At 37.2% G+C, this 64,012-nt stretch overlaps 6 protein-coding genes across 6 annotated transcripts; 3 read left to right on the top strand and 3 right to left on the bottom strand.

Moving 5' to 3' along the window:
* Positions 1-7,392: 7,392 nt before the first annotated feature.
* On the bottom strand, positions 7,393-8,355 carry LOC101618050 (olfactory receptor 52A5-like). The gene has a single exon (XM_004650743.2). It carries the CDS (start codon positions 8,353-8,355, stop codon positions 7,393-7,395), a length of 963 nt encoding a protein of 320 aa, XP_004650800.2.
* An 8,636-nt stretch (positions 8,356-16,991) lies between these two features.
* On the bottom strand, positions 16,992-17,930 carry LOC101598333 (olfactory receptor 52E1-like). The gene has a single exon (XM_004650961.2). It carries the CDS (start codon positions 17,928-17,930, stop codon positions 16,992-16,994), a length of 939 nt encoding a protein of 312 aa, XP_004651018.2.
* Positions 17,931-37,463: 19,533 nt separating this feature from the next.
* On the top strand, positions 37,464-38,360 carry LOC101598631 (olfactory receptor 52D1-like). The gene has a single exon (XM_004650962.3). The coding sequence runs from the start codon at positions 37,464-37,466 to the stop codon at positions 38,358-38,360; it is 897 nt and encodes a 298-aa protein (XP_004651019.2).
* A 3,568-nt stretch (positions 38,361-41,928) lies between these two features.
* LOC101599229 (olfactory receptor 52E2) lies at positions 41,929-47,904 on the top strand. The gene is made up of 2 exons (XM_004650964.2): positions 41,929-41,942; positions 46,864-47,904. The coding sequence occupies exon 2, from the start codon at positions 46,951-46,953 to the stop codon at positions 47,902-47,904; it is 954 nt and encodes a 317-aa protein (XP_004651021.2). The 5' UTR covers positions 41,929-41,942; positions 46,864-46,950.
* A 3,226-nt stretch (positions 47,905-51,130) lies between these two features.
* Positions 51,131-52,072, bottom strand: LOC101598930 (olfactory receptor 51G2-like). The gene has a single exon (XM_004650963.2). The coding sequence runs from the start codon at positions 52,070-52,072 to the stop codon at positions 51,131-51,133; it is 942 nt and encodes a 313-aa protein (XP_004651020.2).
* Positions 52,073-60,823: 8,751 nt separating this feature from the next.
* LOC101599710 (olfactory receptor 52J3) lies at positions 60,824-61,762 on the top strand. Its single transcript, XM_012950232.2, has one exon. It carries the CDS (start codon positions 60,824-60,826, stop codon positions 61,760-61,762), a length of 939 nt encoding a protein of 312 aa, XP_012805686.2.
* The last annotated feature ends 2,250 nt before the right edge of the window (positions 61,763-64,012 follow it).

Here is a 64,012-nt window from a genome sequence, read left to right as displayed (position 1 = left end):
GGAGACTGTCCTTTCCAAAGGACACAGACCACAAAAGCTGCCACAGTGGCTAATCTCAGAGGCTGAAATATTTTATTTTACTAACATGCAAAAGAGAAGCTGAGTTCAAAAGAGCAGCAGGGCTCTAATGTTTACATTTATAGTGGAGTTCAACCGAACTTATTATATTTTACTCATCTTATGCAATTTATTGTTATCAAATCAAAACTATTTCTGACACATTTGTGTTTTTTGTATTACATCTACTCTAAACTTGTAATCTTTAAACTTTTTATTAATTAATTCATTGACAAAAATGCCAGCACAACCTTAAAACAACTATATTCATTCTCTTATTTTATAAACTTTTGCATTAACCATTCTATATGACTAAAATTACATAAAAGTTTCATTCTATGTTTTTTTTTTTGCTTTTTTTTTAAATTTAATTTATTAGTTTTCATTTCAGTGAATACAGGCAGTTTGGTACCATTATTTAGGCTCATCTGTGATCTACCCCCTCCCATTAGACCCTCCTTGTTAATGAAAATGGGTCGTGCATTGTGGAGATAGCCCCCAGTTATTAGTATGATAAATGTCTCTGCAAATCATGACCCAACATGTAACTCTGACATTCTTTCCGCCCCCTCTTCCGCAAGATTTCCCTGAGCCATGTTGGGTTCATTTTTGGTCTGCTTCAGTGCTGAGGTGTTGGGGACCTCTGAGGCTTTGGCTCTCTGATTTGGTAGGAGTTGATTTTTCTCTGCGTTGATCTCCTTCCCCTTTGTGCTGGTATCCAGTTCACAGGAAAACATCACCCTTGCTTATTTCGCCAGTTGTCTTTAGTTTCAGTTGGGCCCCTTTTGAGGTATGTTGGGGCAGCTCTCTTCTTAGGATCTGCATCTATCTTTTTTTTCCCCTTGTTGTTTGTAGTGCAGCTAGGCGGTCGCCATCTTGACTGGAAGTCTCATTCTATGTTTTTATGGTTCTATCATAGCTAAACATAGTAACTGAGGGCTGGAAAGATGGCTTTGTGGATAAGACATTTTCTTGCAAAAGTCGATTCCCCAAGGCCCATGTAAGCCAGATGACTGGTACATGCATCTGGAGTTCATTTGCAGTGACTGGAGGCCCTGATGTGCCCATTCTCTCTCTCTCCCTTTTTCTCTCTACTTCTTTCTCTCAGTCTCAAAGAAATAAAATAAAATATAAACAATTAAATGTACTAACTAAATAGGGAATATAATTATCAATTGGATTTTTAAAATATTTTCCTTAAAAGAAAAGTAGATAAGTTCTCAGTGTAAATAAAGGAAAAGGATTTAATAGTTCATAGTAACAGTATACATATGATTTAGCTGTTATAGGAAATTACCCATGAGATCATTTTTTATAAATTATCTGATAATCAGGGGATAAAGAGAAAGTATCGTACTTCCAGTCTCATAAAATATATAATAAGCCAGTAACCATATCAGTCCAGTATATCAAGTCACAGAAAATGCACTTATGCACATAAACTATAATTTAATGTTGCATCTAGTTTTAACCTCATGATAAATAAGGGAATGATGAAACTTGACCTGTTGGATGCTTATAAGGACTCAATGAGGCTGTGTATGAAAGGTTCAGCACAAAGTGTGGGAAATGTATGTGGTCAGTGTCTACTCTGAACACACAGAAGGATCTGCTTCTTGAGAAAATATAGAATACAATGCCGGCATTAAGAAATTTTATAAAGAAATAGAAATATCAGTGAAAACTCTATTTGGGAGATAAAGTGATAGCTTAGCAGTTAAGACACTTGCCTTCAAAGCCTAAGGACCCAGGTTCAACTCCCCAGTACCCATGTAAGTCCGATGCACAAAGTGTCTGAAGTTCATTTTGAGTGGTTGGAGGCCCTGGTATGCCAATTCTTTCTCTCTCTTAAATAAAGAAATAAACAGTCTCTAATTGTAGATGTGTTTTTATAGCCAAATGACTTTTCTTAGCCAGATTTGTAAAAGTGGATAGTCACTAAAATAAAATAATGACCACTCATCCAAAGATATGCAAGGCAAGTGCATAGCTCAGGAAAGTGAGTTAATACCACTTATTTACACTTGTGTGCCCGCTTCTTCTGAGAAAGAGTCACATCCTCTTTTAAAGATGCCTTAGGTTCATGGGAGAAGTATAAATTGGTATACCAATTTAAAAAAAAAAGACATTTAAAATTTGCCTCTGTAACAGCAAAAAGAGGAGAATTATGTAACTTATAACTTTGATAACCAGTTCAAACAACATTCATTCAAGGGTTCTAGAAAGAAGAAGCAATAAGAAAAGTTCTTAAATGAGGCTATGCTAACATTTAGGAAACAAGAACCTAAGGTAAAATGTTAATAGCCTTGATGCATTAATATAGAGGGCATTAGATGCGAACTGTGGCCAGAGCAAAGCTATCAAAGTTATGTTGTTCCTATTCGACTGTCATATTTTCTAGTAGTTTTTCTCAACACACACACACACACACACACACACACACACACACACACACACTTTACAAACCATGGTTAACTCTTCTTAATTTAAAATTTTCAAAAATTGAATTTTTTTAGAAATCTTCATAGGTAAAAATTGATTAGAAAGGAATGTTGAAAACCTTGTTTGAATTTTGCTTTTATTTGTAATTATCAGTAATATGGATATAACATTTTCTTTATATTCAATAAAATTAATTTCAACTGTTCCATTTCTAAATAATGTGAATGCTGCCCATGTAACATACTTCAGATAAAGAAAAGTCTTGTCTCCTGAGAAAGGGATGGCTTTGGCAAAGAAAAATTTCTTAATGAGATGTGTCTGATTAAAATAGCTTGTATTGCTCTCTTTTTTTTTAATCTTCTTAAATTTTGCTATAGCTGAGCAAGCTGGTGCATGCCTTTAATCCCAGCACTTGGAAGGCAGAGGCAGGAGGATCACCATGAGTTTGAGACCACTCTGAGACTACATAGTGAATTCCAGGTCAGCCTGAGCTAAAGTGAGACTCTACCTCGAAAAACCAAAAATAAATAAATAAATAAATAAAATTCCTATCATTAGGAATCCTTAGTTTTAAACAACTGATGCATATGTAGAAAAACTCACCAGATAAAGAGACAGACAGCTGGAACAAGTCTTTTCAGATGCATTTTGGTTGCGGAAAGGAATTAATAGCTACATGTCTTTAATCATGTGCCTTTTCTTTTCTTAGCTTTTCTTAGAATTGGTGCCCATCCCAGGTGAATGCTTCAGACCTGGTCCCTGGAGGGCCGTTGTATTTCTCAGAATTCTCCCTAGCTCACAGAGGAGCAATCCTGTCTGCTTGAGGGTACATGGCCAAAACACACTCGACATGCAAATTCCTTACAGTAATTTGTTTCTGAGCAAAAAGAACAGGGGATAGGAAATGATTTTAACTGCCATAGATCAAAATCTGAGATATATGGAAACTTCAGAATATAAAACAAGATTCTTTTTTGTTTTGTTTTGGTTTAAACTAAGGCTGATTTTACAGTTGAACGAAGCAAATGATAAAATGCTACTATACCATGGACCATGGCAACTATCACTATTACTAAAATTATCTTAAAATATTAGAACTCCTTCTACTTATATAATGATGAGGGCCTGGGGAAGTGGTTCATTATGTAAGTGTACTTGATGTATAAGCAGAAGGGCATTAAAAGGCCCAAGTTCTGTCCCCCAGTACTGTTATAAAGAGGCTGGGTTTTGCCACACTCCTGTAACCCCAGTCCTGTTAGGAGTACAGACAAAAGAATCATTGGTGCCCAGGGGTCAGTCAGTCTGACTCAAAGCAACTGCTCCAGATTAAGGGAGAGACTCTGTCACAAGGAGACAATGAGGAAGAGAGAGCCACAGAGGACAGACACCTATCTTCACCTGACTGCGCATGCATATGCACAACGCACGTATATACACTACATACACACAGAACACATAGCATGCATGATGCACATTAAATGGTTTTCAATGTTTTACTTATGTATATACTTACCTATTTATTTAAGAGAAAGGGAAAGAATGGGTGCACCACTGCCTCTTGCTGTTGCAAAGAAATTCCAGAGACATGTGCCACTTTTTTGCATCTGGCTATATTGAGTAGTGGGAAATCAAACTAGAACCAGCATGCTTTGCAAGGAAGTACCTTTAACTACAGTGCCTTCTCCCCAACCCCATGAATTGTTGTTATTTTATTCTTTTATTCTTTGTTGTTTTTTTTTTTGTTTGTTTGTTTACACATGTGCCACTTTATGCATTTGGCTTTATGTGGGTTAAAGGGATTGTTTTTATTTCTTTAAGGGTACAATACTCCTAACTTCCCCATTACTTAGTTCAATTTGAGAATGTATCTTTCTGCCCCCTCATTTTTTTTGTTGTTTGTTTTTTTCATTTTTTCGAGGTAGGGTTTCACTCTAGCTCAGGCTGACCTGACCTGGAATTCACTATGTAGTCTCCGGGTGGCTTCAAACTCATGGCGATCCACCTACATCTGCCTTCTGAGTGCTGGGATTAAAAGCATGCACCACCACATCTGGCTTCTGCCCCCCTTTTTAACTTACATTAACAAAACTTTTATCCTTCTTGTTGTAACTTTGGAGCAATATTATTTGCAATTAGACATAGTTCTATTATCGCTTTTTAATTTTGCATATCTTCCTATTTATTTTACCTTAGTAAGTTTGCAAACACTCTGTGTTGTGGATGGTGGAAATAGAATTTCTGTAATAGTTTCTGAACATAGAGGGATGTTTAATAGTCTTCACTAACAATGAGGTCTATTGCAGAAGATTTTTCATGGAACTGGTTTTCAATTTAATCTCAACTATTTTGAATTTGGTAGGTTTTTTAAAAAAATTTTATTTATTTGAGAGTGGCAGAGAGAGAGAGAGAAAAAGGGTGCGACTCCAGACATGTGCGCCCCCTTGTGCATCTGGCCCAAGTGGGTCCTGGGGAATGGAGCCTCGAACTGGGGTCTTTAGGCTTCACAGACAAGCGTGTAACTGCTAAGCCATCTCTCCAGCCCTGAATTTGGTAGTTTTTTAATATACTAGACTAATTAAGTGGTGTTTCTTACATGGTTTATTTTATTTTTCTTATCCCAGGCTAACTTGGAACTCTTGATGATCTTTCTACACCTCAGCCTTCTGAGATTATGGGCATGAGCCAACACATTCAACTCTACATGCCTTTAAAAATCATAGTTCAGAATTATAATTGTAAAATGAAAGCAATGTTTCATCTCTACTTAAAGTACATTTGAAGATGGCTTATTCCACATTCTTTATTGATACAATTTTAGGTGAAAGTATGCTGAATTTTAACCAGTATCCTCTATGAGGAAGGTGCCTTTGGAGGGGGTAAGGGATGAGGGTGAGAATGGCACCAACACATGCTGTTTACATAAAAAAGAACTTGGAAAAATTTTTAAAAGGACTCAAAAACTGTCAAAAAATTCAGTAGTATTTTGTTTGTTTGAGGAAAGGTCTAACTCTAGCCCAGGCTGACCTGGAACTCACTATGCAGTCTCAGGGTGGCCTCAAACTCATGGTGATCCTCCTACCTCTGCCTCTCAAGTGCTGGTATTAAAGCTGTGCACCACCATGCCCAGCTCTGTAGTTCTTTAGTGATTGAGTGATTACAATTTTTTAATTATTATCTTATTATTATTTTATTTTTATTGACAACTTCCATAATTATAGACAATAAATCATGGTAATTCCCTCCTCCCCCACTTTCCCTTTCACAACTCCACTCTCCATCATATCCCACTCCCTGTTTCAATCCTAAAACAGCTAAAGATTTATCTACCATATGACCCAGCTATAGCACTCCTAGGCATATATCCGAAGGAATCATCTCATTTCCTTAGAAGTACGTGCTCAACCATGTTTATTGCTGCTCAATTTAGAATAGCTGGGAAATGGAACCAGCCTAGATGTCCCTCAACTGATGAGTGGATAATGAAGATCTGGCACATTTATACAATTTTATATTTCTTCTTTTTCAAGTTTTGAAATTTGTGTCCTGAAATAACTCTGCTCATTTTATTTATATGGGTGATTTATGACATATTTATTCAAATATTTGACTGTTTTAATTTACATGATTATATTTGCAGTGATATACTTCTTTTCTTTGTCAGTGACGTATTCTGCTCCCATCTCTTTACTTTTCTAAACCATTGCTTTATAGTTAATTGATCTCTGTTCTATGATAATCATTTCCATATTTCCATTTATTTGTAAATTTTAATATTTTTATTATATTTATTTGAGAAAGATAGAGATAGAGACAGAGACTTTTGCTGCTGCAAGTAAACTCCAGAGGCTTGTGGCACTATGTGTATCTGGCTTTATGTGGGTGCTGAGGGAGAAAATCTGGGCTGTCAAGCTTTGGAAGCAAGAAGTCTTCAACTACTGAGTCATCTCCCTAGTACTTTAATTTTGTTTTTATTTCTTAAGTTATAATGATAATATTAAGGTAAGTGCATATACAGTTACTTATACTTGTATACATATATTTAAAAACAGTAGAACAAACTAATAAATGATGCACATTCAAGGCAAAAATAGATATTATATGGTGCCAAAAGGAAATATTAATATATTCAATTTTCAATGTTCTAAAATTATTCTATCACAACAATTGAATTAAGCTAGACTTCAATAACAAAGGTCATAAAATATTTGAAAATCAAGTAATATGTGTCTCAGTAACTCATGAGGTAACACAAACTTCTCAGTATTGATTTTATTTTAAGTGAATAACAATTTAAAAAGATCTGTGGTGCAACAAAATCAATGATTAAAATAAATCCAGAGCTGGAGGAATAGCTTAGAGGTTAAGGCCTGCAAAGCCAAAGGACCCAGGTTTGATTCCCTAGGACCCACATTAGCCAGATGCACAAAGGGGCAGTTCGTTTGCAGTGGCTGGTGGCTCTGGTGTGCCCATTCTCTCTCTCTCTCTCTCTCCCCTCTCTCCCTTTTTCTCTGTCAAATAAATAAAAATAAAATATTAAAATATTAAAAAAATAAAAACAAATAAATCCATATAAGAAAATGTGAATATTTCAAAAGAACCAGCTTGAAAGTAAACAACCAAAATTTCTTTTAATCAGAAAGTTAAATTATTTAAAATCAAATTCAGTGAACAGAAATTATTAAGCATTGAATCAGAAGTCCAATTAATCAAAGAGATGCTCAGTTTTAAGCTGAATACTTTTTCTTTCATCCTAGCTACAATTTGCAAAATCAATTCTTTCATTTCCTAGGATGAAGATGAAAAGATATCCAGCAAGAGGCCCTTTGTGAGTCTGCACCTCTCCCATGTTCAGAAAATGAGCGCATCCTCAACATGGCCACAGTGTGTGCCAGGTCATGGCCCACCTCCACGGCTCAGAAGAACAACCTGTGCCACCCGCTCACGAATGACCATGTTTTTCACACCGTAGACAACAGGGTTGAGTGCAGGTGGCAGAAGGAGGTAAATGGTAGACAGAAGAATGTGAGTTGAGGGAGGAACGTGACCAAAACGGTGGCTGAAGAAGGAGAAAAAGGCCAGAATATAAAACTCAAGAAACACAAAGATGTGAGCTGTGCACGTGTTAAAGGCTTTGAGGCGAGCCTCCTTTTGCTGTAGACGAAACACAGCCCTGAAAATCAGTGCGTAAGAGATGAGGATTAAAATCATGTCAAACCCCAGAATGCTAAAGCCCACAAAAAGACCACAGATCTTATTCACCTTAACATCTTCCGCAGCAAGCTTGACCACGGCCATGTGCTCACAGTAAGAGTGGGCAACGCGAATGGAGCGAAACACATGCAGTCTCTTGATGAGAATGGGTAGCAGACCCACCAGCACAACTGCTCGGATTGCCACCGCCCCTATGGCATGGCCCAGGATGGGAGGTGTGAGGATGGACGTGTGCCTCAGAGGGTCACAGATGGCAACGTAACGGTCAAAGGCCATGGCCAGCAGGATGCCGGATTCTATGCACTGTAAGGTGTGAATGAAGAATAGCTGGGTTAGACATGCACCAAAGGTCATGGAGTAAGCCCTGAGCCAAAAGATGGCAAACATCTTTGGGGCAATGGCTGCACAGAGTCCTATGTCCGTAGCTGCCAGCACAGCCAGAAATATGTACATGGGCTGGTGTAAACTGCGCTCTGTAGGGATGATGATCAACAAAATGACATTTCCAAAAAGGGCCACTAGGCACACAGCAAGAAATGGAAATCCAATCCAAAATTGCACGTGTTCTAGTCCAGGAATGCCAATCAAAATTACAGTTCTGGGATTCATGTAGGATGTATTGACAGGTTTCATAGAGCTTGACATTCTGTCTTCTTACCACCGATTCTGATACCTGTAGAAAAGAATGTAGGTGGAAAGTGATAAAGTCTCAGACCTTAATATTTTATCCATCATTCTGCTTCGCTAGTCATCAGCAGTCAAGAAAATTATATACTGGGGGAGGGAGATCCTCAGTACGGCAGCTTGGTCAGATTACCTAGAGGTTCTGTGATGTAAATCATGATTCAGAAACAAATGAAAACTTCCATGTAGCCTCCCTATTTCATTTATGAGGTCAAAATTTAAAATCTTAACTTGTGATTTAACTCTTGTGTAAATGCAAACATGGCAGTGAGAACACTGATCTTCATCTTCCTTGACCTCTTGAACTTGCCTTGAAATGTTTACATTCATGTCCTCTTCTATTTCTAGAAGCCACCTTAACTCATCACACTGACAAATTACCCTGTAAGCCTGTAGTCTGAGTTCTGCATTTCTTTGCCCTCTGTAGATTAATGCGTGAGCCTATGAGAGTGTTCACTATCTGCCACACTGTGTCTGCTCCCAGAAAATGATTTACTGAAGTGAGCAACTGAAAATTGTTCTCTAATGGAATTTGAGAAAAACAATTTTAATCTTGGAATCACTTTAATTTATCAAAATGTTGAGTAATGCACTGTTCTTAGGTACAGTGGTGGTTTTTAGAAGAGACTGAAAGAGAATGGTTTTTTTCAAAAGGCCATGAGAAGTTGACTGTTTAGATGTGAACTATACCCCTTAGTGGATATTTACTGAGTAATAGTGAAGATGAAATGAAGGGGGTGTTTTTCCCCAGGCCAGTAGATAGAGTGAGGAGAAGTTATATAAAAACAGGGAATTTAAAATAAGACAACATGTAATAAATAGCAAAACTCCTTCAATATATCGATAATGAGTATGTGTGTGTGTGTGTAGGTATGTTCAGAGACTGGTGATCAATGAACCCCTAGACACACTGAGCTCAGGGTAAGATTGTATAACTTTCTTTGCATATATGATTGCCCTATATTTCTTTTTCTTGTACACTACACTACTTTCTGCTATACTAAGTGTAACTAGCTACATGGATCTTGAGCATCTTTAAATATGATGCCTACATTCCTTTCATGGATATCCAAATTTAGTTAGCAAAACTAATATATTCCCTTTAGTCACAGTTTTATTAAACACCTTAATTTGGGGGGAGAGGCACATATAAAATATTTCTCCAACCTTTTCAAACCTAAACACTGATCCCAATCCCTCACTGAAAGGTTCCCTTTAATTTGCTTACATCAGGAAACTCTGATAAGGGAAGAAACTATTAAAACATGATGTACATATATATATGTATGTATGTATATAATGTGTGTGCATGAGTATATGTATATATATATGTATGTGTATATGGTGTTATTGTTCATGAATGTGACATGTAGAGCCAATATTTTATAGTAATGTCAGTGGTGTGTGTGTGTGTCATGTGCTGGTAATCAAACATTTTCATATACCAGAGGAATGCTTAGCTACTGAAGCCTAGATAACAGCTATCTCAAAATAAAAAGTAAAATGATGGCTGAGTATAGAAATCAACCTAGCAGGCATAAGCCTCTAGGTTCATTACCCAGTTCTGAACCAGAAAAAAAGATTATTGTAATAAAATAATAATAGAAAGTTTTAGCTGAAAATTTAGAATCAAGAATTTGACACCAACTACTTAGAGTGAACAATTTACTATACAGTAAATAACTCATTAAATTTAACAAAAATTTACATTTTTACTTATGGAATTTAAAACATGACATGTTCAATAATGAATGCTAAACACTGTAAATCATGATAGAGAAATTAAGAAGCTGCATATGTAGCCAGACTTTGAGAGACTAAAAATATTAACATGTCAGTTCTTCCCAAATTATCAGTAAATCTATAGTAGTTTCAAGTAATACAAATAAATTTGCACTTATTTAGAAATAATGACATCTGTATTTGAGTCTTATTATAAGAAAAAATAGAAAAATATGGTGACATGTATTAACTGATTTAAAGCTTACAAGAACGCTAGTCATAAAGAATGACAATGCTCTAACAAGTGGATCAGAAATAAGCAGTTAGTTTGAGCAAATTAATTTTTATAAAAGGACCAATGTAGTAATCCAAAAATAGGAGAATCAGTTTTAGAAATAATGATAGAAGAAAAAAGTCATTTAACTTTACCATACATATAAAACTTCATTTATATTTCTGAAATAGATATTTATTTTCTAAAAGCTGAAACTAACATTTTCAGAGTCAACAGAAGAAAATAGTTTTACCATCCATTGCAAAGTAAAGATATTTTAGGACATAGAAAGGCAATAATCATAAAATTCCTGTTTCATGCTATCAAATATAAACATTTGGTAATAAAAAATACATATTTAGAAGGAACAAATATAGAGGGAATATTCCCAATCACCACTTCTAAAACAAAAGGAAATGATTTGTGTTTATAGCATATAACCATGCACACAAGTAAAAAGGAAGAAAAACATTTAAATTGGCACTTGGCAAAAAGCAAATAAACAAATGACATTAAAATTTCCAAGATCATCAGGCACAGGAATTGCACATGGAGCACACAATGACCTGATCCCGGGCGTGCACTAGACTGTCTAAACTGAACAGCATGGCACTGACATCCGGCCAGATCTCAACAGTGGACTCTCACGACTGTGTGAAGTGAAAAGAGATACATTGGCAGTTGAAATCAGCAAACTTGTTAATATTAAAATTAACAATAGCCGTCATTTCACACAGAAGTTGAATATCAACTTGCTTGTGCAAGACCGAGAAAGTATATATATCCACCCATAGATAGTGTGAAGATGTTCATGCCAGGTCTACTTATAATTATTTCAATGTGGAAGACATAAAAATGTCCCTAAGTAAATGGATAAATGAATTTTGGACTGTTTGCAGAATGCAGTTCTGTTTAGTAATGAGTTTATTACTTATAATGCAAAACACAAAAACATGTAAAATCATTGTGCTGAATTAATGTCCCCGTAATCAGAAAACATTGCTGAGCATATCTAATGCTACTCAAAGTTCTATGATGTGATATGAAATGATGTGCAAACTATCAGGTGGGTTGTTGTGGCCCACAGTACAAAAGTCATATGCAATCCCTCCAGTTAGTGAGGAACACTGACTGTTTCCAAGAGATCACTAATGTCTCCACGTTGATGTGCCAGGTACAGCCAGTGATTCTGGACACAGAGTGCTCACTACAGCCAGTACCTGGGTGACACTGCACCGTGTATCATCTGGTTATGGACTCTCTGCAGTGGGAGTTGGGACCAAGGAAGCTGACATTTTCGCTAGTGATAGATCTGTAAACAGTACTACCTGAAGTGACTTCCAGCAGCTGTACACAGGCTCTCCTCTATACTGGCCAGTCACCTGCCTGAGCTTTTTTGTTGGAGACACCACAGATATAAAATACAAGCTCAGATTACTTCACAAAGAGAGCCTGAGTCTGGCCACTTCTTGCAGTGTAGGGCTGGCCTGTTGCCCAGGATGGCTATTTATGCAATTCTCAAGATGAATACTTTCTGAAGAATTGGTAGTTCCCCAGGGAAGTCATCTTGGATAAGTCTACTCAGAGACTGTGAGTCTCTGAAAGCTTATGACAAGTCATCTAAAGCTTGCTGGTTTAAATGTCCACCTGAGGAAGCTGAACTCTATTTTGCATTTTGTTTAACAAGCATGACACTTTATATGGTTCACTTTCTAATTCCTGCTTTTATATCCATTATCTTTCTATAATTATATTAATCACAGTCTTTTATATTTGAAATAGCATACATTTTTTAATGTCCTTATGTCCTTGTAACTTTAATTCTTTTTTTTGACATTGTAGCAATTTTCGTTGCTTTCTATAAATTCATTTTGAAGTGCATATCATGTCTCCTAAAACTTTCAGCATTTAATTATATATTTTACACTCTAGTCAACATTAAATCATATAAATAATATAATTTACTTGAAACTACCTAATTGATTTGAAATTCTGCCCTACGTGGTAGCTATGTAACTATGTGCAGTAAACAGCCTCACATTGCTGGGATGAACCTCCAAACCAGGCACAGTTTATGGGAGGAATGGTATTTATTTGACGCTTACAGATCCAAGGGAAGTTCCATAATGATGAAAAAGATAGAACATACCACCAAAAGCAAGAGCAAAAAACTGACAACCAAACTTCAGGGAACCCAGGCAGAACTCAGGCACTTTACATATCCTAGATTGGAACTTCAGGTCCCCCCACACACACACACACCTTAGTGCTGGGCCTAGGATCTGCCCATGATGACACTAAGTGACAAACTTTAATAAAACTGCTTCTGAGTTGACTGGGGGACATCCATTCAAACTACCACAGTATGTAAGTCACCTACTTGTGAATCTTGACTCATTATGACAATGAATTACCTAAAGAAATTAAGGTGGTTCCTAAAAAGTTTAAGAAATATCAGTTACTAGGCTGTAGAGTTCACTAAGTAGTTAAGTCACTTATCTACAAAGTCTAACAACCCTGACTGGGTTCCCCAGTGTCCACATAGAGGCGGATGCACACAGTGGCACATGTATCTGGAGTTCATTTACAGCAGCTAAAGGCCCTCGCAAGAACGTTCTCTCTCTGTCTCTCCCTGCTTGCAAATAGATGAATACAATATTTAAAAATAATCATCAGTTGCTATTTTAGTAGCTATATTACTTCTTAATTTTAAGGTCCTACTTTTATCGTTTTTAAAAATTTGTTTTTGAATTTTAGTTTCCTTACAAAGAATTAGGCTTAATTCATTCTGGTATTTACAAATACAGTTTAAGTGATTTTCATCTCCCTTTTTCTCCCCATCCACTTCCCCCAATTACTCACCCTTATTATGTTTAAATAACTCTTTAAAATTATGGTAAACAGTGCTCACAGTAACAAAATCTGTTTCTTGTAGATCTAGAATTTCTCCTGACAGCAGGATACTTTCAAGTGTTTCAAGGTAACCTGTTTTATGTATTTAGCATTTTTGTTCTCATTTTTTTTAACCTTTCCACTGCAGTTTTTCTTTTTATTACAAGATAAATAAAAAAGCCTTTGAAGAGTTGGGGAGATAGCTACACAGTTAGGAATGCTTGCTGCTTAAGCATGAGGACCTGAGAGGCTAGGATCATCCAAGCTTGATTCCCCAGTACCCATGATAAGAGCAGCTGGGCATGGCCATGCTTATCTGTAATCCTAGGCCTGCATGAACCAAAAATGTCAAATGTACATTAAAAGCTTCTGGTGGTGCTTCTGATAATGTCTGCAATATTCTTTATTATTATTATTATTATTGAGAATCTTAATATGTGAACACATTTCAATTTCATAATATTCCCATTGGATCATATTGGCTTAGGGGAGCCCTCTTCCCTCACCCCGTTTCACAGTGGGTTCTCCTCAGTAATAACCTTATGATCATGAATGCACCAGTCAACCTCTGTATGGAGGGGGGCAATGCCTCAGAGTATACCTTCCCCCCTGTGATTCATATTCTTTCTGCCACTATTCTGCCATGTTCCCTTAGCCTTGGAAGGCATGTTATAAGTTTCCTTTAGTTTTGAGCTCTGTCCAGCTTTTGATTTTATGCTTTCATGTGTTTTGAGTCTCCTCAGTGTGTACCATCATCTTTCTGGGGGCGAGGGGTTCCTGGCTAGTTGTGAGAGCAACATTTATATTTAATCTTCCACTTCCTCTGTAAGGCCTCCTGGGCCCTGACAGATGTGATATCACTGACTCATCTCATGCTAGGCAGTTGACTTTTATTGTCACACTGATAGGTCTCGGTCTCCCCAGGATTTGTGCCATCTGTAAAAAGCTGATTCTCTAACCTAGACTTAGATGAGCCTAGATCAGTGGGGATAAACACAGACATTTAGAAGTTATTTTTTTTAATTAATTATTTATTTATTTGAGAGCGACAGACACAGAGAGAAAGACATATAGAGGGAGAGAGAGAGAATGGGCGCGCCAGGGCTTCCAGCCTCTGCAAACGAACTCCAGACGCGTGCGCCCCCTTGTGCATCTGGCTAACGTGGGACCTGGGGAACCGAGCCTCGAACCGGGGTCCTTAGGCTTCACAGCCAAGCGCTTAACCGCTAAGCCATCTCTCCAGCCCTAGAAGTTATTTTGATGTGACAATTTTTCTTTTTTAGCCAAGGGCCTATGAGGGCCTTTATGAGTTTTCAATCCATAGGGTTCTGACTTGGTTTTCACTGCCAAGTTTGAGTTCTCTCCCACTGAGCCAGTCTCATATCCAATCAGAAAGCAGCTTATCCCCATAGCTGCTGTTATCTCTATAACATGTGTGTCCCTGTTACATTGGTGGGTACATCTTTCCTGCTTGGTTCAATTTGTAGCTTGCTGGATCCACTGCTGTTCACACTATTGGTGAACATTATCCCCCGGCACCAAGCATAGCACGTTCCAGCACTATAAGAACCAGCAGGGAGCGGGTTTTAATCTGTATTCATGTGATCTCCCCATGTCCTAGAACGGCAGCCTATGGATTCTTCAGCAAAGGGAACCTATCATTTCGTTTCTGTGGTTAATCACATGCTTCATCAATGGCCTTGGTGGACTCCCTGACACTATGGGAAGCTAATCTAAATGTGGCCCTGGGATTCACCAGCAACTGTCTATAGTTTAGAGTAAGCTTTTTTCTTGGTTCATAGTATATGCATGCTTTCTAAATTGCTGACAACATTAGATGCTTGTTCACATCCTTACCCTGTAAAAAACTCATTTTTCTCAATGGTGCCTTTTATCTACCATTTATGCATAAAATTAATACAAATATTTTGTCCCATAGTTTTTTAAATATGTTCAAGTTATATATTATTATTTACTCACCTGAAATGAGCTGTCTATACTCTAATTTTAAAACACTACTTATCTTCATAAATTTTTAATAATTAATATGTAATAGTTACATGTTATATAATCTTATCTGATATTTATTAATTAATTACTACCAATTTGAGGGGCATAATACATTTGTGTTTGTTAACTCCCTCTTTTATAGGTATTTTATTGAAAATACTGCTGGTAAAATTCTAAGCATATGTGCCTTGTGTTTGTTTTTGTTTTACTAAACATTGTCATTTTCACTTGTTTCAGTGTCTCATCGGCTATGAAAATATTTTTTTTTTATTTTGGATGTGTGTAGTGTGAGTTGTTTGTGTGCAATTAGAGGTGATGTGTTTGGAGTGTATGCACTTATGTGTGCATGCAAGCAGGGTCACAGAACTTTAATGGCCTCTTTCTGCATATCATTCTGTTTCTTTGGGACACAATCTTTCACACAAGCCAGAGATGCTGTTTTTTTGTTTTTCCATTTTATAGGTCTCCAAGCTGCAGACATTTTCTTGTATCCACATCTGCATGACTGGGGTTACAGGTATACATGGTGGTGGCCAACTGATGACATGATGTCTGGGGAACCATGCCTGGGCTTTCTCAGGCAATACTGCTATGGAGCAAGAGATCATAACCACTGAGCTATTTCACCAGCCATGAAAGATAATTTCATGGGATTATTCCTCTTCTCAAATTCTGTCAGTTGTTGTTAACCCATTATGTGCCAGAGGTTGTCCTGAAATGGAATGCTAACAAACAGTGCCTGTCTTCCTAATATTATCTGAATCCTCACCCTTTCAGCTTGGATATAATATTATTCTGTGATAAAAAAAAAACACAGGTTATGCCTTCTTTATGTATCCTCTTGGAAATGAGTAAACATTTTATATTTTCAGACTGCAAAATTTCAGCAAGTATTTTACTATTTTACTTCTTCATTCCCTGTGTGTATTCTCTCTCTCCAGTATTTCACAGTATATATCTGCCTTTGTTTTTGTTGCAGTCCGGTTCACATTGCTGGTAGAAATCACCCAACCAAGAGCAGCTTCTGGGAAAAAGAGATTTATTTTGGCTTACAGGCTCAAGGGGAAGCAGGGGCAAACGATAGCATGAGCAGAGGGTGGACATCACCCCCTGGCCAACATAAGGTGGACAATAGCAACAGGAGAGTGTGCCAAACACTGGCATGGGGAAACTGGCTATAAAGCCCATAAGCCCACCCCCAACAATACACTCCAGGAGGCATTAATTCCCAAATCTCCATCAGCTGGGAACCTAGCATTCATAAGACCTAAGTTTATGGGGGACACCTGAATCAAACCATCACAGGTTTTTTTTTTTAGCAATATAAAGGGTTATTAAGTAGTGTCTAATTCACATTGAACACCCAGAAATTTAACAAGTTAACACAACATTATAGAAGCCATACAGCCAATAATATACATTCTACAAATACTTGACACTATTATTATAATAATTAAACATATAAACTTCATATTACTTTGTCAGTTTTATTATAGTTATCATAAAATTGTTGACATTAGTGTGTGTTTGGAATTCTACTAAAGGTATATTATAAATTTTGTCCTTATGTTTTCTCATTAATATAAAGGAAAATAGTTTCTCAGTCTGAACATCTCAGTTATTATAATGGTATTTCAAACAGTACATAATGAGGGTCTTTTTTTTCTACTTAAGTCTCTTAATCTCGGAATTCCAAATATTATAATTTATTTCTGAAGGCTTGAACTACCCTCTCTCTGATTTGCTTAGTTCGGATGCCGTAAATAACAGGGTTGAGAGCAGGCGGAATTACAACATAAAAGTTGGCAAGAAGAATATGGATGTATCGAGGTACATTTCTTCCAAATCGGTGGGTCATGAAAGAGAAGAATGCCGGGGTGTAGAAGACCAGCATGACACAGACGTGGGAGCCACAGGTGCTGAGAGCTTTCCGTCTAGCATCCCTAGAAGGCAGGCGGAAGACAGCGTGAAGAATATGGACATAGGAGGGGACAATGGCTATTATATCAAACACCAGGGTGGAGATGGCAAACAAACCATAGATGATGTTGACCGTGATGCTGGCACAAGACAAGCGGGCAATGCCCATGTGCTCACAGTATGTGTGTGGGATGACTTGGTGTCCACAAAATGGTAACCGCAGGATTAGTAGGACAAAAGGTATGGCAAAAACCAATGGTCTCATTAGGATGACCGAAGCAATGATGAAGACCACCTTGCTCGTCAGCACCAGTGTGTAGCGAAGAGGGTTGCAGATGGCCACGTAACGGTCATATGCCATGGCCACAAGCACAGCTGACTCCATGCCAGTGCACAGGTGGATGAAGAACATCTGGATGAGACAGCCCTCAAATGTGATGGCCCTCAGGTTGAGCCAGAAGATGCCAAGCATCTTGGGGATGGTGGATGTGGATAGACCCAAGTCAATAGATGACAGCATGGCCAAGAAGTAGAACATGGGCTGATGGAGACTTTGTTCGGTCCAAATCACAAAAATAATTGTAATATTTCCAAGAAGAGCAGTCAAATACACAATGCAAAATGGAAATCCAATCCATATATGCACATCTTCTAGCCCTGGAATTCCCCAAAGGAGAAAAGTGTAGGGGTGGAACTGTGTGTTATTTGGAGGGACCATGCTTCTAGCGGCTCTGTTATAGCAAATATGCCATAAATCAGGTAATTCATTTATAACTCATTTATTAAGAGTTTCTATCTCTTGTCCAATGTTATTGATTTCCTATGGAATTATACAAAAATATTTGATCTTTCCTAAGGAACAAGCCCATCATTCCATCATCTTCTATTTCACATATTGCCTTTTCACACTGTTAATTAATAAGTTGTTTTGCTATTCAAAATATTTTTGAATCCAAATAATCACACTTCTCTGTTATCTCTGTTTTATTTGTCATTTGGTGTCAGTTTTAGACACCTGCACCATTTCAGTTATTATCTATATTTTGCTGATAATCATTGTCAAGACAACCCTGAAGAATGTTGTAAAATATACTCCTTAAATTACTTGAGATGGCTTAGTAGTTAAGCATTTGTCTGCAAAGCCTAAGGACCCCGGTTTGAGGTTCAGTTCCCCATTACCCACCCACATAAGCTAGAGGCATAAGGTGGCACATGCATGTGGAGCTCATTTGCAGTGGCTAGAGGCCCTGGTGCACCCATTCTCTCTCTCTCCCTCTTTCTCTGTTTGTCTCTCTCAAATAAATAAATAAAAATAAAACAAAAAAATCAAAAATTACCTTATGTCTATGAGAAGTTACTAGGTTACTCTGATTTTCATATTATCTTCAAAATGTGTTTTCTCGTGGACAAAAAAGATAAAAAAAAACAACTTTTGAGTGACTTCTGTTGTATAGCTTTCTCTCACTTAACATAAACATAATGTAGATCAATGGCATAAAGTATCTTTGTTTAACTGGTGATTTCACAAATGTGTTCAACCCACAAAGCCTTTCTGTGTGATACTTATACAAACATTGGGTAATTCACCTCTAACTTACTAGTTTTGTAAAGGATTTTGTGATGTATTAAGTATAAATATTTTATGCAAATAAACATTAATTTTATTACCTCTGTCCAGAAAGCTAAAAGTACACATTAGATATGTATATTACAACATAAAAATAAAGAAGGTAAAGACAGAGTAGATCTTCTTAGCACAGTTTCTGATATCCTTTTGAAGTTTGTTGCATATAATCTCTGAAAATACCATGAAGTGTTAACTCCCTCAAACATAATGAAGAGGAGAGTGAAGCTTGGGTCACTTAAACAAGCACTCACTAACATTCAGAAAGAAGCCAAACAAAGTTTTCAGATTCAAAGTCTGTGGCTGTTACAATATTCCATGTGCTTTCTTGAACATTTAACACATTTATTCAAGGGATTTTTTTTTTTTTTGAAATCACATAGAAATTATCAGAACAGTGAATATTGCAGGAAACTTGAAAAATAAGAACCAATGTGGAGGAAACTTCACTACAAAGGGATGTGGTTCAGTCACTGAAGACCTAAGGTTGAAAAATAAAATACACACTACATTTTGTTTGTGTATGTGGGTGGAGGGTGCCTGTATAGTGTGAGCTTACATGTGCATAGGTGGGCATGTTTCAATGTGTGAATGTGGAGACCAGAGGTCGATATAAAGTGCCATTCTCAGTGACTTTTCCTCTTTATTTTTACTTTTCCTTACCCAAGGTCTCACGCTGAACATACAGCTCACATTTCAGCCAGGCTAGCTATGATCAAACCTTAGGGATCCTCCTCTCTCTTCCGCCCCAGAGCTTGGATTCCAGGCGCACACCATCATGTCCAACATTTACGCAGATGCAGGAGATCTGAAGTAAGGCCCTCACTGTGCCCCCAGAGCCATCTCCCCAGCACCCCAAACTGCATTTTCTATATTATACGATGTTTTGGTGAGTTTTCACTAATTTGCAAATATTTTTCACCTCTTTCATGTCCACCATTCTATTTGATACTTTTAGGACTGATTGTGGCTAACATTTAAAAATTCCTGTTACTTTCACTAATTCATGATATAATGCTTATTTCCATATTCTCTAGCAAAACTTTCAATTACCTTATCACTGTGATTAGACTGTGGGATTCAAGATTGACTAAAGCTGGCCACATTACTGCTTTTTTGAGCACCACATGCGTGCCAACACTCTACTAAGTAGTATGTACACAGCAAATGAACTGCTCATCACAACAGCCAAATCAATGTAATCATGAAATAAACAAACCCCACATAGTAGCTATGAAGAAGCATTGAAAAAGTTATTTTGTAGCAACGCCTTGCTTCAGACCCTGAATTTAAATATTAGTCAAAGAATGTCAGGTAAAGAAACGAAGATTCTAAGTCCTGACTAGAAATTCTTAACCATTTGTTTTAGAAAAGCAACCTATAATTTCAACAAAGTTCCTCACGTTAATAAGATTCAACAATTAATATGAATTTGGAACCACACTGTGCATCAACAACAAAACATTAACTAGTAAGTTTAAGTCAGTATCTCCTGTTCCTAACTTATTTGTCTTTTCCCTACTTTGAATCCCAGAAACAAGAATATTTCACTGATTGTACCTTATACTAATGATACTCTGATGATTTGTTCATCCACATCCTGCATTTGCCTGTTCAAAAATGGTTGCTTTGATACATCCTTACCTCCTTGCCCTTAGTGCTCAGTGTTAGAAAGGAAATATCTTGTGAGCAGTACAAATAACACCAACAATAAAAGACTGACATAATTTTCCTCACAGATTTTCATTTGCCATGGCTACAGTTTAATCCCCTTCTTTACTTTTTTGTTGGCTTAGCATTCATGCGGTAGCATGAATTAACTCCCAGTATAAAACAATTTAGTTGCTACAAATTACACTTATGAAAAAAACCATTGTTTAAGTAGTCAAATATATTTGGGGTTAGTAATATTTAGCAAAGTTTACAAATGGCGTTTTTTGTTTGTTTGTTTGTTTGTTTGTTTGTTTGTTTGTTTGTTTTGGTTTTCCAAGGTAGGATTTCACTCTAGCTCAGGCTGACCTGGAATTCACTATGTAGTCTCAGGATGGCCTCAAACTCACAGTGATCCTCCTACCTCTGCCTTCTAAGTGTTGGGATTAAAGGCATGCGCCACCATGCCCAGCTCACAATTGGCTTTTTAAATGGCAACTGTTTTTTATTTTTATATTTTAACAATTGCTTAAGGAAATAGGAGATTCCTTACCTATTATTTTATACAACCATATCTGGTAAAGGTGCATGCTATGGAATGTTAATCTTAAGAATAGACTGGAAAAGACATCCATGTAGAGCTAGGTAAAGATCTACAAGACTGATAGAGAATAGCAGCTAGGAATTTGTAAGAGAGACGGGGTTGAAAAAAATTAAGATTAAATAATTGTTAACAGAGAATGCATAGGGTAAAGAACGAAGAGGCTGGTGAAAACATGGTAAAGAGCTATTGAGCTAGAGATGGATCAGGGAACCACTTTTGATATTCTATAGAATTTAAAAGTAACTTTGGTTAACAATAATTCTTTCGTTCAAAATAGCAAATGGAGAGAATTTTGACTGTTCTAACCAGAAGAAATGATGAATAATAAAATCATCATACACCAATTATTATGCTCTGATCATTATGCATTGTCTGTATTTATCAAAATGCCACACTGTAGCTCATAAGTGCATGCAATCATTAGCATTAATTAAAATTAAAAATATGCATTGAGACATAGAGGTAAAATGATACTATTGTAGGTAAAAGCATAAAGTTACTTAAATGTCAAAGATAGACAGCACAGAATGATATAAGGATATTTGCATCTAAACTCATACTAGTTATCCAAATATTTATTAATATGATTCAATAACATCATTGTTGGAGCAAAGCCCTCACTGTACCCAATGAGCCATCTCAGTCTGTGTACACTGTTATCATCTTACGTTCTTGTCTCAACTGTATCTTCTGTAACAATTTAGCTTTGCTTTTCTTTCCCTGTCCTTTCCTGTCATGTGTTATCTCCTCAAACTAAACTTCAAACAGCAAAATGAAATTGTTTCTATTATTGCCTTCACATTCAAAAGCTCGAACTTACCAGCAAAGCCTTCTAAATGAGCTAGCTCTCCTGTCTCATTCTATTTCCATTTCACCTACTCTAAATGAAATTGTGGTTTTATACTTGGAAGCATTAGCCTTGAAATTGAGTGTACAAATATATGTGCTCCCTAGAGAGCAGAGAATCTCAAAGGTGCTGAGTGGGATGCTTTGTAAATATGGAAAATAACATTATTGGCGATAAAGGGAGATGGCTCTATTCTTGATATAGATGATTAGTGATGCAGGCATGTTTCTAAGCAGGAGAGGCTCTGAGAAAAGCATCCACCCTAAAAGCAATTCTAGGCAACAAATAATCTGTGGTGATGTTACACATGGTTAAGCAGGTCATCCTCAACACTCATTTCCTCTCTTCCTTCTTTTCTGCTTCTTCTCTTTCACTCTGTCTCCCTATCTGCCTCCTTTCTTTTTTCTTGTTTTTGTTATCACCTTGTTTATTTACCTTCCTATTATCTAGTCAAATTCTCCAAACCTTACTTGTTTATTTTCTTCCTCCCTAGCTCTAAACCAAATTCAATCTCAAATAAAATCATTTAAAAATTAATCTATCTTCCTTTATTTCATGAAATATCTTTATGACTACCTATTTAAGTGAGATTATATATTTTGTTTAAATTGGCTGTTGGATGCATAATCTTACCCTTTATTGGTGGTAGGAATTGGCAGTCAAACAGAGCTTCTGAGTTTACTGGGAAAGGGAAAATATCTAAGGAAAGAAATGTGAGCCACTGTAAAATAGCTAGATTAATAGGCTGCCTGTCACAGACTATATGAGCTAGTACTTAAAGACATATGAACTGGGGCAAGAAATTCTCATTTCGTCAGCTACAAACTGAGAAGCATAGCAACTAAATCCAAAGTATTTTGAAGGTTTAAAAGGTTAATTAATATATCTCTATTCCTTAAGACATTTCATGATAGTGGTAAGATATTTGTTAATGCTGGATAGTTATCTAAACTAAGATGTGAAGGATCCCAGCGATTTCAGCTAACATGGTACTTTTAGAGCTTGATAATTATAAGGCAATCAATCAAAACTTTCTACCCCTTATGGAGGTCTATGGATAGTAAAGAATAAAATGTGTCGGGCTGGAGAGATGGCTTAGCAGTTAAGCGCTTGCCTGTGAAGCCTAAGGACCCTGGTTCAAGGCTCGGTTCCCCAGGTCCCACGTTAGCCAGATGCACAAGGGGGCGCACGCGTCTGGAGTTCGTTTGCAGCGGCTGGAAGCCCTGGCGTGCCCATTCTCTCTCTCTCCCTTTATCTGTCTTTCTCTCTATGTCTGTCACTCTCAAATAAATAAATTAATAAAAAATAAATAAAATATTTAAAAAAAAATCTTAAAAAAAAAAAGAATAAAATGTGTGACCCACTTATACATCATTGTGCATGCCAGCTTTTCTACTATGTCTGTGTAGGGTTTATTGACTTAGTTCTTCACCTAAACTGGTAAACTTTCTAAAACTTTTTCCCATTACCTCCTCCCTAATGGCAATGCCATATATCTCATTGGCTTTAAGGGCAGGCATAGCTACACTAATCCCACAGAAACTCTGATTTGGTAGGAGTTGATTTTTCTCTGTGCTGATCTCCTTCACCCTTGTGCTGGTACCCAGTTCACAAAGAAAACAGCGCCCTTGCTTGTTTCACCAATTTTTCTTAGTTTCAGCAGGGGCCCTTTTGAGGTATGATGGGGTGGCTCTCTCCTTAGGATCTACACCTATCTGAAAAAGAGAAGCAGATTCTCCAACGGAGAGTAAGTTAGCACCAGAACAAATGAGATATCAATTACTTTTTTTATAGAGAGTTTAATAGGTATAGGCCCTCTTGTAGTCCATGATTGATGGTAGCTTGATATTGGAGAGTGGGCTTATGTTTGGGTATGATTCTGATTTGTTTCCCATCTCCAGCTATGGATCCCGTACCACTGAGGGGATCACTTAGCCAAATCAAGAGCAGTTGGTTCCCCACCATGGCTGTGTGCCACTATTGCACTTGTGTGGGCATCACAACAGGTTATTTGCTGCTAAGTAGGTTAGACCATGAGTTCCTTGGACAGAGATTAGTCATTTTCCCCCAGTCGCTCATGTAGCACCTTCTGGCACTAGATGCACTGACTGTCTGGGGACTGACTCTCTTCCAGCTTCCAGCCATGCCATCCCATTTTGCCTGTCAATCACATAAGGTGTCTTCAGCAGTAGGGTCTTACCCCTAACCTTTGGTGGGTCATCAAGTACTCAGACAGAAATCTGTCTGCCTTTTAGGAAACCTTGTAGGTCTCTCTGATCAAAAGCTCATTGTGGATGATAGCCACATTCTGGTAGGAAATTTAGGTAACATTTTTGGTTGTTATTGTCTGTATCCTTCTATTAGACTTTTAGGATTTTTTCAAGTTCTATAAGCAATTTCCATTATGAGTTTGATAGGGATTGCATTGGGTCTACAGATTAATTTCCTTCACCAAATTTAACCTTAACAGACATGACAAAAGTACAGGCATTATCATGCGTTACAAGATTTTCTTTCTGTACCAGATTGTGAAGAATACACTCTAGGAGCTAATTATCTTCAACCAGGACCCTGGAATGAAGCATGAAGGGGTCTGAACTTGACGGATTTTCTGGGGCTGGATTACTCTCAGTTTTTCACTATGCAAACATACACTTACCTCTTGTTTTAAGCCACTGTATTGTGAGTGCTTAGTTAATAAAGTTGCTTCAGAAAATCATGGTGAGCACACTATTCAATTAGGAATGATAAGGAGGTATTGACAGGAAGAATGTAAAATAAGTGCAAATACCAGAAATGTGTCTAAGTAGCAATTATCAAAGGTTCATATTTATGAAAAACGATAAACAGTTCACTCGTGTCTACTTTCCCTTGGGTATACTTCTTGTACTATTTCTCTACAATAAATGTAGACAGGGAACTTTTATGAAGCTTAAAACAAGAGATTCACATTAACATCATCTAGGGTCAGTGAAATGGCCAACTTTTCTTGCCTTGAACTCGCTGTCACATTCCAGAGAAAGTAAGTCATAAGAAGGTCATCCTTGCTTCTTTGCTTTCATCCATCCATCACACCTGAATTCATTCAGTTCATTAATTTGCCTTCCTTCCTTACATATTTTTCATCAATATAAGTCAGGATGATAAACTATGACACCAAACTACCAGGCTCTACACACAGTTTTTTCTTAAGCTCTTGAAAAGGCATAGTCCTGGGTTCAAAACAAGCACTGACAAATTTGTAGGTTAAAGTGGAATCAGCTGCCGAACGCATAATACTGAATTAACTAATAGCAAAAATGGACACATGGTTTCAAAGATATCACCTTCTCATACTAACAGTGATGTGTCATTGATTATTCTTGTATATTAAGCTCCATAGTCTAAGCCAAAGTGTCACCTAGTTACATGTAGAATCTGTATTCATGTGACATATGTAAATAATTTCCAACCAGTGTATCTAGTTTTGCCTTTTTGAGCTGCTATGGGTCCTATGGTACTCTTTTCCCGATATAGCTCTTGCTTCCCCACTAAATTTAGTGTCAATGTTGCAGTGTGAACTGAGAAACTCACTCATCAAGATGCTGAAAGATGCTTTTCCAGTTATTTATTAATAAATTTTCAAAGAATAAGTAATGAAAATTGTGTCTTTAAATGACAATATAAATTTTTATGCTTTTAAATTATTGTATTTTTCATACCATAAGAGGAACTGAAGATGTAAGTGCTATTTTTTGCTGCAAACAGAAATGAGCTCACTTTAATGCTGTATACCCTTCAGAGAAAGCAAGCAATGAGCAATGAAAATATTAGAAATTAACTATGATTATAACTAAAATAAAATAATAACAAATAACTATAATTAATAATTACCCCTAGCACTGCCCTGATGGAATTGTAACCCTGTCTTTCTAGAAAGAACTTTTGGAGTTGGAATATCTATTTCAGTATAGCTTTGTGGGGCTTTTGCTAAATTTTTATTGTTAGTCATATAGATTAAAAATTAATTGTGTATTATAACAGTAATTTAATTTAAATATTCATCCACTTAAACTTATCCTATTATTTTAATTTTAAATTATGTTAAATATTCTTTTAATATACTTCATATGCTATTGTAATTTACTGTTTTATTTTTTGAAGTAATATGCCAGTTCTTATTTGCTTTCTTTGTCATTTTGATTCTGTTTTTTAAACAACTTTAAGGTTTCCAACAATTTTCATCTCTTCATAGCTCTCCAGTTATCTTTCATCTTTAAAAAAATCTCTACTCCACTGATACTTGACAACTGTAGAGTCTACACCTCTTGTTTTCTTGGAGGTTATTAAAATTTTAACTTTCCCATAAAACCTTACATTAAAAATAATTTAACTTGATGTATTGAAACAAAAGTACTACTTTTTCCTTTTTAATAATTTACCTAATGTCATTTGGAAACTTATTTCCCAGTTTTTAAATAAATATGTTTATTGCCCATCTGTCTTTTAGATATTTTTAATAATTTGTTTCTATAAAGAGCAAATGTTTCTCTTCTGGCTCTGGGATTCATGACTTTGTGTGGAAAACATCCGGCTCACAGTCCTATAACTACATATGACCACAATTGCCTTTCCTTGTTAAATTTAATTATACCATTGTTTCCATAATTTCTCATTTTCCCCCCTTTGTATCTGTTTTATAGAAATGTCAGGAATGTTAAACATGCTACTTCATAGCATTCTAAATTAATGATTTTTTAACGTTTTTGTTTATTTTTATTTATTTATTTGAGAGCAACAGACAGAGAGAGAGAAAGAGACAGAGACAGAGAGAGAATGGGTGCACCAGGGCCTCTAGCCACTGCAAACGAACTCCAGATGCATGCACCACCTTGTGCATCTGGCTTATGTGGGTACTGGGGAATTGAGCCTCAAACCAGGTTCCTTAGGCTTCATAGGCAAGCACTTAACAGCTAAGCCATCTCTCCAGCTCTAAATTAATGATTTTGCTTATTGTCCTCCAGCATCCAGCTCTGTGAATGAAACTTATGATGCCATTTTCACTAACTTAAAAATATTTTTATGTATTGTTTATAGAACATACTTATATTTGAGGTTCTAGAATTTTATATTTATTTTATTATAAATGAATATGATATATTTTAGGAAATGTTCAGTAATCAGCATATTCTTATTTTGTGAAATTCCATTCCTTGTTTTACTGTAAGACCTTCCAAAATTTCTCTAGCCATGTCTTATTTGCTTTCATTCTATATTGTGATATCATAGGAGAATTATAATTTCAAAGTTGAATATAATTACTCATTTTTTGCACTCATCATCAAATTAGTTATATATGTATGTAGATGTATTTCTTAGTTGAGTATTGGTAATTTCGTAACTGAAAACATTGTGTGGCATAAGTGATTATGCACACAAAATATGTAGGAAAGAGCTTGGAAAAGGGTAAATAGTAAATCAATGTTAAATCTCCTCACTTTGTAATTATTAGTGCTTACTGTGAGGTCATACACAGCCAGCACAGAGAGAAAAAGGTACATTGGATTTGGAGGCTGGGTTGTGAACTGATGATAAATGAACAGTTTCCCATAAGTATAAAAAGGTAGCCAGAGAGAAAAGGGGTTGGAAACTTAGATGTGGATGGCACCAATCCAGGAATACCAAGGATAGTAAAGATTGATGGATGGCCATCAGTCTTAATCTTCACTGACATAATAAAGTTTAGAAGTTTTAACTCACTTGTCATGATGTTTCTGTCAATAAAACATGGTAATGTACAGATTTGGAATCTCTGCACTAAGAAAGCCAAGACATAGGAAACTACTGTCTATTAAGTAATTATAATACTTGTATGTATCCAGACACAAATTATACTATCATTGCAGAAAGCCAGATAAAATTGCAGCCACTTTGCCTTGATAAAGGCATCCCATAAATTTGGCTATAGATGATGTTAGCTGTGATGGCTGCAAAATCAACTTCTTCTCCTTCCTGATGTCTATTAAAACTCTGTTTACCCCTAACCATGCACTGAGCAACTTTAATACTTTTAGCCAATAAGTTAACATTGATATCTTCTTTGATGTGAAAATTTCATGTAAATTTGTGATTTACAATGTATTACTGAGGTGTAGGTACAAACAAGGAAAAATATTTTAAGAACTCAAATCAAATTAAGGTTTTGAAAAATATCTTCCAGCTAAAATGATGAACAAGTTTAAAAATAAAAATGTATATGCATCATAAATTTGAATGAACAAACTTTAGTCATAGAAAATAGAGACATGTAAGATACAATAGATATAAAAGATGATTCACATCTTTTACAATTTTAACCATATTTTAGGGAAATACCAAGTTTAACCATGCCTTTGAGGTAAGGAACCCAATATAGAAGAATGTAACAATAATTATGAAAAGATTTGAAGGAGAACTTTCAAATCCTGCTGAGATTTTTTGTCATTTTTGTTTTGTTTTGTTTTATGAATTAGGGTGTCACTCTAGCTCAGGGTGACCTAGAATTCACTATGTAGTCTCAGGGTGGCCTCAAGCTCATAGTGATATGCCTCCCAAGTGCTGGGATTATAGGTGTGCAACACCACACCAGGCTTGCTGAGACTTTTTAAAGGCAATATCAAGAATTGCTCAGGACTATGTGTTAAGAGATGCACAAGGCATGATGCTCTTCCGGAGCCTTCACTGGCTACAGAATTAGTACTCACTCCTTATCTCAGAAGGCAATCATGGTAGTAATTTGGTTAAGATCTATAATCCCAGCTGGGCGTGGTGGTGCACACCTTTAACCCCAGCACTTGGGAGGCAGAGATAAGAGAATCACTGTGAGTTAGAGGCCATCCTGGGAATACAGAGTGAATTCCAGGTCAGCCTGCACTTGAGTGAGACCCTACCTCAAAAAACAAAAACAAAACAAAAAAAATCTATAATCCTAGCTGCCATAATTTCCTTTCTTTTACCTAACCAGTCAGAATTTTCTCTTGATTAAACTGACTATACATTTTACTCCTTCCAAGCTTGTAACAGTCTTTCATTGATTTCACATAGTGCAAATTATTTCTGTGATACTCATTCCATTCTACATCATATTACTTGATGATGACATTTTTGGCATATGTTTGTGTATGTGTTGTACATGGTGTTATGTTTCTTGCATTGTGTATGTGCTTATATGGACATATAGAGACCTGCCAAATACATCAGGCACCTGTTATTGCTCAACTTCATTTCTTGCTGAAGAGACTCTGACTGAATCTAAAGCTGTTTTACCAGCACTGAAGGTAATCAACACAGGGAACAATCAACTCCTACCAAATCAGAGATCCAGAGACCCAGAGGCCCCCAGCACCTCATCACTGAAGCAGACCAAAAATGAACCCAACATGGCTCAGGGAAATTTTGCGGAAGAGGGGGCGGAAAGAATGTCAGGGCCACACTTTGGGTCGTGATACGCAGAGACATTTCTCCTACCCATAGCTGTGGGCTAACTCCACAATGCATGACTGATATACCTCAACAAGGAGAGGCCATAGAGAGGGGGTAGGACATGGACAAGCCTAACAGTGGTACCAACTTGACTGTATTCACCGAATACAAAACAAATTAATAAATAAATTATCTTAAAAAGCTGCTGTATTTCTATTATATTAGCTTACCAGTAAGTCTCAATAAATTCTCCAGCCTATGCTCCCCACAAACCGGGGTTATAAGTCTGCATAGCCATGCCCATTTTCTTAGAATTAAACTAAGAACTAACTACTAACACATAGATTCAGGAGAAGGTTTAGAGGGCAAATGGCTTAAACCTGCTTTGGTTTCAGGTTTTGGGTGGAAAGGAGCCATTTCTCAGAAATTACCTCACTCACTATGGATTTTGTAGCATGTGACAGTTTATTAGCCTAATTTACATTACAATGAGGTAGAGAAAGCAAAAGAAACAGAGATTCAAACTCTTAACATGTTGCCCTTGAGGTAAAGTCTAAATGGCACTGTATGGCACTTTGATTAGTTATAAAAGCAAGTCTCTGTGTGCTTCAGGATTATCCCCCAGCCTGAGGTGAGCACACATGATCTCATAAAAGCCAAGTAAAAGAGGTGGGACAACAACCACTTTCTAGACCATACTATACCATAGATATGATCTGGAAAAGTCTATGTGGAAGATGCATGGCTATCCAGCTCTGAAACAGAAGATGATCTACCAGAATGCCTCCCAACTCTCCTTTCTTTGCTTCTCTACAGTGCCCCATACAGCCCTTTTCTCTTTGTGGAAGGCAAGGAAAGAGATCCCAATTGTATTCAGATTAGTAACTTCTTACCAATGTATCCAGGTGGAAAACTGCATTTTGTCCCACCCGTGAGCAACAATGAGGGGGAGTTCAAAGTCCCGAAGTACTACTCTGATCTATAGGTTTTCTAGCCTACCGTTTCAGGTCCTATGACTGATCTTTTTTGAGCTACACACTCACATATTCAGCGTCCAAGAATGTCACAGCTACTAAAGCAATATTAGACAAGAGTTTCAGAGGCAAATCATAAAACATCAGACAGTCACTAACAAGTGTCTCTAATTGTTGAGTTATCCTTTCAGCCTCTAAATGGCTGACTTAAGCTTGTTCTCTGAAACTCCTGCCCAAATGAAATCCCAATAAATCCCTGCTTCTCTGTTCTGGCCTTGACTTGGGGGCCTTTGACTTTGCAGTCAAGAACATTTAACCAGTAAGCCATCTCTTCCACAAATATTTTTATTCTTTTTTAAAAAAATATATTTATTTGAGAGAGAGAAAGAGGCAGAGAGAAAGAAAGAGAAAATGTGCACACCAGGATCTCCAGCCACTGCAAAAAATCTCCAGATGCACGTACCCCCTTGTGCATCTGGCCTAAATGGGTCCTTTGGCTTTGCAGACAAATGCTGTAGCCACTAAGCCATCTCTCCAGCCCACTTTTATTCTTAATATGGGAATTTAAAGATATTTTAAGTTGACTTCTGACTTCAAATCCTCAAATCCCAGTGATTTGTTTCCCTGGCCCTTGGGGAAACTATCAGCACTCCTGCCCATGAGAATCTGAGGCACCTAGAAAGGGTCTATAAATAACCTTATGTGGGAAAGCTGTAAGTCATGAGAGAACAAAGGACTTGCTCCAGGAAGGCTCTCAAATGTGACCCTTGAAAAATGCCTAATGCCTAATGAGGTAAGGGGTGTGCAGAAGTTCACATGTCTTGCGCTAGGTGGACAAGTATCAGCTGAAGGATTTCAGGGAGAGACTCAGAGCATGTGGTTGCATAACTAGGCATGTGTAACATTGTGTTTAACAGATCCCACTTGGGTTTGTGGCTACTTCCCAACTACACTGATTGTATAACCAATGGTACCCATTTTCTGACAGGGGGTGAGACGTGGCTACAATTGTCCTTTAAAAATGAATCAGTGCATTCATTGCCTCTTTTGTGTTATTATGCAAGTTACAGGAAAGCTAATGCAGTGTAAGAGTAAAATGTACCAATCTATGTGCTTAGAAAACCCTAAAAAATACATGTTTTATAGTGTTTTCTCTGCTCACAGCACTCTGGTATCGCTTATGCCTTTATATTTGTGGAATTCTAAACAAATGTGCATGGTTGAAATTTCACAATTACTTGGGATCAAATCCATGATATAACACTTCATGGTAGAACTAATTTGAGAAAACAAATAGTATGCTTGGGTGTATTTTATTATCTTTCATAAGTATGAATATGAACCACTAAGAACAAATGGGATAATGCCATCAGTGAAGATGCTCATTTTAGACTGGTTTATATCATTTTTAATAAAGATGGGTCAGAGACTGGCATAGAGGCACAGACTTTTAATCCCAGCACTTTCTAGGCAGAGGTAGGAGGATTACCAATAGTCTGAAGTCAGCCTGAGACTACAGGCTAGGCTGAATTCCAGATCATCTTGGGCTAGACTGAGACCCTACTTTAAAAAAAAAAAAAAAAAAGTGGATTGGGGCAGGGTTCATCACAACACATTGTACATTATTTACTCAAATTTTCAACAAAAGCATATCCAAGCTTCTTCACATTCCTCACATCTCCACCAGGTAATCAGGCAAGAAATAAAACCTTCTGGAATTCAGTGTTGTTGGAGGACAAAATCTGTAAATATCTTTTTTATTTTTTTTAATTTAATTTATTTTTATTGACAATTTACATGACTGTAGACAATATCCTATGGTAATTCCATCCCTCTCCCCACTTTCCCATTTGAAACTCCACTCTCCATCATATCACTTCCCTCTATAAATTAGTGTCTCTTTTATTTTGATGTCATCATCTTTTCCTCCTATTATGATGGTCTTGTATAGGCAGTGTCAGGCACTTCAAGGTCATGGATATCCAGGCCATTTTGTGTCTGGAGGAACACGTTGTAAGGAGTCCTACCCTTCCAACCATTACTTTGGTTCTTACACTGTTTCTGCCACCTCTTTCACAATGGACCCTGAGCCTTGGAAGTTGTGGTAGACATACTTCAGTGCTGAGCACTCCTCTGTCACTACTTGTCAGCACCATGGTGGCCTTTGAGTCATCCCAAGGTCACTGCCATCTGAAAAGAGAAGCTTCTCTCATCAAAGTGAGGGTAGCATTAATATATGGGTATGAACATTAAGAGAAGTGCTTAATGGGAAGTTTGGTGAACATAGTAAATACATTTAGCCAGACACCAGGAAATATTATACCCTTAGGGCTTATGACTATACCTATTGTACATTTTCAGTATCAGAGATGTATTCCCTCCCAAGGAGAAGGTCTCCAGTCCCATTAGAGAGCAGTTGGTTTCTTTCATAAAAGACATGTCACTATTGCACCTGTTGGCTTATTTGGCCAGGCTGACAAGATTTAAGATTTGCAGTGTCCACTATTGAGTGTCTCCATTGGTGATTTCTCTTTCTCCCATTGAACTACATGAGTGTAGCTTTTTCCAAATTTCTGCCACCTGGTCTACATGGAGGAGGTTTTCAGCTCAGCTCCAGCAGGATTTCTCAGTGACCTTGCAGCCCAAGTATGTGCAATCTTCAGCAATAGGGTCTTACCATCTACTCCTGGGAGGAAACCAAGAGTCTCAGCAATGGCCTGTAATGTTTTGGGGGCATCAGGGAACCTCCCTTTCCAGCAACTCTTTGGAAGGTATCCTATCCCTGGCACTGAAAATTTTCCAGTAACAATCTATGGCTTCTGGGTATTCCATTGTCCAAAAATGTAAGTTTCCAGATGACTTGCTTATATCCTCTTAGATTTTGATTAGCCCTACCTATGCCTTTCCTTTACTCACTCTCTTTCCCTGAACCCACTTAGGCCTTTTTCACCCCCATTAATCAGTTCTTCTGCTTACATAGATACAATACCATCCTATTAAGTCCCCCCCCCCTTTCTATGCCATTTATATATCCTTTCTAGATTACTGGCCTCTGTTACTGACTTTTATTCCTACTCACATAGAAGTCCAATCATTTGTAGCTAGGATCCACACGAGAAAGAGAATATGTGACATTTGGTTGTCTGGGCCTGGGTTACCTCACTAAGTCTAATCCTTTCCACATCCATCTATTTCTTGCAAATTTCATAATTTATAAAATCATTAGATCTCTTGTTATAGCTTACTAGATCAGAACAGTAATAAGTATAAATTATACTGTGTGCATTCCTTTCTTTCTGTCTCCCACTTGAATACTCAAATACATGGGTAACCATGTAGATTAGGTTCTGTGTAACAGTCCCATTATGTATGCTTACATTATATACAGGCACATGTATTTAAATTTTGTATTTATAAGCCATTAATTATGGAATATGGTATTTATTTTATATGACCAACCTTTATATTATTCCTTTATAATATATTTCACCTATAGTTAGATGATAGTAATACAAATATGTAGAATATTTTAATCAGACATTATGATATAGATGAAATTTTGATTCACTGTTATGTGGTTTACACATATTTACAATACTATAGTACTCTGGAATTTCCAGGTGTATATGTTTAATACAATCATTAAGCTATTCTTCCAAAGTATTATGTTAATAATAATGGATAACATATAAGCTTTCTTTAAAATGTCTCAATTTTTCTTAAAAGTTGGACTTTAATCCAAAAAGCACTAACACATGGAAGCAGTCTTTGTAACCTGTGATTTATATGATTTTAATATCATCCATGTTATTTTATTTTTAAATCATTATACAAAGTATTAACTTTCATATTGCATTTTCAAACAATTTTTGTTGTTGATTGCCCTTCCTTCTGTCTTCATCCCCTTTCTTGCTTGAAATCTCCCTCCATATCTCCTTTCAACTTTCATGTTCATGTCACAAGTGCCCTATTTCTCTCCCTGTCGCATTGTCTTTTTCACTCATCCTATTGTCTCCCTATTGTATAAAGAAAAAGCTCATTACAAGTCCTTCAACATTTGCATTTATTGCATTGTGATTTTTTTCACAGCAAATCTGTCCACCTGCTTTTTGCTGAAAAAAATCCTTAAATTGTATTAAGGTAAGGATAACTAGAAAGAAATTTAAATTGCATTAAATTGAGAGCAAATAAAAATGTCAAAGGACAACAAATAAAAATGAAAAGACCGAATGGTACACCTGGGGCCAAAATGAAGAAACTATGATGAATACGTTAGCTCAAACCTAGTTATAAAGAAACAAATATTGTGAGTGCTTGGTTATGCTAAATGACTCTGTTGGGTAAGTTTTCCTAGTTGAGTGGGTGTAGTTGGAAATGAATCTTTGTGGAATACCACAATGTGATTTCATCATTATTCATCAATAGATTAGTGTTTGAATATGTGTTTAAAGAATATAAAAACTCGGGCTGGAGAGATGGCTTAGCGGTTAAGCGCTTGCCTGTGAAGCCTAAGGACCCCGGTTCGAGGCTCGGTTCCCCAGGTCCCATGTTAGCCAGATGCACAAGGGGGTGCACGCGTCTGGAGTTCGTTTGCAGAGGCTGGAAGCCCTGGCGCGCCCATTCTCTCTCCCTCTATCTGTCTTTCTCTCTGTGTCTGTCGCTCTCAAAAAAATAAATAAATAAAAATTAAAAAAAAAAGAATATAAAAACTGATACCCATCATTTCTATTTGTAGCAACTTCAGCAGACTGTCACATGATTAGCATAATCAGTGAGCCAAATTTAGCATGAAGTTTCTGGAGTCAGTGCCTGAAAAGAAACATGCATCTTCATTTGTTTAAAATTATGCAACTGACTGAGTTTGTACACACCTCTATGTACAGAATAAATTTAAATTTAAGCTACCTGAAACACTATCAGGAAAATAAATGACACATTAGTCACGGACCCATTTAGAATTTTTTTCATATTGCTACATAATGATTCAACAATCTGGTTTCCCTTAAATCTTAGAGTGTATATTATTCACCAATATCACCACATACATTTCCCAATGTTCCCTTGGCATGTTCTAGCCAACAATTTCCTTATTCAAATTGAATATCCATCCCTAGAATCTCTCAAGGTCAAATAGTGAAAGTAATTCCAACCATGCAGTGTGAAACTTCAAAGATCGTACAAGACTCAGACAAGCTATATTACTCTATTATTAAATTCCTGTCTAAAAAAAAAGAAAAATGTAACTATATAATAGGGGATTTCTGTGACTTTCAAAGTGATGTTCTAGAACTCTTTAAAAATCACGTACAGGGCTGGAGAGATGGCTTAGCAGTTAAGTGCTTGCCTGTGAAGCCTAAGGACCCCAGTTCAAGGCTCGACTCCCCAGGATCCACATTAGCCAGATGCACGAGGGGGCGCATGCGTCTGGAGTTCGTTTGCAGTGGCTGGAGGCCCTGGCATGCCCATTCTCTCTATATATCTGCCTCTTTCTCTCTCTCTCTCTGTCACTCTCAAATAAATAAATAAAAATGAACAAAATAAATTTTTAAAAGATCATGTACAGGGGCTGGAGAGATGGCATACAGGGAGAGCGCTGGCATGTAAGCACGCAGGGCTGAGAGGGCTGTGTGAGCTGTGGCTCACTAATACAGCGGTCATGGCCATGCGCACCCGGAACTCCACTGCTGTGTGAAACGAAGACTGGAATCCCTGGAGCTCACTGGCAAGCAAGGTCTGACAGAGAAACTGCATTTCTGTGTTCAGGCAGAGACTCCATCTTCAGCCGGAAATAATGACGAGAGATAGAAGACACCTGTAGTTTTTCTATGGACTCCCCGTGTAAGCATAGGTGCACACATACAAAGGCAAAAACCATAATACACACCACACTACATGCACAACACACATACACGAGCCAAAAAATTTAAACAGTAAATTATGATACGTACCTGGCACGGATATCACAAAATACGTTAGAACCATGTAAGCAAAATAAAAATCATACAAGATTGAATGGAATGTATAGTAAAGTTAATCAAGAGAAGCTTTTGTGTGTTTCATTCCACAGCCAGTGACAAGTTCAGAATAGTGCCATGAAGTGTTCATCTCCTAACCCAAAGTCCTCAGATCTTTCTTGATATTATTTTTAAAGATTCACAGCAAGATGTGAGTAATACTCCTTCTGATTGCTACATAAGTTTTGACATATTTTCCTATATTGGGTTACCTACTTTAAAGGGATAGACACACTGTTACTTGGCTAAAATATGACCAAAATCTTAAAAAAATGATAATTTTATATTCACCACCGCCCATCATATTTATATATCACTCTTTTCTTTCAGTAATGTTTGCTACTTCAAATACATGATTCCTTCTTTAATTTTTTTAATATATATTTTTAATTAATTATTTATTTATTTGAGAGCGACAGACACAGAGAGAAAGACAGATAGAGGGAGAGAGAGAGAATGGGCACGCCAGGGCTTCCAGCCTCTGCAAACGAACTCCAGACGCATGCGCCCCCTTGTGCATCTGGCTATCGTGGGACCTGGGGAACCGAGCCTCGAACCAGGGTCCTTAGGCTTCACAGGCAAGCGCTTAACCACTAAGCCATCTCTCCAGCCCTTTCTTTAATTTTTTAATTCACAATCTCTAATCTCTAATCTCTTCATCTCTTTGGCAATAGAGACTATTTTCAGGCATTTAAATTGGGATTGGGGATTTATCTTTCTTCATTTGTATCTACACATCATTCATATCAAAACTTACAAATTCATATAGTAATAGAAATATCAATGTTAACATATTGGTTAAAAGTATTGAATTTACTCAGTACATGTGTAAGTAGATGCAAAGTTTCAGTGGACCTCAAGAAGAATACAATTTTTGCAGCCATTACTGCTGATATCTACTAAACTGCAGTTAGTTAAGTGATGCCTTTTAAAAGACAGAGTAATTTTACTTAACTATATGAGATGATGAAATATGTTTCATCTACATACATGTAACCATTATCATTACTCAATGGACCTGTAGTTATATATGTCTTATAGACATTTGCTTTTGCAGAAACATCCAACACAAATGAGCTTCAACATCTGGACTTTATTATGTCAGCTTACAATAAGACATCTGTTCATCCATCAATCTTCATTCTTGTTGGAATCCCTGGGTTGGAGGCTATACACACCTGGATCTCCATCCCTTTTTCCATAGGCTATGTTTTAGCCCTACTGGGAAATTTCTCACTTCTGTTTATCATCAAGACAGACCCCAGCCTTCACAAACCAATGTACCTCTTCCTCTGCATGCTGGCTGTGGCTGACCTTGTAGTGTCCACTACTGCTGTTCCCAAACTTCTCAGCCTCTTCTGGTTCCACAATGGAGAGATTCACATTGCAGCCTGCCTCACTCAAGTCTTCCTGATTCACTCTTGCTCCACAATGGAGTCGGGATTCATGTTATGTATGGCCTTTGACCGGTACATAGCCATTTGCAACCCTTTAAGACACTCAGCTATTCTGACACACACTGTAACTGCGGGTATGGGCCTGGCAATTGTATTTCGGGGCACAGCCTTTCTGAGTCTTCACCCTTTCCTGCTACGTTGGCTTCCCTACTGCAGAACCAATATCATTTCCCACACCTACTGTGAGTTCATGGCCCTCATCAAGATTGCCTGTGCTGAGACAAGCATCCGCAGAGCCTACAGCCTCACTGTGGCCTTCCTGACTGCTGGGGTGGACTTCATACTCATCATTTGCTCTTATATCCTCATCCTCAATGCTGTCTTCCACCTGCCTTCCAAGGATGCTAGACTCAAGACTTTGGGCACCTGTGGCTCACATGTCTGTGTCATCTTAGTGTTCTATATTCCAGCCTTCTTCTCTTTTCTTACCCACCGGTTTGGGCACCAAGTGGCTCCCCATGTACACATACTTGTGGCCAACTTGTACCTTCTTGTCCCCCCAATGCTGGACCCTATTATTTATGGTGTAAGAACCTAAAAGATAAGAGACAGGTTCCTAAAAATGTTCAGATTTAAAGAATCTAATTGATAGCTGAGCATGGTGACACACGCCTTTAATCCCAGCACTGGGGAGGCAAAGGTAGGAGGATCATCATGAGTTTGAGGCCACCCTGAGACTACATAGTGAATTCCAGGTAGGCCTGGGCTAGAGTGAGACCCTACCTCAAAAAAATCAAACAACAACAACAACAACAAAAAGAATCTAATTAAATTATTTTGTTGGCAATTAACATCTACATAAAATAATAAAATATCTTACCCATGGTGTTTCTTCATTAAGATTCTCTTTTCATGATCATACAATTATAGTTTTGGTAGGAAATAATCTATTTAAATATAATTGCATGCTTAAAGAGATGTAATTGTAGTCTACAGCCATATCACCAAACTCATCTGATCTTAGAAGCTAAGCAGGGCTGGGCCTGGTAGGTACTTGGATGGAAGATGATGTAACTAGATTATCTTTTCATTTGGGTATTTTTTTCATATAACTAATGGAAATATTCTGAAATAAAAGTCTTATTTTCTGTTCAAGAGTAATCATTTGAAGGGTTGGGTCAATGCTCAGTGGGTAAAGTGCTTGCTGCATAACCGTGAGGATCTACATTTGAATCCCCATCACACTTGTGAGAGCCAGACATGGTGATGTTAATCTGTAATCCTACTTTAGCAAAGGCAGGGAAGCGATCCCTAGAGCTTGCTGGTTAGTAACTCCAGCCAAGTTGATGGACCATATGTTAATCAGAGAGTGATTGAGGAAGATACTGGATGTTGAACCAGATCTCTGCTATGTTTATCATGGGTAAACCTCACCAGCATTTTCTTAAATGATTAAAGTCCGACATTAAAACCATTGTATGATACATCGATTTAAAGTGAAAGAGTTATCTGTGCACTATGTCATTAAAATTTGTAGTTCTCCCCCCTTAAAAAAAAAAACTTCATGTGACATGTGCTCAACTGTAATTGTTCAAAATGTGAAAGGACAGTGCAGGTCATGACCCCCATGATTTTAAAGCTCTCTATATGACCTTTTAAAGGGCTCAAAATTGGTTTGGTTATGTGAATTGAAACACAGAGAAATTCCATAATGACTAGAAAAAAGCTAGGTTCTTCCTCCTTCAGAATAATAGTGTGAGAAGAATCAGTATTTATTAACTATTTACTAGATTCCAAACCTCCAGGCTTTACTCTCTGTTGGAAGCAAGTAAAGAATCCCTCTTCTCATTATATCAGAGCCCGCTCCTAATATAAAACTAGGTAAAAGGGCATGAGATAGCCCTCAAGGATGGGAAATGAGTAATAAAGTGAACCACTTATTTGGTTTCTGTAAATAGCCTGCACCATAAGCCTTAGTAGCCCGCACCATAAGCCGTAGCAGCCTGCCTCAGAAACCAAGGTCATAGGAGACTGATACCACACTCTGCTACTCCCACCCAAGGACCTGCACAAATGCTGACCACCAAGGTCATAGGAAACTGATTGGTCCACGAGGGGCTTGAACAAATTAAACTAATTGGCTTAGAAACTATGGAGTGGCACAAACTGACTGGCTCGCACCCCGCAGGCTCCTGATGTTAAAAAAATGATTGGTCTAATGCACAGGCTTTGTTAGAAACCCTATAAAAACTGTCCCATTCCTGCATTCGGGGCTCTGCAGTCCTCTACCCCTGTGCAGTGTACGACTGTGGGCCCCAGCATGCTTGGAATAAAAATCCTCTTGCTGTTTGCATCAAGACCGTTTCTCGTGAGTGATTTGGGGTGTCGCCATTTCCGGGCAGAGCGTGGGGTCCTCGTTCTGGGGGTCTTACACTACAAACATGGACAATATGACACCTTTCTCTAATATATGAATCCTTCTTTTTTTTTAATTATTTATTTATTTTATTTGAGAGCGATAGACACAGAGAGAAAGACAGATAGAGGGAGAGAGAGAGAATGGGCGCGCCAGGGCTTCCAGCCTCTGCAAACGAACTCCAGACGCGTGCGCCCCCTTGTGCATCTGGCTAACGTGGGACCTGGGGAACCGAGCCTCGAACCGGGGTCCTTAGGCTTCACAGGCAAGCGCTTAACCGCTAAGCCATCTCTCCAGCCCTGAATCCTTCTTTTAATTTTTCCTTTGTCTTATTGCTGTAAGTAAGACTTCAAAGACTAAGGAGAAAGTAGGCACCCTTTTTTCATTGCTGAGGTTAGTGAAACTTTGAGGTTTTCACAGCTTAGTATAAGAGTGGTTTATAGTGACATTCACTATAAAAGAATGCAACTGGAGAAACCATAGTAAGTAAAATTAGCCAGACTCAGAAAGGTATTTATAGACTTAGAATGTAAACACACACACACACACACACACACACACACACACAAGCAGAAGGGACAATGGGGACAGAAAGAGACTAGTAAAAGAAGCAAAGGGGAAGATAGGAGAGAAAGGGAAGGACATATGGGGTTAAATGTGGTCACAATAGATTATCTAATTGACAGTGATTAAACCCATCACTCCATACAATAAATGAACACACACACACAAGCATATGAACACAGAAGTTATATATGGATAAAGGGTACAAAATAAATAATTTAAACACATACTTAAATGACACTGAGCTGCTCACACTCCTGAATCACTCCTTGGCATTAACAGCCTCTGTAGACTAAATTTTGAGATATATTGATTAATAATTATTGTAATAATTATAATAATAATAATTATTATTATTTCTTGGGAAGGAAAATGGAGAAAACAGTATAATGACAGATCTGAAGCACTAAAGATTTTATAAACCATAGAATAAGTGGATTTACTTGGAATAATGAAAAAATATTGTTAGCATCTGCTTAACTCAGGATAAATATAGCCGGATTCCATTGTGAATATTTTGTTAAACTATGAAAAAAGAATTAATCAAAGTAGAAAGTAAAGGAGTAACTAAGAAAAATAGAGTGAACAGGTGAAGGCTGGGAAGATGGTTCTGTGGTTAAAGGGGCTTGTTTGCAAAGCCTTCCATCCCAAGTTTGGTTTATAATTCCTCCTCTTAAAGGCAGATGAACAAAGTGATACATGCAATACATGTGTCTAGAATTCATTTTCAGTGGGAAAGGACCCTGACACATTCTCATATACTTTCTATCTGACTGTGTGTGTGTGTGTGTGTGTGTGTGTGTGTGTGTGTGTGTTAGCAGTACATTTACAATGCTGCAAGTAGGAATGAGATCCCTTTGTTCTTGGCCACAAAATTCTACTCTCATCATTGAGAAAGTGTGGGAGGATGACACCCTGGACTCTATGTAACATCATTGCGGTAATGCAGAGCAGCCAACAGTAGGTTTCCAGAATTCTCAAATGCATGCAGAAAACCTCATTTTCCCCTGCATTCATTCTCTAATCTGCCATGGCTGGGGACAGATCTGGAGCTAAAATCCACAGAGACTTTGTATTCTGTTAAAGAGTGGCTCCAGGGAATATGTTAATGAATGTTCACTCTTGGCAAATTGCAAAGGCCACTTAAAACCAAGCTAGGCAAGAAGCAGCAGATAGAATTCCATCCCAGGGCTCAGGCTGGTGAGTCTCAGATCTTTCAGTTTACATTTTATGTAAAAAGAGAAAGAGGCGGGCAAGACAGGACAGGAGGCAAGGGGCATACTTGGGCAACAGATAAAGATGGAGCTTTGGCAAAGACTTTGACCCATTAAAGATCATATAATACAGCAGTGCTTGGATTTTATCCTGAATCCAGTCAGTATGCCTTTTAGAAAAAGTTTTTCTGCCTGGTATCAAAGATGACATCATATCTTTGGAATATGATACAGTGTCTTAAAAAACCTTGTCTGTTCTAAAACTAACAACTGGTTTAAAGGTTGTTTACCTTATTCATCTCTGCTTTCTCAGTTAAGAAACTAGTTTATAGAGATGTTAAATTATCTGTAAAAGATCACACAGCTAAAAGCAATACTTGCTATTTATTGCCTTCAAATCCATATTGAATTAGTCATGAAGCTGTTTCATCACAGTGTGATTATGTATCACCATGCTATGATAGTCTTAAGAAATGATGACGGTTTCATTTAATCCTGTTAGAATATAGACTAAGTGTACTGATATACATATATAGGCAGACAGACACATGATAGATGATAATGATGATGAATAAGATAGGTAGATTGATATGATATGATATAATATGATATGATATTATGCTGGGGTTTGAACCCAGACCTGTGTGCAGAGCTGGACAGTTGCTCTACTACTGAGATGCACCAAAGGCTTATGATCTTTTATAAAGAAAAGTCAATAGAATCTGTATTTGAACAAGTGGAAAAGAAAAGAAAAACGCATAGTTTTAAATAACTAAGTCACAGGGTGATAATAACATTCACAGAGGGAGACAATAGCAAAATAGATACTGCTAGAATTGCTACGTTGTGGAAACAGGATGAGTAACTTAATTTTAGAAGTATTGAACATGTAATGTTTTTGGAAAAGATGAAATAACCAAGAAAAAAAATGACTATGTGAACCTGAAGTTCAGCCCTTGTAGTGAGTGCTGTCCATACCTCTTCAGCAGGCCGTGTGAAGATAACCACCAGAGCAGTGAGTAACGGTGAGGTTGTCTGCATAGACATAGCATTTTGTGCATTGGCATCTTATAGTACAAGGCAATGGAGTAAGAGATTATCTCGTATAGAATATAAATATGAACCTTCATAAGATATGATATAGATTATACTATTATGGCAAAAATAAATATGTATGCCATGAGATAAATTTTTCTGGATCCTGAAGACAGGTGAATGTTGAGATCTCTGGTTCTGTGAAAAGGTTGAGTAAACTGTTCATGAAATGCAAAACTACAATAAGACAGCATTAGAAATGAACAATTTTATCATATATGTTTGAAATTTCTTCACTAGTTTTATATTTTTGAATTTTAAAAGTAGATATTTGACTATTCAATTCTTATCCCTAGTGTCCAAATTAACATTACAAAGAAACTTCTCTACAGAAATAAGGACTGAATTACACGTGGATATATATAATGTGCCTATATTATTATAGTGAATAGGGTCAGAAGCAATGTTAAAATCCTTCAAGTAAGATAAACAATAATGAAAGAAAGTACAAAAGATATTACTAACTCAGCTGAGATATTCAATGACTGCTTTCACATTAAGCAAAGTTACCCAGTTATAAAGTACCAGTGGGGACACCTACTTTCAGTGTATCTGAAAAAAATTATTTTACTAAAACATGATATTTCATAAACTCTTAACTTCTAGGTTTGGATTTATGAAAGCTAAAAGCATAAAGTAAAATTATCACAAGACATCTAATTATTACTAACAAACAACCAAAATGTGACAGAAGGATACGTGCTCACATATATGCATATGATCTTTTGGTTGTTATTTGTGCTTCTATTAAGCTGTGAATATATATAAATATATAAGTATATATATACATATACATATATATATGTATATCAGTACTAGTACTTTGACTTGATTTTCAAATCACATGGCAAAATACTACTTTGTTACCATGTTTCCAATTTTTTGCTATGTTTGTGTGTCTGTGTGTGTGTGTGTGTACACATTTGTGTGATACTGCATTTGGAGGCAGGGGGTTGATATTGTGTTTCTTCCTCAGTTACCCTAGCCCTTATTTTTCTTTGAGAAAGGGTCCCCCTTTGACCTTAGAGTCAGATAATTTTGCTAAGTAGCTAGTCAGGACCACCCAAGGATTCTCCTGTCTCCCCTTCCCCAGTGATGGGGTTACAGACACATGTCACTACACCCAGCTTTCGCATAAGTCCAGGGTTCCACACTCAGGTTCCCATGCCTGAATAGCAAGCACTTTATCCCCTGTGCCGTCTCCCCAGCCCCAATCTTCCCCGTTTTAATGTATGTCTCTTTAATGCCTATATACATAAGAAAACTATATATTTCAGTGCAGCATATGTAGTGCATATAACATAGTATGAAATATACATCCTAGACTAGCATGTAATTATAATAACAATCATAGCTATCCCAAACTTATACTGACTTACAGTAGTTATGGCATACCTTTCTTGAATGACAATTTGATCTTCAAAATAATTTAAAAGGAACTATGTAATCCTGAATAATTTTAATGTTATATATTTATATAACTTTCTAAGTGATGAAACTAAAAGGCAAGTTTCTTCCTCAAAGTGGACATGAATTAATTTTTGGTGACAATTTTATGTAAAATAAATGTGCATAGCTTTAATCCCAGCAGTTTCCAGGCAGAGGCAGGAGAATCACCATAAATTTGAGGCTACCCTGAAACTGCATAATGATTTCCAGGTTAGCCTGGTTGAGAGAGACACTACCTGAAAAATTAATTGTAGTTTGGTTCATCATAAATTTTAAGTATAAAAAATTTTTATATAAAACTGGGTAGATAACACTTACTTGTCAGCAAAATATGGTACTGCCTTATATTCTTATTTTTGTTAAAGTTATTAACATATATTTATTACACAAATTAATTGTATTCACTATGATGCTTCTACCCATGGATGAATCATGTGTTCATCATGTCCACACACGCTTCCTCTATCATCTTCCCAACTGACCTCTCTCCTTATACCTCTGACTCTCTTCACAGCCCCTAATATTCCTTCTTCTGCTAAAAGATATTTTTGTCATTATTGTTAGTGACACCATGTGAAAGAAAACATGTGCTGCTTGTCTTTCTGGTCACTCTTATTTACCTTAGCATTGGTGTCTTCCACTTCTATCCATTGTCCTGTGAAAGAAAGACCACATTTTTTTCATTATGATTGAAAAATACCCCATTGTTCATAAATACTACATTTTGAAAATAGAGACATTTTACAAGCTTGCATGTAATTTAATTTTAGTATATGTGTTGTCAAAGTGAGTTTTAGATATTCCTTTCCATGAGATTTCTTGACTATTACTAGCAACTTATTAAGTGGGTTATATATTCAGGAAAAAAATGGTGTCCACAATTGTCTTGTTTTTCTTGCATCTTCAATGAAGAAGATTGTTTTTATGTTTTTTATTATTTTTATTAACAATATGTTTCATATGGATACATCTTGTGTTGGCACCCTCTTTTCCCTTGTTCCTGCCCCCATTCTGTTGAGGATGCTCCTCAGTGAGGTTGCAGATATTCCCATAGGGTTGTGGTTTATGCACTGGGGGAACAGTAGTCAGTTACATTTTGGGGGAGGGATAAATGCCTCTGGACATTGGTCTTAACCTGTGGCTCTTACAATCTTTCCACTACATCTTCTGCAAAATTCCAAGCTGTGATGGGTAAGTTTTAAGCCTACTTCAGTAATGACTTCTTAGGAGCCTCTGGATCTCTGCTGTAGTAGGTACTGAGTATCTTTAGGGTCTGTCTCCTGCACCCTGGTGCTGATTCGCCATATCAGGTTCGCCATGGAAGCAGCACTCTTGCTGGTCTTCCCAGTTCCCCTGTGGATTCGGCTATGGCTTAGCTGAATTGCGAGGGGTAATTTATCTCCTCCAGTCTCACTACCTTCTGAAAAAGAACTGGTTCTCCAAGGAGAGTGGAGTTAGCATAATTTAAATTGGATAAGCATCATTAATTTAAGGACAATTTGATGTATGCAACCTCTCTTTTAGCTAAAGACTGGTGATAGCCTAACACTGGAGAACATAATCTTCTTCTCCATAGGATTCTGAACTGGTTCCCAATTCCAGACATGGGTTCTTTTATACTGAGTGGATTTCTTAGCCAATCAGAAAGCTATTGGTTACCCACCAAGGCTGTTTGCCACTATTGCAATGGTGTATACATCCTGTCAGGGTGTTTGCTTATGAGTAGCTTAGACCTCTAGTTGCTCAGACCATTATTGGCCACTTTCCCCAGTAGCTAGGGCAGTGCTTTCCAGCACTAGACAAGCTAACTGTCTGGGGAATGGCTTTCTTCTGAATTCCAGTCAGGTGTCTCCATGTTCTATGTCAGCAGCATATGGTATCTTCAGCAATAGGGTCTTAGCTTTTGCCTTAGGCAGGTAATCAAATGCTTTGACAGAAAACTGTGTTGATTTGGGGACCTCGTCAGTCTCTCCAATCAACAGCTCAATGTGAGTAGCAACCAATCTCTGGTACTAGGAGTTACAGGCATTGTATTTAGGAACTAGCAGAAAGTAAAATGGTAAAATTCAAGGATGTTCTATTGGCAGTGGTGATAATAATAAGAGATAGCAGCTCATGAAAAGTATTGAGGTAAATGATTTATAGGTATTAGCTCTAAGTTAATGATAAGGCCTTAAAAAGAAGGACACCTAAAATCAGCATGCAGAATGGTATGTTGCTATTTACTATATAACATTGGCCAAGAATTTAGGTTTGCCATGTCACATCTCTAGAGGATTCTGTTCACAGTGCATTTCAAATTGAGAGCATGACTTGCAGAAGAGCAGGCACACACATTCACAAGTCTCTTCCATTATCCCCAGGTCTTCACTATAGACTACTGCACGGTGCACTGCCCATTGGAACAGCAAACATAGCTGAAGACAGTGACTCATGCCTTCCCCAACAGGATGCTCCTTCCAAATGACACCCAGTTTCATCCCTCCTTCTTTCTCTTGCTGGGGATCCCAGGGCTAGAATCTTTTCACATCTGGATCGGCTTTCCTTTCTGCATGGTGTACGTGATTGCACTCCTAGGAAATGTCACGATTCTGTTGGTGATCAAGACTGAGAGCAGCCTGCACCAGCCCATGTTCTACTTGCTAGCCATGCTGGCTGCCATTGACTTGGGCCTCTCTACAGCTACCATCCCTAAGATGCTTGGGATCTTCTGGATGAACCTCAGAGAGATCATCTTTGAAGACTGCCTCATCCAGATGTTTTTCATCCACAAATTTACGCTTATGGAGTCAGCAGTCCTCTTAGCAATGGCATATGACCGCTACGTGGCCATCTGCAACCCACTTCGATATACTGCCATCCTCACCAACAAGGTGGTTTCTGTGATTGGGCTCATCATACTGATGAGAGCAATTATTTTCGTCATTCCATTTGTATTTCTAGTCTTGCGTTTGCCCTTCTGTGGGCATCATGTCATTCCCCATACCTACTGTGAGCACATGGGTCTTGCTCGCCTGTCTTGTGCCAGTATCAAGATCAATGTTATCTATGGCTTATGTGCCATATGTAACATGCTGTGTGACATCGTAGTCATTGCTCTTTCCTACATACAGATACTTCTTGTTGTATTTCGTCTCCCTTCTCAGGAGGCCCGACTCAAGTCCCTCAGCACATATGGGTCACATGTTTGTGTCATCCTTGCCTTCTATACGCCGGCCCTCTTTTCCTTCATGACACATCGCTTTGGTCGAAACGTTCCCCGCTACATCCACATCCTCCTGGCCAACCTCTATGTGGTGGTACCACCCATGCTCAATCCTGTCATATATGGGGTCAGAACCAAGCAGATCTATGACCATGTGAAAAAAATGTTATCTCACATGCAAGGAAAAGAAAAGGAATAATCCACGATTATATGACAATATGTTTCACTACGAAAGTTAAGGAAAGAAAAGTCTTAGAATAAAACTTATGTTCCAATAGGAGACTGCATTGGCTTTTATCTTTAAGGATTTAAGTACCTGGTGTTCATAGCATTTCTCAAAGTATGAACACATTCCTTAGCTGAACATCTCAGTTTCTTTAAAATTTACATTATCAGTTAATGCCATTTTTCTCTTTCACTTGATATCAGCTGGATATTTCTATTATATTTTAATGCATTCATTATTTTCACAAATTTTGACATTTTCTGTGATTTCATCTCTCAATATATGACTGTACTGATTTTTCTGAGCATTACTTTCCTAATTACATGGTGCTGTGGATAAAATGGCAACCATGTTGGTTTCCACCACTTTGTGTAATTCCCAGAGTCCAAAATTATGCAGCATACCCACCTAAGAAAATAGCATCTGTTTCTTTCAATTTTTCCTTATATATTATTATAATTTAAATTAGCCTTTCCTTTGAAGTAGCATAAAATTTATATTCTGGCCATGTATATATTTTAGCATAAATATGCAACTAAATTCATGCATAAGATATTCCCTTTAAGTACTTTTATTGATCATATAATAAAATAGGCTCCTTTATGCCACCTGAATTACGTGTATATTACTGTGCTTGGTGCTTGGTATAGTCACTTTGTCTTACATCCATGACAGATGAAGTGGCAGAACACGATTCCCCCACCCCCAGCTCATTGAGCCCTTCCTCTACCCAAATAGTCTACCTTCTGCTTTCAAGTTAAAGAGATGTCTTCTAATAGTTTCAGCCATCTTTTATGTACATAGATACACAATTTTAAAATATGTTGTATTTTCTCTGCAATCTATACAATTTATGTATATAATCCTACTGTTCATTGGTTCCTTATTACCATCGTGATCCTCACCATCATTTTGTTGTCTTCCCTTGTTAAGGCCAGTTTTGTCATCATTCTACACACTGTTCTACATATTCAGTTAGATATGATTATTTGGAGTTAAAGATTTGGATTTCTCTAATAAACAATTTGGGATTTTGAGGAATCATCCAAGACAACGTCAGGCTTGAGAAATGACACATTAAATATAAACATGTGATTTAGTATCTTTCACCTGAATTTTACTATCTTTGGCATCATTTCATGTAAGCATTAACACTATCTCCAATATTTGGTTTCTCTGTGTAAATTAAATGGAATACTTACTTTTTGTTGTTTGTTTGCTCATTTTTCAAGGTAGGGTTTTAATCTAGCCTAGACTAACCTGGAATTCACTATGCACTATCAGGGTGGACTTGAACTCAAGCTTCCTACCCCTGCCTTCCACGGGGTAGAATTAAAGGCAGGCAACACCATGCCCTGCCTGGAATACATGCTTTGATTTGATAATTTTGTAGCATATTATCCCATACAATCTTTTATATCACATCTAATCCAAGTCAATCTTAATTTATTTATTCAAAGATAGATTTATTTTCTCTGTATAAAAATAGACATATATGAGGTTTAAAACTGCTAAAGATACCTTGGATCCATGAGGGGATTCTAGCTTGGGCTCAAGATGAAATATGGAGTTGCAACAAAATATTAAAACAAAATTACTCTTAAAGCCAATACTGTATTGTTGTAGCAGCCAAACAATCAATTTAATTGCTAAAACAGTCATAACTCATTTTTAATTTGCAGAAAAACATTTCCATACATATTTTTCTTTCATTTTTATTTCTAAAATTAATTCCCACACTAGAGGCCTTGGTTCTATAGCTCCACTCACCCCTCACTATTAACATAGAAATAAAGTTAATCTAATATGATTGATAGGATTTTATTCTAGGGCAGTCCATTAGAAAAAATATGACAACTGAAAACATGCATACATTTATTAACAGATCAACAAAATATCTGAGGCAGAAATATAAGAAGAAATAATTAAAAATAGTAACCAATGCCTCAATTTGCTACTATAAATAATAAAACAACCAGTGAGAAGAACAATGTATAAGTAGAAAATATAAGCAACACTATAAATTATGCAAATCAATGACAATAGACTATATATTTTTTTCATGTAAGCATGGAACATTCTGTAAGACAAACTATGCTCTTGGGTCACAGTAGGATATGATTGTAAACCAATAGCAAAAGTCAACTAGAGAAATTCACAAATATGTCACAAATAAAAGTTCACTTTTAAATAATCTAAGATATAACATTCAATTTTAGCTTAATAAAACTTATGACAAAATGTAGAAAATATGTGAAGCTAGAACAATTCTTAGACAGAAATTTACCACTGAAAATCATTATATAAAAGAATAAAGATCTCAAATCAATTACCTAACCATCCATATTCAGTACTACAAAAGATAAGCAAATATCTAAATATCTAACAAAAAAGTTAACAGTAAAGAATACAATTAAGTTGAAAATAGAGAAACCAAAGGAAAATAATGCCAGTATACACTGAATAATAGAAGAACTTTCAAAGGACAATACCATAGAAAATATCAATGCATCTTCATCAATCCCATAAATAGAGGTAAAAAGTAAGTATCATCAAAATAATCTTGAGCAAATTGGTGCATGATGCTATTGAAAACTCAGAAAAGTACAATATACAGAGGATAATAGAGCATATGTAAAACTGTATCCCTCTCTATATAGGTCTTAGAGAAAATATTTTAAGACATAGAATGGTCAGGGACTATTTTATATAATGGAAAAATCTTCTGATATCACAGACAGAGAAAACTGAAAAAAATTCTACATCTCATGGCATTCATAGTCCTCAGAATAGAAAACTACATTTAGGCTTTCTATGAAACATTATTATTTCTGGATTTTTTAGAACTTTCCAAATCAGCTCAGTTGATTGCTCCATTTGCATCTCTTCATACTTACAAAAGTGTTAGGTTTCATTCATCCGTCACTTTCTTTGTAACATTTCTTGATAAAATATTCTTCTAGCCCTAACAGAAAATCAGAAATGCACTCAAACTAATTCTTGGCATATGTGTTTGCAGTATGTGATGTGTGTGTTTTGTATTTGTAGTGTGTGTGTGTGTGTGCATGTGTGTGCGTGTATGTGTGTGTGTGTGTGTGTGTGTGTGTGTGTGTGTGCGTGGGCAGATGTGTATACATGCAGTGTCCAGAGAATGTTAGGTCTCCTCCCCTATGTGTTGTACAGGCTGAATTTCTTTTACTTATACTTTATGTTTCTTGAATTTCTTTAGGATTCTATCACGAATCTGCTTGGTCTTCACACTGTAGACAATGGGGTTCATGAGAGGTGGTACTAGCAAGTATATGTTGGCCATGAGCACATGGACAATTGGGGATGCATTCTGCCCATAACGACGGATCATAGACAGCCCTATCATTGGGGTATAGAAAGTGAGTACAGCACAGATATGGGAAATACAAGTATTAAGGGCTTTCATTCTCTCTGACTTGGAAGCTATACTTAACACTGTGCCCAAGATGAGGAGATAGGACAGGAGGAGAAGCAACGAATCAAGTCCCATGGAAAAGATGACCACCATGAGGCCATAGATGCTGCTGACCCTGCGGCTGGATACAGTTGTCTTTATGAGGTCCTGGTGCAGGCAGAAGGGGTAGGAGAGAATATTGAGAGCACGATATTGAAGCCTTTTCAGAAGGAAGGAAGCTGGGAAGACCAAGGCTAAGGCCCTTCCAGCAATTGCCAAACCAATCCCAATGATTACACCATTGGTTAGAATGGTTGCATAGCGTAGAGGTTCACGAATTGCTACAAAACGATCAAAGGCCATTGCCAAGAGTACAGCTGACTCAATTATTGAGAAAACATGAATGAAGTACATCTGAACCAGACAAGTATTGAAAGGGATCTCCCGGACTTGGAACCAAAATACACTGAACATGGTCGGAAAGGTAGTGGTGGAAAGACCCAGGTCCGTGAATGCCAGCATAGACAGGAAATAGTACATCGGCTGGTGGAGGGAAGACTCAGTTCTGATGATGAGCAGTATGGTAATGTTCCCTGCCATTGAGGCAACATAAACCAAGAAGATGGGGAAAGAAATCAAACCGTATGTGCTTTCAAGGCCTTGGAAGCCAGTCAGGAGAAAGCGGGGGTAGAGGGTAGAACTATTGACAACAGACATCTTGCTGATAGAGGCCCTTCAGTCTGCAGGAAAAGATAAGAATGTGGAAAATCAAAATTTAACACTGTAATGAAGAACAAAGATTTGATCTATAGTGTTCTGTGCTTACAGTTTTACATTACCCTTCTGCCTATTACACTTATCATGTGGTTATTATGTGACCGATAATTTTACTTTTTATTATGCATTTATTAAGAACATATGGAAATTCTGGTCCCACTGAAATGGAGAAATCTATAGCAAATGCCTTAAAAATACAAGACATCTAATGTTAAATGTTAATTTAACATTTTAAAAGTAACAAAACCATATGATTATATACAAAAGAATAATTAGGCTTAGCCAAGGATGTCACAGAAGATTTATTGAAGGTGATTCATGAGTTGGGCTTCAAAAGGTAAGCATGAGTTAAATGGCATTAGAAACTTAAGAAGTGTTTCTTATATTGATTTGCACCCATAAAAAATGCAAAAACGTGATGAAGCAGTTTCTTTTAGATCCAAGATGTCCATTCCAAGACCCCAAGCGTGCCAGACACTGGAAAGTACTACAGCACAGGTACTATTTTTTACTATGATGAAGTTTAATTTTAAATTGAACATAACAGTACATTAATAACAACTAATAATAAAATGCTGCATTAAGTTGTTTAGAACAAATGTATTTTTATTTTCTGAATCTTTTCATTTAATATGTTAAGGCAGGGCTAATGACAGGTAACTTTAACAGTTAAAAGCAGAAATGTATTTTATGTGTAAGTACATATTGGTGAATAAAGCTATAAGTCCTAAGGGTTTACTTCTACTAGAGATCTTTTAAAAATTCATACAGAACTTCTAAAAACAACTTTGTATATAACTAGACAAAAATAGAAAAATCACATCATAGGAAGAGAGAAAAAATCATAGAAAGAATGCAATGTTGAGTAAAAAGAAGAGTTCGGCACTTTGAGTGCATTGGGCTAAGTAACCCAATAGAACAGATGCGCTCAGCACCATGCATTAACATTATGATAAGTACATACTACACATAGCGTACAAATTTATCATAGAATATTCTGTGCTAAAACTCTGGAAAACTCCATATGGACCATTCACCATACTATGTCCCCCAACACAGTCACACCTCACAGTTACCTCTGACAAAGGTAATTATGAAATAACAGATTTTGTAAACAATCAATATAGATGATGGGAAATAACTATTTTGATATTATCCTCCATGCTTTTTAAGAACAAATACAATAACAAGAAAAGAATAATTGATTTCCACATTATGATCTGTATACTGATTGGCATAAAATACAATAATTGCAATTAGGACCTATTAGTTAACAGTGATCTTGTGCATTTCCTCACTTTCCTTGCCTTCATGTCCTAAGCTTCTCCTGGTCTCGTTCATCATTGACTGATAACTTATTTGAGATATAAATTATTTTGTTTTCTTGGAATCCTCAAACACTCCAATATTCTTCAGAGTCTCTATGCTGCCTAGACAACCTAGGACTTATGTCTGGATGACTCTCTTGTTTCTCCTCATAAATTCTAATTACAAGTCTTGCTTCCCTGTTAGACTCAAGTATGTAAAGCATAAACACTGACCCAAAAGGTGGAAGTGATCTGCAGCTCCTAGGCAGTAACAAGTAGTCACTGGCTAAATTAACTCCCAAACTTCACTGGGAAATCATCCTGTCTTGTCCCTTGCTTATGCTCAGAATTCTCTGCTGTTGAGAATACATTTGAGAATGAAGTAGAAGTGGCATGCAAACCATTACATTAGTACCAACAGCTTTATAAATTTTGACATTTTATCTTTTACTTGCTGTTAGACAGAAATGCCTTTAAAATAGGAATGTCCCTAGAGATTATTTTACAATAGTCTCCAATCCCAGAGTCATCCTGATCAGTTTTCGAGGATAACAGTCTAGGAAAACTGTACAGGGGAAAGACCATCTGCACCTCACCTGTTCTAGAGCAGTACTTTCATAAGCATAGGTCAGCCAAATGTCCTGACCACCCTTCCCACCTTGTAGATTCTGTAAATATATAATGTACCAACAACCTCTTACCACTATTGTCAACTAGAAGCCTTTCTTCAAAGACTTCTGCGTCGTCAAGAGAAGACATTCACCCTGACACAGACTGTCTGGGCTTCCAGTCAACCAAGAAGTGGTTCTTCTTGTAGGTATAAAAGTCCACTGAATATGTTCATAAGAGAAGTATGAGATACACAGTATGACCTAAGACTTTCCATTCTTCAAGAAGGAATATGTTTTAGAAGGAAGTAACAATGTCTTCTTTGTGATCTCTGAGCCCAAACAGGCTTTCCTTTGATTTGACTATCTGGCTGAGCGATCCATCAGCTCCTCACTTCTGTATCTAAGTACTCTGACCTTCTGGCCAATCCTAACTAGAACATTCCCCCGGGTCCTTTTATTCTTCTCAATAGGTTATGGGGTTAATAAGGGAAGTGATGTCAAAGCTATTTGTCCTGTGCAAATGCAAGATGTGATCAAGCCCATCTGTATTCTTGGATTAGAAAGTCGTAGAAATCAGAAAGTTTAAAGTGATCCCAGCACACAGAAGGCTGAGGAAGGGGCACCTCCAATCACAATGAAACCTGTGCCCTTTGGGAAACCCCATCTTAAAAATAAGCATATTGGGATGGAGAGATAGCTTAGCAGTTAATTCATTTGGCTGTGAAGTCTAAGGACTCAGGTTCAATTCCCCAGAACCCATTTAAAGCCAGATGCACAAGGTGGCACATGCTTCTGGAGGTCGTTGACAATAGCTAGAGGCCATGGCACACCCAATTTATCTCTCTCTCCCTCTCTCTCTCTTTCTGCCTGTCCCTTTCTCTCATAAACATATTAAATATAAATTAAATAAAGAATATATACAAGCAAAGGGCATGTAGCAGGGTAGAGTCTGCGACTATATAGCATCGCTGGCTTAGGCCTAGGTACCATCACTATGCTGTCTTACTTTTCCTTCTCCGGCTACTCGAGTTGGTGTCTTCTGCTGAGAACAGAACACTGACTACCACATCACAGTAATTCCAATCCAGCTAGCTAATGTCTTCTGAATTGTTATATGGCCTCATTTTCCGCACTGAGATATCATTATCCAAGACTCTGATGTAGCCATGTTCACACTTAGGCTAGATATTAGCTGACCAGAGTTTAGTGTTTCTTTCTGCCAGGTCCAGGTTCATAGCTTGTGTCCTTTTGCTTCACAGACTGACTTCAGGTCAGCTCATGTGGGCTATGCATGTGATTCTGTGGTTTTTCTGGATCTTGTGCTCATAGTGAGTGAAGTGGGTGCTTTGTGATTTAGAATTACTTGTGCTGACTTTTCTTCTCTTCCCAGTAGAGTGTTTTGGTTTTGGGATCTGTTCTTTACCTAAACATATATAATTATGACATAAGATCTGCACTGGGTAGTTTCTCAATAACAGATTCACACAGTTTTTAGCTCTTATGACTAACATTTTGCTTTTCCTATCTTCTATTTGCTTTTCTTTTTGGATGTAGGGTTTCACTCTGTAGCCTCAGGGTGGCTTCACACTCAAGGTGATACTCCTACTTTTGCCTCCCAAGTTCTTGGATCAAAGGTGTGTGCCACCATGCCCAGCTTTTCTATCTTTTCTAGTGGAGATGTGTTTTTTCTCTTTTGTTTGCAGATGACAGGTGCAAGGAGATTCAAGCACTTCCTGACTAGATTGATCACAATTCTAGGTTAGAGTCTATTGTTTCCTTCATAACCCTAACATTTAGTCCCTGTATATTCTATCTACTCTCTCACATTTCCTAGTTGACTATCATCATCCCTTGCCATTCTATGTTTTTCCTCCTCTCTTTTGTGTATAAGAGATAAAGAATTCTCTTTTAGCTTTCAAAATTAGAGGGTAAACCCAGCCAAGCCTCACCAAGAGTGCATTAAGCAGGGAACTCAGCTGTAGAGATGGCTTATTGATTAAAGGAGCTTGCTTGCAAAGCTTGATATTCAATTCTCTAGTACCTATGTGAGGTAGTTTGAATGTATGGTCCCATATACACAGATATTTTTATTACAAATCAAGCTTGTAACTTGGGTACCCAGTAACCCAGCTGGAGAAAGTGTCAGTGGGCATAGCTTGCAGTTCTGCCCTAAATTGTGTTTCGGGGTAGATCTACAGTCCAACCCTGGTATGGAGAGCAGTTGGAGCTCTAGAAATCTTGTGGTGCTGGCTGTTTGAATGTGTCTCTCTTTATTGATCTGTGGAAGTTAGCCAGCTTCTTCCATCATTGTTGATGTTCCCCTGGATCTGTAAACCTGAAATGAACCCTATCCTTTCATAAACTGCTTCTTGTTGGATGTTTGTCCCAGCAATGTAGATCTGACTACAATAGCAATTTGGTACCAAAAAATTGAGTTTGTTACTTTGATGTATCTTACCATGTGTATTTTTAGTCTTTTGGAACTTGTATGCTAGAGGAATAAGGGAAAGTTTAGTATTTGGGACTAGAGAAGTATCCATGTGAGAAGCCAAATATTATAAGCTATTCTGGTGAGTTTGAAAGTGCTAAATACAGAGAGACTTTTGGACTATGAAAGTTTGTCTAATAAACTTTTATTTATTTATTTTTTGTTTTTCAAGGTAGGGTCTCATTCTAGCCCCAGGCTGAACTGGAATTTTCTATGTAGTCTCAGGGTAGCCTCAAACTCACAGCGATCCTCCTACCTCTGCCTCCCTAGTGCAGGGATTAAAGGCATGCACCACCATGCCTGGCCTTAATAAACTTTTAAATGGGAGGAATGACAGCAGATAATTCTGTTAGAACTGGGATAGTGGCATAAAGGTGATGTATTCTTCTGCCCATGTTCAGAGAGTTTGATCAATGTTGAATTTCAAAGTAATGTATAGATTTGTTTAGTTGAAGGTTATAGAACATTTAGATATGAAGAATGTACAATTTATCACAAAAAATCTTCATCAAGATTAAAATTACTGACACAGAGGGTGGTTTTAAGTTACTGAAGCTACAATTGTTGATTATCACTATTAAGTATGGGAGAACTGTTTTATATTGAAACAGTGGGAAAAGATAACTGAGGATGAAATAGTGGACTGCTGCACACAAAATGAATGACCCACAATCCCCAAAAGGATGATCTGTATCCTCAACACAGAGGACCCCATCAGAAAAGGTGCAGGGATGAGGGGATGGGTGGTGCCAACATGTGTTGTTTATATACTGAGTATGTCCATAACTAATAAAAATAAGTTTTAAAATGTAGAGCAATATCCACCTGAGCCAGCATGATAAGGACATCCCCTTTCCAGTATGCCTTACAAAGAAGTAAACCAGTGTCATAGACAAGAACAAGCTCACTTTCTGATTTCTTTTTCCTACTCAACCTATTCTACAAAGTCCTTCTGCTCTGTGGAATCCACTGGAGACCCTACACTTTCAGACAAACTATCAGGCTACATTCATGGATCCTTACAAAAAGCCAATTAGATCTTTTAAATGAATTGGTTGAAGTTGTTCTCAATAATCAGGTGAAAAGAGGCTAAATGTGTGTTCATGGAATGCTAACTAAGTAAATAAATGAAGACATGGAACTCTTACGAAGCTTAAAACAAGAGATTCATATTAACATTACCTAGGGTCAGAGAAATGGCCAACGTTTCTTGCCTTAAATTCACTGACTTGCATATTCCAGATTTAGTAAAGTCATAAAAAGGTCAATATTACAAATGGAGAAGGTCCTGCATGTCAAGAGGCAGCAATAAAATGTTTTAAATTCCTGTTATATGATATGCAAGAGCAGAATTCTGTGGAAGAGCCATTTTCAATACTGACCTGACTGTATTACTGGACAAGATGAAAGCTTAGGGATTTATGTCACATAAATAGTCCCCATAGACCTTGGTGTTACAATAAAATCTTTCAAATTATTCATAAATATATACACACATATCTATAATTTTAACAATATTTCAGTTAAAAGAAAAATATGAACCAAGTTTGTATTTTTTGGCCCACAGGCTCATAGGAACCTAACACCAGATTTCATGTAGGTGCAATAAGTGGTACATCTATAATAATTTAATGTTACCGTTGATAATGACTTCATAGAACATAGCTGACAAAAATGAGAACTGCCTCTGAGTGTATGCTTGTGTGTGTGTGTGTGTGTGTGTGTGTGTAAATGCACACAAAGTTATATTTGTTAGGTCAGATTTATAACCCCTTTTAGTTGACATGAAATGTTATACATTATAAGGCTACATGTGGCTAATTCTAGGAATTGTATGTATGCATTGCTTCACATTTACTATTTAGGAGTTAGGCTAAAAGACTTGAAATCTACTCCAGTGTTTTACTATGTAGTATGTACTATAACAGATGACATAGTATTAGTATTTTCTTGTTGAGTGACAATTATGGAAATCCGAAGAAAATAGTAAAGCAGAAAGTTGAATTATCTTTTGAAGAGTAATAATAATAATAATAATAGCCAATAATGTCTCTTAGGTAATGCTGCATCACAAAACCATCTCTCTTCAACAAATATAATGATAAAAACCTGCATGAATTGAACATCTGTCAGCTAATATGTTAGCTGTTTTGTTGCCATTCCAATTTTTCCTCATAAAAACTTTGGAACATGGAATACTAATTATGACAAACAAATTTTAAAAAACAAGATTTAATTTTTCTATTTTTTTTCTTCTGTTTCTAAAGAAAAATATTATATGCAGCCTCAGAAGACTTAGTCCCAAAGCTCAGGCTATATCTAGGTTTCAAATGAGATGTATTCTTAGAAAAATCCCTTTAGTGCTTAACACTTCAATATAAATGTGTCTTCAACTACAGGCATAAAAGTTCATTAGTTATTGCATGCTTAAAGTTATGTATTGGACTTAGGTGAATCTATTGTGATTTTTGGTAAGTACATGAGGCAGTTCATGAAAAGATAATTAGACAGTATAGCATGATAGCTGTATTCAGTTTAAAAAGTTCAATACTATATTCTGTTAGTGTAATAAATAATAATATTAAATTTGTTTAAATATGTGCTAACTCAGAACACATAGTGTATATATCATATTATACTTTAAACTAAAATCCAATGTCGGAAAGCTCATGAAAATTTAATTTCTTTTGCCAAAATTAGTTTGTGTGGCAGTTAGGATGAACCTAGTAGACCCACTGCTGAATGAGGGATCTTGGATAGATATTTAAAGAAGAGTTACTATGTATGATTATTCTGGATGTTGAATTTCTACTCAGATTGATGTTAACTTTGTTCAGAGTACATTTATTCATACACCACACAGGTAAGTGTCAGTGTATGTTGTAGTATTTGCTTTCTACATTGGACTAAACATACAATGATAAATTAGTATGCCTTTTATTTTACTTGTTACTTTTATTATACTATATCAAAGGATGAATACAAGGGTCTCTGGAAACTTGTTGCTTGAGATGCTGCATCACAAGCTCCTAGACAATTCTCTTTGCTTCATTCTCAGTGGCTTGGTTCATTGGGATAATTTTGAAGGCACTGTAAAATATTTCTGTGTTTACTTAAAGTATTACATAGGTTGATTCCTTCCTTGAAGGGCTGACAGCCAAGGAAAGTACAAAAAAGTTCCCTATCGTAGGAACCAAATCACCCAATGTTAACATGGTTGGCTTCTATCTAAGTTTCTACTGTTTTTAAGGGAAGGAAGAGTGGGTATTAAAGTGCTAATTTTATTATGCAAGGGGTAAATTAACACAGGTGAAACTGTCAGTGTTCTGTGAACTCTAGATACAGTTTTGATACAGGTATCTAATGTTCATAGAAATGTTAATATAAAATCCCATGTGAAATTTCCCCAATTATGGATCTTCCTATTACTCTTTAAGTCATACACATAGCAATTGTTTTTCATTCCTGGGTAGACATCTCAGGAGGTGGGCACTCATCTGCCACCTTCAAACTAATAAATTTATACTTTGTTTCATGTTGAATGGAAAGCTACTGGTCTCAGATTAGATCTTTTATATAATGATGTCTTTGTCATATCATTTTGAGGAGTGAGGAGAATTTAGGATTTTGTTTTTTTGAGGTAGTGTCTCGCTCTATCCCAGGCTGACCTGGAATTCAATATGTAGTCTCAGGGTGGCCTCAAACTCACAGTGATCCTCCCACCCCTGCCACTGGAGTGCTGGGGCAAAGGCATTTGTCACCATGCCTGGCTTTTGTTTTTTGGGAGTTTTCTGGTGAATTTATGTTTTGAAAATCTGTGTTTATGATTTAATTTCTTTTACACTATGTAAGGGATTTTTCTTTCCTCGCTATTGTATTCCTTCTGCACCATACAGTATTCATGCTTCCAAACTCCCAGAAGTGACAAGCGTGTAGAGCTGATTCACACTCTTATTATTTTCTAAAGGGAAAGAAAGATCTACTTTCCATGAATTAGCATTGCATGTACTCTTTACCCATACTCAGAATCTACACCTGTCAATAGGCTGAATGACAGATCATATTCTGTCCATGATGTGATCTATTCAAATGGAGCAAGAGATGATTCAACGCATAACCTTCTGTAAAAGACCATATGATATCTTTACCTCCCTATATGGAAACACATCATTAGCAAATTCAGGTACCAGACACTTCCTCCAGTCATCTTTCTTGCATACCATGTATTTCTCACTCATTTCATCCCAACAGGAGGGAGAACTTCACCCCTACCAGTCTGTGCAGGATGGCATACAGCAACAACAGGAGTCTTTTCCACCCAGCCACGTTTTTCCTCATTGGAATCCCAGGTCTGGAAGAGGCCCATGCCTGGATCTCTCTGCCCTTCTGTTCTATTTACCTTGTGGCTTTAATGGGTAATGCCACCATTCTGATAGTCATCAAAACAGACCATTCTCTACGGGAACCCATGTTTTACTTTCTGTCCATCCTTTCATCCACTGATTTGGCTCTATCTACCACATCTGTGCCCCACACACTGGGCATCTTCTGGCTCAATGCTCATGAGATTAACTTTGGATGCTGTGTGGCTCAGATGTATTTGATCCATACCTTCACTGGTATGGAGGCTGAAGTCCTTCTGGCCATGTCCTTTGACCGTTATGTGGCCATCTGTGTCCCACTCCGTTACACAAGCATCTTGACCCCTCGCGTGCTGTTGGTCATTGGTATGTTCATTGTAATACATCCAGCAATAACTGTATGCCCTTTGATTTATCTGGTTTATCGGCTACCCTTCTGCCAGGCTCATGTAATACCTCATTCCTACTGTGAGCACATGGGCATTGCAAAGCTGTCCTGTGGAAACATCCAAGTCAATGCTGCCTATGGGCTCTTTGTGGTGTCTGTCTTTCTTATGGACCTGGTCCTAATTGCCATCTCATATTTCTATATTCTGCGTGCTGTGTTCCGCCTCCCATCACAGGATGCCCGGGTGAAAGCCCTCAGCACCTGTGGATCCCATGTTGCAGTTCTCTGTGTTTTCTATATCCCTTCAGTCTTCTCTTTCCTCACTCATCGATTTGGACAAAACATTCCACACTACATTCACATCCTTGTTGCAAACCTCTATTTGATTATTCCTCCTGCACTTACTCCCATTATTTATGGTGTGAGGACCAAACAGATACGAGAGCATGTGTTCTATGCATGTACTAAAAAGTAGTACTCTCAGGATCCTCTCTTTTCTGATGACATCTCAAGTACTTGCCTTAATAAATATCTCCTGATCACTGCCTTTAGCTGTCAAATTGAAAACCAGTTTGGTTTTTTTGGCCTGTGTTTAATGATTCAGTCCTGCTGCAGTTTCATTATACCTTCTCTGAAAAATGGAGGCCTGTGTAGAAAGGAAAACCTGGAAGAATGTCATGTTGACACTCCTTCTATGACCTGATGGAGGGACTGATTCCTTGCCAACATCCATCCATCACACCTGCATTCATTCAGTTCAATTTTCCTTCCTTTCATGCCAATTACATATTTTTCATCAATATAATTCTGAATGATTAACTATGACACAAAACTACCAGGCTCTAAAGACACTGTTTTTTCTTAAGCTCTTGAAAAGGCACAGTCCTTGATTCAAAACAAGCACTGACAAATTTGTAAGTTAAAGTGGAATCAGCTGCCGAATGCATAGGCTGCATTAACTAACAGCCAAAATGAGCATGTGATTTCAAAGTTATTCCCTCCTCATCCTAACAGTGATATGTTATTGATTATTCAGCTCCATAGTCTAAGCCAAAGTGTCACCTAGTTACATGTAGCATCTGTATTCATATGACACATGTTAATAATTGCTGACCACTGTATCTAGCTTTCCCTTTTTGAGTTGTCATAGTCTTACAATACTCTTTTCCAAAATCCAAGGTGTTTGATCCCACATCCCAATGTAGCTCCTGCTTCCTCACTGAATTTGGTGTCAATGTTGCAGTGTGAATTGGAAAACTCACTCTTCATGAGGCTGAAAGATGCTTTTCTGGAGATTTATTAACAAAATTTTCAAAGAACAAACAATAAAAGTTGTGTCTTTAAGTAACAACTTACGTTTTCATGTTTTTAAATTATTGTGTTTTTCATACCATAAGGGGAACTAAAGATGTGTGGTTTTTTTTTTCTAATTTTTTATTTTTTTGAGAGAGAGAGAGAGAATGGGCATTCCAGGGCGTATAACCACTGCAAACAAAGTCCAGACACATGTGGTACCTTGTGCATCTGGCTTACATGGGTACTGGGGAATTGAACTTGGATCCTTAGGCTTTGAGGACAAGTGCCTTAACTGCTAAACCATCTCTCCAGCCCAAGATGTGTTATTTTTTGCTGCAAACAGAAAAGAGCACCCTTTAGTGTTCCTTTCAGAGAAAAGAAGCAATGACCAATGAAAATATTAAAAGTTAGCTATGATTATGACTAAAATATAGTAATAATAAATAACTGCAATTAATAATTTTCTCTAGCACTACCTTGATAGAATTCCCCCTGTCTTTCTAGAAACAACTTCAGGAGTGGGAATATCTATATCATTATAGCTTGGTGGGGCTTTTGCTAAATATTTATTGTTAGTCATATAGATTAAAATTATTTGTGTATTATAGTAGTAATTTAATTTAAATATTCATCCACATAATTTGAAAATATGACACATATTCCTTTAACATATTTCATATACTGTTGTAATTTAGTGTTTTTCTTTCTGAAGTAGAATTATGTGCCACAGTTAATAATTGATTTCTTCATCATTTTTTATTCTCTCTTTTTTAAAAATTTTTATTTATTTATTTATTTATTTGAGAGCAACAGACACAGAGAGAAAGACAGATAGAGGGAGAGAGAGAGAATGGGCGCGCCAGGGCTTCCAGCCTCTGCAAACGAACTCCAGACGCGTGAGCCCCCTTGTGCATCTGGCTAACGTGGGACCTGGGGAACCGAGCCTCGAACCGGGGTCCTTAGGCTTCACAGGCAAGCGCTTAACTGCTAAGCCATCTCTCCAGCCCTATTCTCTTTTTTTATACAACATTAAATTTTCCAGAAATTTCCATTTCTTCATAGCTCTCCAGTTATCATCCCTCTTCTCGAACCCTCTTCTTCACTGATACTTGACAACTGTAAAGTCTATATTTCTTTTTTTCTTGGAGATTTTTAAAATTTTAAATTTTCTATGAAATCTTACATTTCAAATAACTTAACTTGATATATTAAAACAAAATACTACTTTTTATTTTTAGTCATTTACCTAATTTTGTCATTTGGAAAATTATTTCAAAGTCTTAAATATTTATTACCCATCTTTATTTTATATATTTTTAAATAATTTATTTCTATAAACAGTTAACGTTTCTCTCCTGGCTCTGGGATTCATGGGTTTTGCTTATTGTCCTCCAGCTTGCAGCACTGTAAATGAAACTCAGGATGCCAT

Source organism: Jaculus jaculus, chromosome 3 (assembly GCF_020740685.1).
Source record: "Jaculus jaculus isolate mJacJac1 chromosome 3, mJacJac1.mat.Y.cur, whole genome shotgun sequence".
NCBI classification, from domain to species: domain Eukaryota; kingdom Metazoa; phylum Chordata; class Mammalia; order Rodentia; family Dipodidae; genus Jaculus; species Jaculus jaculus.
This window is presented reverse-complemented; position numbering and strand designations above follow the sequence as displayed.

Excerpts from the sequence above, each read along its gene's own strand:
- LOC101618050 (XM_004650743.2), bottom strand. The coding sequence starts at position 8,355 with ATGTCAAGCTCTATGAAACCTGTCAATACATCCTACATGAATCCCAGA.
- LOC101598333 (XM_004650961.2), bottom strand. The coding sequence starts at position 17,930 with ATGGTCCCTCCAAATAACACACAGTTCCACCCCTACACTTTTCTCCTT.
- LOC101598631 (XM_004650962.3), top strand. The coding sequence starts at position 37,464 with ATGTCAGCTTACAATAAGACATCTGTTCATCCATCAATCTTCATTCTT.
- LOC101599229 (XM_004650964.2), top strand. The coding sequence starts at position 46,951 with ATGCTCCTTCCAAATGACACCCAGTTTCATCCCTCCTTCTTTCTCTTG.
- LOC101598930 (XM_004650963.2), bottom strand. The coding sequence starts at position 52,072 with ATGTCTGTTGTCAATAGTTCTACCCTCTACCCCCGCTTTCTCCTGACT.
- LOC101599710 (XM_012950232.2), top strand. The coding sequence starts at position 60,824 with ATGGCATACAGCAACAACAGGAGTCTTTTCCACCCAGCCACGTTTTTC.